Raw genomic sequence first — 60,948 nt, forward strand, 5'->3', positions numbered from 1 at the left:
ACCGGAATATCTTTAAAGGGGAATCCAACCCAAATAAAAACTTGTTTTTATAAGGAAAAGAAAAATCAGACAAGTTAATAGGTGAAAGTTTGAACAATATTGGACAAGCAACAAGAAAGTTATGAATTTTTAAAAGTTGTAAATATTGGTAATCACTATAGTATACCCATGGAGACTTCAAATTGGCCGCATATGGGATGTCATAGTGATGTAAGGCAAGGACTACTCTTCCATGTACTCCAATACATATTGTGGCTAAAATGTCATTTTTCCCAAAAGTTTTATTTCAAATTATATTTTTCTTTCATGAGGACATAAAATATACTTCCTGGGTTATATTTAGATTACTGCCCCAGGGGAATGGGTACTTAGGAGAAAACCACAAATCCCTGATAATAAAGTACATGGCCTATGGGAAAGTTGTCCTTGCCCCTTGTCAGAATTTACTTACCCAGTTGCCAATTTGAAATCTACATAGTATTAGTGATCTCAATTTTAAAGTAGCTATAACTTTCTTGTTGCTTGTCCGATTTCTTTCAAACTTTCACCATTCTGTTTAATTTATTTTTCTCCTTCCCAACTCAACATTTTATGGCCAAGGCTGGATTCCCCTTTAAAATGCCATAACTTTGACTTTTGTTATTCTCTGTCTGATTTTGATCAATTTTTTAGTGTTTTGTTTGTCTGATATTTCTTTGTCTGTTATATAAATGTCATACTATTTTCAGCTCAGAGTCAGAGCATCCCTTTAAAAGGGAATTTGAATTCATGTCATTAACTTAATAAGTTAATGACATGAATTCAAATTTAATAAACTAGCTCATTCACGCTCTTGTCTCATGACTCTCATCTCACAAAACAATCAAGAATGCAATGATGATTCACCTTGACATATTTGAATTATCTTTCGGACTCTGACTTGGTATGATGGGCCTTGGCTCTGCCTCTGGGTTTGTTGCCTTTTTGGGGGGGCATGACTTTATCGGACTCGAAGCCGAAGGAGACAAAACTTTGATGGGACTCAGTGAAGTGTCAAATACATTGTCCATATCATGATCATCATTTCTTCTTGAACTCCTCGAAGCAATGGATGAGGATCTCGTTACTTTAGTTCCATGTTCTGGCACGTTATCATCCAGTTCAAGAGGCATGAATGGGGAAATAGATTTCGCGATCACTCCTCCTGCGCCAGCCGAGGTCGAGCTGCGAGTGCGAGGGCTGCCCACGTCCGATGTAAGAGGCGATGACTTCAGCCGGGCCGCTAGGCGGGGTGATCTCCGCAAGACCGGTGAGACGTTTTCTTCATTTCCCCGAGTGCTGATGATGGCGTCAGCCTTCGATTTCGCCTTCGGACTGAAACAGGGTCCACTTCTACGCCTTAGACTATCTGTTGATCCACGATTTCTTTTCATTTTTGCCTTCGTTACCCAACTCACAATCCTATTTATTTTTTCAGCAGAAAGTATTCGTTAAAAAAATAATCCTGGCCAACCGAAGGCGAAGCAGAAAACTTTCAAATCACCGCTTTCAATTCGCTGCTGCGCAGTAATTTTGTCCAGTATTAATTGTGCATACCGTATACCGTAAATAGTACCGTAGTAGCAGCGAATCCAATAGTGCATAATTATATGCAGCGCAGTCGGCCAGCCAGTGGATTTTTTTTTACCAGCGCACACATCCAACGAATTCTCATGCACTCACAAGCGGAGAGAAGGAATATAGGTGGGGAGCACTATATAGCGTACCTACGGGGGGGGGGGGGGGGGGGGGGGGGGGCAGGGGGGCACTCTGACCCCCCTGACGAGTCACAACCCATGCAAAAACGTATCTTTGCCCCCCCTGACGGGCTTGAAAAACCTTTTTTGCCCCCCCCCTGACGAGCTTTAAGACCTTCAATGCCCCCCTGACGAGCTTGAAGACCTTTTTTTTTTTTTTTTGCTTGTCAATTTTTTTCTGGTACGAAATCCTTTATTTGTGATCGAAGACCTTTTTTTTTTTTTTTTGCTTGGCGTTGGCGGACGGTTTTGCCCCCCCCCCCCCCCCCCGTGGAAAATCCTAGGTACGCCACTGGTGGGGAGAAAACAATTAAAGAAGAAAGAGAGAATCAGAATGAAATGAAAACTTTAAAAATAGAAACTACATGTATCAGGTCACTACAAAAACAACAACAGCAATTTCGATTTAACTTTTATATTCTTTGTCCGAGTTTGATGTTTTATTAATTTTGTTTGATTTGTCTTTATGATCTACTCAAATCACATTAATTTCAGCCTGGAGTACCCCTTTAAACACGTTTCTTTTAAAATAATTTAAAAAGACAATATCTCTGCATTGAACAGTTTAAGTGCGTGATATGTTTTTTATATATAAACGGGACCTTTCAGATCATATAATCAGTTCAGTATAGGCCCTATATATCAATAATCAAGCGTTTAGAGTTTTCCCAGTTTTCATTGTTTTTTTTTCCAGCGAGATATACATCCTGTTCATGCTTTTTAAAAAGTGCTTTTATCTGAAATTAAGCTCCTCTCTGTGAAATTTCACAAACAGCTAGTCCTTGAAATGCCCCCGAGCCGGCATATAATATTTTCATCACTTTGCTAAAACAATAATTGCATAATTACGCATTATGTTCATTCATTACAAAAGGTACTTAGAATGTCCAGTTTGTGGGTCATAATCTAAAAAAAAATCGCATGGCATCATTGTATTATAGCGGCACCCACATCCTCTTCATAATCCATCACCTCCCTTTCGAGTGGTAGGGCCTTAGTTTGATAAATACTTCAACTTGCGCTAACGCGCAGAAAATGTCAATTTTTCAGCTCGGTAAACCTATAAAAGTTTTCAGTTCGAGTTTCGCGCTCGCATTATAATTTACGGAAATAATTTTCAATTTTAGAAGCACCCCCATGCAGAAAAATCTTGAGGATGCTTCAGCAAATCCGCTTCCCTGGGCCATGCTCGAACCCGGCCCCCCCCCCAAAAAAAAATCGACCACGAAGAAAAAACAATAGATATATGAAATATGTTGGTCCTATATGCGTATATAATGATGTTTGTATATCAAATAATGCAGAATTCCTTGTCAAGTGCTCTAAAACTAAAGTTTTTTATCTTTTAAATTCGAAAAATTACAAAATAACATCTAAATGCAGAATACATTAAAAAGTCTCTTGAAGTGCGAGTATATAGCAAGTAAGTGGTCCCCTGAAATATATACATTGCATTTTTTAAGATTAAAAATTGACCCCCTATTCACCACCACAGTAAATAAGAGTACTATCTGATATAAGTTCGTAAAATTGAATTTTTTTTTTTTTTTTGTTGTCGAAAGCACTGACTCTGAATTTAGTCATTTTTTATAGGATACGTTTTTTTTTATGTTGAGAAAATGGCAATCAAGGGCATATGTGCAGCTGGTTTGAGCATGGGGATTTGCACATAATTTATCCTGGGAATCGTAGAACTAAAGTAGTATGGGGGTGCACATTTTTGGGAGGTGGAACAAAAGTTTGGAAAATCAGCTGTTGAAACTTGAAAGCAGAAGAAGGGGTACAAATTTATTTCGTTTTTTACTTGCCAGTGTCGGAACTCCTTTGCCTCAGCGGGAGGGTGCCACGGAAATTCCGTGGAGGGTGCACGACGGTGCGCCCAGTGCACCCTATACGCCCTTGGCAATATACTCCCTGACCGAGGCTATAAGGTTCTTTAAAACATTAAGCGTTACAAGTGTAACGAAGAGTTAGAAGTGTACACTATTAAAAATAATTTAAACAACGCTGTTTACTATAATAATCCCACAGTAGTTGTTTAAACATTATAAACGGGTGTTTAAAATCTTAAACAACCATGCTTGAATTATTGATGAGCTTTTTCAAACATACTTTTTTGCCTCGCATAATATATTGTACAGTTTCAAGGTGTCAAATTTATTGGGAGGTGGGGGGGGGGGCAAATCGATATGTTTCCCCAAAAAATATAGGGCGATCATCCACCCCCTATCCCCAATGATCGCCACGTCAGTTTGGAGTTATTAATTTTGACTAGGCAATACTCTATTGTGAATAGAGAATAAAAATAAAGAATTGAAAATTAAAATTTGTAAATTGTGTAGACAAATATAATGAAGAGTTAAAAGTGTATATCCACATTTCAGATGGGGAGGGGTTGAAAAAAAATCGAATTATAATAACGAATTTGGAGTGAACTACGCCGAAAAAAAGACCATTCTAATAATGTGTTTTCCGATGTTTTTTCAAACATACGTTTGCCTTGCATATTATACACTTTTCAAGTTATCGAATTTATTGGGAGGGGGATCATAGTATCCCCAACTTTAACGGAGGTGCCGTGGCCGAGTGTTCTAATAAGCTAGCTAGGCGCCTGGCTATACATGGAAAATCCGGGGTTCAATCCCCGGCTGCGGCACCTATGCCCGTGAGCAAGGCATTTAATCTACAATGCTCTTTTATCCTGCTTTCAAATAAAATGGAAATGCTATTATTGGTAACTAGGTGTACACTTGTTTAAATATATATATATATTCATGGGGCCATCACCCCCGTCCCCATCGCCACCTCTGTTTAGAGTTGACCCTATTCTCTATTGCCTATTGTGAAATAGAGAATCGAAATAAAGAATTGATAATTAAAATTTTGTAAATGTAGACACCGATGTGCTGCACAGGGCAGTGATATCGGATAACGTTTTTTGCAGCCTTTCTACAGGTTGTACAGTTATCTGGAAGTTCATAATAAAGTTCTCCTATGGATAGCTTTGACTTCGAAATTATCTCCCCGGTCACCATATTCCATCGTTAATTTTTTAAGGGGGTTCGGGTGAAGTAAAAAACTCTAAAATGTGAAAATATCGCGGTTGAAATTAACGTGTTTTTTTTTTTTTTTTTTTTTTTTTTTTTTTTTTGCTCGCTCACGTACTAATCAAAACGCCTGTATTCATGCCCCATTATCATAACATGCTGATGGGCAGTAGACATATAGACAAAATGTTTATGAAAAATATTTTCGGTTATTTTGAATATGTGATTTTTTTTCGTTTGGGCGCTTCGCCCCTCGCTATATAATAGGCTACAAACCAAGTTTTTATTTCACTATGAAATTTCAAAATCATTGTAATGTAGATTTCGGTAGATTTACTTGGGAAATGAAAATCAATTGTAATATCTTATTGACAAATTTGATATTTTTCAAAATTAAAATGTTGTACAAGGCCGATGGAATATAAGTTATTAAAAATCAAATAAATTTTTTAAAGACCTCCAGCATTAAATTTTTAGCACCATGGCGTCTCGAATGACGACCGGAGACACGTCACCGCCCCCCACAAAAAAAGAGATAAAAATTCATCATTACACTCGTAATTAGCTGATCAAATCATGTCCATCGCCGCCCCGCCGGCCGCCGCCCTGTTTGTATAAATGACCCCCCCCCCCCCCCCCCCCATAGACCAACATCAATCGGAGCTAGCTGCTTTGACGTCATATTTCGAGGATATAGGGCGCCATCTTAGGTAAATAAAGGAGCATAAAGTTTAATGTTTTGGTTCACCACAGAGGAAACGTCCAGGAAAGGGACATTTTGAAGCCAGAATTTCACATATTCTAGACCACATTATGCAATTATAATAATGGTGAGAGTATAGCAAAATGACTATTTTGCCAAAGAAGAAAGTTCAACAGGAGAAAAGGGGCGCAGAAAGCGGTGAAAATCACCAACATCATGGACACAACAGTCATCACCATCATGCACATAATTTAGGACATTCTGTATCGCATTCTTCAGGAGAATCGAGGGGAGGAGCACGGCCAAAATCAAGAAATTCGCCGCCTCGTTGGAATGCAAATAACCAGAGAGACGATAGACTGAGTAACCATGATGCAAGGACTAGTTATGATTCTCAAGAAAGGAGGGAAAATTCTCATGGAGGACATTCAAGCAACAAAAGGGCGAGGCACCGGTCGTCACCTCAACACGAATACAACGATTTTGAATATGATCACGCAGGAGTTGCGTGGACTCAAAATAATTCGGCGAACTCACAAGCTAAAATAGGAGGCTCAAGTCCAAGTCCAAGAGAAAGAGAGCAAGACGAAGAAGCTGATGTTGTTAATAGTGGTGATGAGCATGATGACAATACAGAAGATACAGAGAATATAGAAGAGGTATATTATAGAGTCCAAAGAAACTAGAAATGTCTTAAAGACTTAAGATTTATTTCTAGATCGAATTTTTAACGTAACCCCACTTAAATAAAATATGGATTTGACTTAAGTTGCCCCAGAGGCAGAGGCCAGACTCCAGTGCAGGGTCTCTGGTGTTGCAACTTACATTTTACAAGAAACCTCATGTTCAATTTTAAAGGACAAGTCCACCCCAACAAAAAGTTGATTTGAATAAAAAGAGAAAAATCCAACAAGCAAAACACTGAAAATTTCATCAAAATTGGATGTAAAATAAGAAAGTTATGAGTCTATGACTGAGTATGACATTTTAAAGTTTCGCTTAATTTCACAAAACAGTCATAAGCACATCCTGGTCAATATGCAAATGAGGAGACTGATGACATCATCCACTCACTATTCCTTTTGTATTGTATGAAATATGAAATATTCTAATTTTCTCATTGTCAAGTGAAACAACATTTCTTCCTGAACGTGTGGAATTAGCATTGTTTATACTATATATGGTTCAGTCAAGTTGGTCCTTATTGTCAAATCTAAAAAAAAATGAAATATTGTATAATTCCAACAATAAAAAACAAAAATAGTGAGTGACATCATCGACTCTCATTTGCATGTCACTGTGTTGTGCATATCTCTCTTTTGTGAAAAAATAAGCGAAACTTTAAAATGCCATAATTTTCTTATTTTATATCTGAATTTTGATGAAATTTTCAGTGTTCTGCTAGATTGATTTTTCTCTATTTATTCAAATAAACATTTTCTGGTGTGGACTTGACCTTTAAAAAAAGTGTGGTGTTAGTCCCAATATCAAGCAGGAGATACTGTATGCGTACTGTTGAATTGTAAATCACCATTCCCCATGGTATGGACCTTGGGCCTTGCCCTTGCAATTGAACATACATGTAAGTTTCTTACAATGCCCAATTAGAATGTTGGAGTTTTCAATAATAGGTGAAAACAAAATCTCTCTTGGGGAGGGGGTGGAGCTATTGAAAGAGTGTCGGGAAGTGCTCTTATGCACCACCAACTGTGCACCACTACAATAAAACGGATAAGGCACAGTCATCACAGATTGCAATCAGGCAAGTGGGATATATATGGATCTTCACTGTTTTAGTGAAAGCACAGTGTTACAAGTACCACACCCTTTTTTTGGTAAACATGTAAACAGTTAAAATTTCCATCTAGACTGTAGGGCCTAATTATGATTTTCTCCATATCATATATAACTATAAGCCCCTCCCACACTTCAAAAAACTTTCCAGGGCCCCTGGACTTTACTGAAAATAACAGGTACCTACATGTATAGTCTACTACTAGTTATTTCTTTTTATTTTAAACCGTGGATACCTTGGATGTAGGCATTTGAAGATTATTTTTTTTGCCTCTTGTTGACTTGTCATTAAGAATTCTGGCACTGTATAAATGTACAGCAAAACTTCATATGGGTCAGAAATGAGCGGTAGAGTAGTATATAGTACCCCTATACATGTATGTTGTGATATGAATTCCATGTGAAAATTTGCCATTTTCTCAAATGGTTACTGAATATTTTTTAACAAAAGAAAATATTTAGTTGCATGATCCATCAAAATTGGCTGTGTGCCATACATGTGTGTAGCTGCTCACAGATTGCGTGTGATGTTTTTTTTTTCTTGTCATGCCCGCACAGATATTTTTTTCCCCAAAATATTTCTGCTTTTTCAAATATTATTTGAAACTTACGATTTAATTCAATTTCTATAAATTTAGTTTTAAACTAAATAGAGTATATGTGTGCACTGCATGCACATTAATCATACAACCAAACATACAAATAAAGGTATTATTTTCTGGTTAAGACACATGTGCATGGTGCAAAAAGAGCACCAATGAAAAACGAGGGATTTATGTTTTTAAAATGGAACAAGCCCCTTGCCCCCCCCCCCCCCACACACAACAAACAACAAAGAATTTGGTTTCTGGAGTACCATATTTACATGGAGCAGAAATTCTCTCGATAATGTGCATGGTCTATAGAATTCACAGTTGTACTGTACTTGTAATGTTCAGGAGAAAACAGAATGGTCCAAGCAGGTAGACACATGGTTTGGTTCAAATTTTTCTTAAAACTTTACTTTTTCAAGATAGCATGTTTACAAAATGATTGCCTGAGTTTGAATTCACAATGATGATTACAGTATCTACTATTACAGCAAAGTGAAATTTGCATACAAAATGAATCAACCAAAAAGAAAATGTAGCCTACATGTACATAATATTATACGGGTACTACTAAGTGCTATAAAATGAGCACAAAATCATGCCATCATGAGTGGGAAGCTTGGTAATGGTAGTTGTTATGCCCTGGGCTATAAAACTTTAAACCTCAGGGGCGGTATTCTGATGTCATTTTATCTTAAAATGATATTGGTATTCTGAGATGACATTTTATCTCTGAGATAAAATTTGAAATTTTATCTCCGATAAATTTGATCTTGCGTATCTAAACATGATAAAAGCGACAGACCAGTGCTTGCGTAGACATATTCATCACGTATCTAAGCATTGCAATGCGGATGACGTGTTTGCGCTCAAGTTACTTTGAAGAAAATTTAAAATAAACTTAAAATAGGGTGGGGGTTACTTTATCTCCGGGACGTTCATTTCAGCAATATTACTAGGTGAATGACCTCCAAATGTTGAAATGAAAATGAAAAAAAAATTATATTATTGCAAGTAACACCTTAACATTATTCCTGTAGAATTAGGAATTATTTCATGATCTTTTTCTTGACTAATATTGTCTTTGAAATGATGCAATATTGACATCGAAAAAAAAGATGGGAGTATTGTCATTTGTTTCTAAATAAATCTACATGTATGTAAAGATGTGCGAGTGTTTAGTGTAAGCGCATTTGAATTCAATAAATTGACGCAATCTTGCCCCTTTGCCACACCTCCTTGCAGAATGGATTTCCATTGGTTGAATGAGATGAAAGAGCTACATGTATATAAAACCGTGTTTCTCTTTGGATATTGTAGTTTATCTCACTGATTTTAATGAAGATAAAATATTTTATTTTATCTGAGATAAAATGGATCTCAGAATACCACCCCAGATTTCAGGGCTGCCAACTCTCACTCATCAAGAGTGAGACTCGCTCATTTTGGTCCTTTCTCACTGTAAAATTTTATTTCATTTGCATCAATTGCATGCATTTCTATTGATCTAACTCATTTTGACCCCTGAATTATATCATTGGCCTGTGGGAGTCTCACTCTCAACGAGTTATCCAATGTTGGCACCACTGAGATTTTTTTTGCATATTTTAACAAGTGCTACTCTATGCTCAGATTATATAAAGACAATAGTATGTGTAATGTATGCCATGATGCCACTATGAAAATGTAACCATAATTCTGCTCTGTACATGTACATAAGCACCCTCTTGATTCAGTTCCAAAGGTGAGGTTATTGCTTTGCTGTCTTTGCCAAAAGTTACTTTTACATGTATATGAACATGTACAAAGTTTGGACACGCTGTGAGGAACAGCCGCTTTTACCATATTAATTTTGCTCATTGCATCCATAGTGAGTAACGATGCATGGTCTGATCAGCAAGGATCTCTGTTAAAACTAATCAGTTGATGGTCATTTTAGCACAAGTTAATCCAAAGGACCCTTTTCCCATTATAACCGCAATATGTAGACCTGTGCACTGTAGAATAGTGATATTACCCTTGAATATAAAAGAAAAGTCATTGGATATACTTGTATAGTAAGGTCCCCTGAGTCTGCGCATACACTTATCTGCACGATTCTAGCAAAAGAAGATACGTGACGACCACAAACTTTACACATGCAATACAATATTCATTAAAAGATGTGACTCAAAATGGTGGGAAAACAATGGTAGGTGTGTAGACATGGGGCCCTCCTTCATACTGTACATTTAATTGGTGTCCCAAGCACAAGTGTAATATTAACAACATTGTAAAACGAGAAGATGAAATATGCTTGAAAATGAAAAAGAAAAATTACTAACCTTGGTAATAAATTTTATATCGTATGAAAGAGGAAAGTGTAGCCTTTATTTTCACCTAGTCTCAAACTGTGATCAGTCATGCATTATTAGCTGCAATAATGCATAATTTCAGATGACAAGTTAATTTGAAAAAAAAAATTACTGGAGAAAATTCAAAATAGGCTATGGGAGTTTATGTTGAACTTTGATTAAAATCAGATGTACAATAAGAAAGTTCAAACATTTTATTTTCTCAAAACATACGGTGGCCTGGATGCAAATGAGGGTCGACTATTAAAGGGAGTTGATGATGACACTCAATGTCTTTTATGTGTGTATGTCTATAAGACTTCCTTAAGTATATATGTTATAAACTGTTGAGGAAAGGATATTAAATAAAATCACAATAAATATTTTATGAAGATTTTACATAGGCTATTAAAATCAAATTGAGTTACATGTACATGTAAATGACTGTACAGTATGCATTGTTGAATTATTCAAAAAATCTAATTTGTAAATAAGATAATTTATAAAATAAAGTAAAAAAAAAGTAATAAGTCTATTGGGACTTATCATAATTGAATCCTGCCTTAGTGGTGCATAATTGGTAGTGTAAATAAGCAAAAGTGTATTATCTTACTTTACATCCAAGTTCACTAAAACTTTAGTGCTACTTATGTATGTTTAATTTTCCCTATAAGCTTTTGGAGTCATGTTGAGTTGCTCTTGACCTTTGAATATATGTATACTTTATATTTGATTTAAAGTTGAATTAAGAAGGGGGTGAGTTTCCATAAATATAGGTTCTACATACAATATATAGTATATATAAGTTGTTCAAACACATAGCATGTCACAATAATCCTCTGCCTTCTCGATATTTTGCTTTGAAAGTCTAAGAAATTAGCCACCTGTCAGAGCCCGAGAGACGAGTGTACAGAAAAGTCACTCGGAGTGTGACGTCACCGGGGGGAATTTAGTATAAGAGGTGCCTGAATGTCATACAGAAATGCTATGCAGAGAGAGAAAGATATTTTACAATTTTTTTTCAAAGCAACTCAAATCAAACAAATAGGACTGATATGTACAAATCTTTACTTTCCCTGTATAAAAAACAGTATGAATAACCACCATGAACTCTTCAATCATGATGTAAGATAGCAAACAGTGAGTTATTGAATGATATTTTCATTATTTCTCATTTATTTTATCACGATGTTCAATCAAGTGAGTAGCTGGAAAGTAATTCCGGCGGCTAGCTCAGCGCGCGCTGAACGCATAATACTAGTACACACAACACCCAGGCATTGAGTGTACTGTTATGGTCTGGTATGTCGACTTAGTTCATGGCCGTGCAGCGATCCCCTGGCGTTTTTTCTTCTTTTCTTTTGTCTTTGACTCCACTTTTATATCCTCTGGATCATTTCCACTCATAGCTCATTCCACAGAACAATCTTGAACCAAACGTATAGTATTCTTTCTCGGCCTTCTGAGTTGTTTTCTATATTTAATTACGCTAGGGGTCACCGTCACACATACAAACGCAATTCGGAAGTGAGTTGAAGACAGAAAGATATATAGTAATTAGTATACATCTCTATGGTTGAAGACAACAAGAACGGTACGGTAGCTCGACAGCTAGCTGCGCCGGAGCGGGCGGCCGGTCGGCACAAAGCAATTCCGCAACCAACTGTGTTTTTTTTGCAAGAGCCGCGTCACACGCGGATAAATATGTCATAATAACACGTCTGCTACGTTATCGACTGGTGAGAAGATCTCGATCAAATTTCATATTATTCACCTTGAAATTATTCCTTTAGGGTCTATGGTATCATTCTGAGGGAATTCACATATTTGGAATAATAGTACGGCCACAAATATTTTAATCATTTCCTCTTTGCAAGTTCTATGGCTCGCAGATACAACTTCAACTGCAGTTATTCCATATGAAGGAGTACGTGCATAGTACACAAAACGGCACTGCCTTGTTTACTACACCGGGACCGAATACCCCCCGGTGACGTCACACTCAAAGAACACCCGTCTCGGTAGGCATTGCAGGAGCGAACTCAGGGAAAATGGGTAGGGATAAATCGTTCAAATTCACTATTTTGAAAAAAGAAAATGGGGGGTCGAATCACCTATTAGTGTTTGGGGGTTGTAAGGTTGCTATTAATGTAAATATCTCAATATTTGGAATCGTCTTCTTAATTCAACTTTAAAAACAATGGCTCAATTACATTACATGCTTTAAATGAAAAATATAAATCAAATGTTGAATCTTGTTCATATAGATCTGTAAATATATAGAATTTGCATTAAATTTTTTAATCTCTTCGGATGGTAGGACCACTATTGACTAATACCCCTTTCATAAACCCAATTATGCGGCTAATAGCAGCATAATTTGGTCATAAAATCGGAGGAGGACCAGAGTTATCCGCATTATTTTGATGCTGCAATTATCCGCATAATAGCGGCATCGGGACAAGATTTTGACTTTATGAACGCATTTCCAAATAATGCGGATAATTGCCATGGTGCGGTCACAAGGTCACCCTTTTCCAACACAACCGTATCGGAGGGGGCGTGTGCAGTTGTCATGACGATTATCTGCATTTTTCAGGACAGGCGCTCGTAAAAATAGCGCGTATTATTTTCGGAGTTTGTGAACGCATATTTTATTGAATTATCCGTATTACTCTTAGGCGGCTAATTGGAGGATGGGTTTATGAAAGGGGTATAAGTATTGCAGAGATCTGTTTGACTTTGGCAAAACTTGACTCACATGTACACATTGTACTTACACATGTTTTGCATATTCTGGTCTGCAAAAATATCTTTTGACCTTCACTGTAGGCGATGTTTCAACTTATGGACAGTATCTACAGTCTCTACAGACTGTTATTTGGTTTTGAAAGAATTTTATTTCTATTGTTCTCGCGTTCGTGCGTACGGTCCTGGAGATTAGTATAAATAGAGTACGTCATCAGATAATTTTCGTCACTTGATAAAGAGTTGCAGCGGCACTCGAAAGCTCGTGAACTTGTAAGCTAGTGAACACTTTTTGCGAGAGTGATCACGAATTTCCTAGAAAGCCAGTGAACACTTTTTGCGAGAGTGATCACGAATTTCCTTGTTGACCATAGTAGATTGCGAGACAAATGAATACCCTCTAGCGATTATTTCAATCCGCAATAATGAACCTATTTAGTATTAATTTTATTTCTCTTTCTTGTTTACATGAAGATGAATTTACTATTATTTTTCTTTTTCATTGCTTACATTAGATTGAAGAACGGTTTGCCCGAGCTTTGAAGGAGAAGAAAGGTTTCATCATCAAGATCATGGTTCCTGATGGAGCCTGTCTATTCAGATCAGTTGGTAAGAGTCACCCGCTTTTTAAGTGTTCATTTAGATTAATCAAGTAACTTTTTCATCACTTTCATTTTCTTATTATTAAATGCATTATTTCATTTGATGTAAGGTCATGATATACAGTTTTAGGGAAAGCTTAATGTAGCTGTTGTCATGCTTGCTTACCCCCCCCCCCATCCCCCCTCCACCTGTTGCCCTGTTCTTATGTGACTTCATCACATATATGTAGTAAGCTAATAGGGGAGGAGAGTCATGTTTTCTAAGACACACTAGAGGGGATACCCAATGACATAAATTATACAGTGCGTCCCACAAAAAAAGGAAACTCGTTTTCAGAGATGGATTTCACAATTATTAAATATGTTTTTACTATATAAATTTGATACTTGTGACAAGGGTGGAATCTCATCTCTATATTTGAAATAACACCTTCGCAAATCGTTCACACATGGCAGATTACAAACAATAAATACTGAGGCATATCAGAAACGATTTGCGCAGAAACTCACGTGTGAATCTGAATCCTTTATTTCAGGGATCAGTGAGAGTTTCTTCACAAAGAATACAAAAGAAATGCTAATGAGCCAATCGTCGAATATAAAAGCACGTTCGTTGTATCATGAACCAATCTTGTCCAGTATTTCTGCACAACCGAGTTTGACATATCATTTTCAAACTCATCTTGCTCATAAATAAAGAGGAATAATTGAATTATATGATTATGTAAATTAGATATCATAATTAATTTGCCTTTGAAGAAAAGACATGGAAATCCTGCTTTCCTTATTTCTGGGACGCACTGTATAGGCAGTTAAAAAATTCAATTGAAATTAAATGTTCAATGGGTTTTGCTTGGTCATGGCTGTACTTAAAATTTGAGTGTGACATAAATCATGTAATTTACATATATCAAGCTACATGAATTGCTGCTTATAGCTTTTGCAGTGCACATTTTGATGCAATCGCCAAACATGGTTATCACAATGATAATCATAAGATCAACCACTCTTGAACTAAGAAACAGCTGAGGTGCCAAAATAAAGTAAATCCTTCAATAATTTTTGGTTATTTTTTTTATAGTTTCATTTTTTTTCTGCTAATAATAGTATGCTCTTTGAAATAATGGAAATTATTTCTTCAGCATTTTATGCTGTTTATAACTCTTTATACTTATCAATGTCGGTCCTCATTCTTGATTAATGATTACTACTGCCCTGTGGCACTTTTTGTTTCTTTTAATCACAGCTGATCAGGTTTATGGAGACCAGGATTGGCATGCAATTGTACGTGGGCACTGTATGGACTACATGGTGAGAACAATGTCAAATAGATAGTAAAAAACATATATATTTTGTTGAAAAAGTTCGTTTTTTCATAACAGTTTCATAACAGTGTTAAAATTTTATTTCCAAAATGCCCTAGAACGAATACATACATGTACACATTTATATATATGTTTTTTATCATTAAATTAGCCTAAATGTACAGTTCTGCAAAGGGTACATATTTAAAATAATATGTAGCTTACCGCTAGTCAATTACACACAATTGCATGGACCATTAACTGCATTTTATCCAAACAGTTGTTGAAACAGCATCAGAATACATGTAAGTTTGTTGGTTGATTTCTATTTTTTTTTCTTTCTCTAAATGAATTATTCTGTTTGTTTACAGACAAAAAATGCAGATTACTTCTCACAATTCATCACTGAGGATTTTCCAACTTACATTGGGCGTAAGCGGCTAGACAGTTGTCATGGTAACCATGTAGAGATGCAAGCCTTGTCAGAGATGTACAATCGCAACATAGAGGTTTACATGTACAGTACAGGTATGTTGTTTATCGTCGATGGTGTAGTCCAATCTGTTGTACTGAATTCATTTGAGATTTTTTGTTATGTAGAGACTAGTCTTGAAGTCTATTGCATACTTAGATACATGTATGATTTAATGAGACTAGAAATTTCATTAGTAACTTTTGCAAAGGAAAGTAAAGCGTAAAATGTAAGCCTCTCGTAAGAAAGATCTTAGTGGTAAGATATTATGAACCTTTTCTTTGAAAGTCAACTAATTAGGCAGGATATTGCAGTTTGGTTACTTACAGACAGTTGCTCAAAGTTCCCTTTTCCTTCCTGTTTACCGTAAACAATTACATACAATTAAATGCTTATAACTTCTTTTAAAAGAATAATTTTTTCTGTTTAAAGACAGTTCTCGAATTAAGGACTGATGTATAATTAATACCGACATGAAATATTATTAATTTCCTAACCTTTATTTGAAATCACCTTATAAAATCAATCGTATATTCATTTTCAGAACCTATCAACACATTTCATACCCTGAACAAGACGGACAATGATCCTATACGTGTGAGCTACCATCGTAATGTTCATTACAACTCTGTTGTCAACCCGCACAAGGCTACAGTAGGAGTTGGTTTAGGCATGCCCTCATTTGTGCCTGGGGTAGGTAGCTAGCTGTGACTATCAATCCACCCTTTATTTTTAGACATTTTACTCTCCAAGTTGAATGCTCAAATTTTCTTGACAAGCTGCCCACATTTTATCTCTTATCTTGATATAAGCTTTTTGTTTTGAGAATGTTTTTCGTGTCTTCACAAGCCTAATTAGATGAAAATAAAATTGGCAGTATTTAATTTTAAATGCAAAATTGTTAATGAATGTCAATATGGTGTGAAGAATGCACTCTGTCTCCATTGCAATTAATAAAACAATATGTTAAAGGGGAAGTTAAACCTGATGGGAAGTATAAGCTTACAGCTAGTGTATTTTGATATAAAACAGAAACATGAGAAAACTTTTTATAGAAGTTTGGCGAAAATCCATCTCTGAATATATTTAACATAATTATGGATCTTAAATGCCTTGAAGTGGTGTCACATGCAAAGCATTACACAATTTCATTCTACCATCTTCTGACACATTGTTTCAAATGAGAACTGAAAATGTTTTTCTCTATGAATCGTGTAAGAAACAGTAATCATACATGTAAATCCTTTATAAATGTGAATTTATGCAGTTTACATTACATGATCTAAGGGGCGACTGTTTGCATGTGACACCACAAAATCAAAACTTCAATAATTTCATATTTTTTCTTTGATTGTTTTTCATCTTCAAATTTGCACTTCTCCAACTTGTCTGTTTTTTTTTTTCAATCAACTTGATGGGAGGGTGATCTTACAAAGTCTTAAGCAATGGTCTTAGTTTGTGTTTTAATTATGGAAAGCTGAATATGTCCAAACATGTTTACCTTGTATATTTCATATGTATACTACATTCACTCCTTGTACTTCAGTGGTAAAGAAGTTATTGTAGTAATCATTGCCAGACGGTTCTCAATTGTTTGAACAATTTTGTCACATTTGACTATCCATTATCAAATCACATTCTAAAAGGCCATGGTTGAAGTGTAACCTGGGTACAGAATGTGTGCCTGATACTACACTTTCACTTATTAGACTTGTGAATCTTACATGATTGAAAGTACATGTCCAGTTTGGCCCCTTTTAGAAGGAAGCGGCCTTTCCCAAAGCTCATAAAGGGAGACTCAACTTTGCACCGATCCACCCCAGCTTTAGCTTAATAGGTACTCGGGTGGATCGGTGCTGGCTTGGAGAGTCTTGTGAGTCTCCATCTATGGGCTTTGTAAAAGGGTAGTTTACCTTTCTTTAACTTGTTTAACTGAACTAGATTAAAAGTGGATCATGCCCAAAAGTCTGTGCCCCGTAAGACATTTCAAAGTCATTTGTAACTATATTCATGCACTTTCTCACTCTATTCCCAGCTGGCAGACAAGACTCTGATGCGAGAAGCCATTCATATATCAGAGAAGTCTGCCATTGAGCAGACAATGTTACAGGATAAACTGCTAGCTACTGACTGGGAGGCTACCAATGAAGCCATCGAAGAACAAGTCGCCAGGGAATCCTTTGTTCAGTGGCTGAAAGACAATGAGAAAAGAGCACAGAAGAAAGCAGTATGTATATTTCTTTATTTTATTTCAATAATCAGTAGTCTCCTCAAGTTGTATATTGGAGAAACTAAGATTATGGTGATGCAGAACCCAAACAGTCGAGTGTTTGATGTATGTACCAAATATTGTATCTAGTCCCTCTAGTGTGAGATTGAGATTTAATTTCCCCCTAGAAGTACTTGCACTATGCACAGAAATGGTTAGGTATATATTATCGTATACATATCCAACTGGAATTTCCTTTCAATTTTTTTTTACACCTTCAGGTGGGAAGGAGCAGAAACTAAATTCACACATGTTTACTGGTAATTGTTTAATTTCATGACAGGTCTTGTTTATATGAAAGAGGATGGTGTATATATAGGAAAGATATGATTTCAAATTCAACTAAATATTTAGATGAAAATGAATTTAAAAGGTCACAGAGGTCTATTGGAAAATATGTGTTGTGGTACATAAAAAAACATTGTGAATCTTCAGCTGGTAGGAAACATGTTTTTTCCTTTTATACTAAACTTGTAGCTCCCTGCAACGGCCACCTGTAGTTCTGCACCTCCTGACTCTCCCCCAGGATGGTGGGGTGAGGCCAACCAAACATCTGGTGGTGGTAGCAAAGGTAGTCATCATTCTGGTGGCAAACACCCAAGTGGAAAGCACCCCAGTGGAAAACACCCCAGCTCTCATCATGCACTGAGTGGTCATCACTCCAGTGGTCACTTGGTCACTCCACACCATCAGAGTGGTCATCTGGTCTCTCCGCACCACCCCCACCATCCCAGTGGACGTCTATCGCCAAGGAACAGGGGAAGTGGCAGTGGGTCCAGACCAAACAGTCCTGAGAGACTTGAGGCAGCAAGGTTAAGACCGCTATCACCAAATTCAATTCGGAGCAGGAATGCGGAGAAGAAGGCTCAACAGCAACAGCAGCAACAACAGGTTGTCTCAAAAGCAGGTGAGAAAATAAAGTGTTTGTTTCTGATTAACATGTAGGAGTCACTTTTCTGACAGTGAGTTTGGCATCATCAGGTTAAGTTTTTGAAATGTCATCATAACTTTGAACGTATATAGACCTAGTTCATGAAACTTGGCCATAAGGGTAATCTAATATTACTGAACATCCTGCCTGAGTTTCAGGTCACAAGGTCTAAGGACATTTAAGGTCAATGAACTTCGGCCATGTTCGATATAGTTAATAAAATATGAACATAGGGGTAATCAAGTATCACTGACAAGTCTTAGGTCACATGATCAAGGTCAAATGTCATTTAGGGTCAATGAACGTAGTATTGTATCATTTTTTGAAATGTGTTTTTTGTGAATAATTATATTGTAGTAGTTTTCAAAGTCAGCACTGCTGCTATATTGAATCGCGTAATGCAGGTGAGACTGCCAGAGGCGCTCCACCGGTTGTTTTAAACACCCCTCCCCCATCCATTATTTTGAAACAGATCGTCCAACGACAAGTGGTCACATCTCAAATCCAGCTTCTCCACAAGGCGCCCATGCTAGGGACACAGCTAGCCCCAAGGCAGGTCCTAGTGGCTACAATCCATCGAGTAAATCTACCGGAACAGGTGGAAGGATGGAAGATATACCACCAGAAGAGTTTGGTGAGTCAAGATTATATCAGCAGCCAGTGAGATTAAATGCAGATATTATACATTTATATTTTCTAATTGGTGTAGTGAAATATATTGTATATGTAGAAGCCAGCAGTTGACTATGTATTTGTCTTTGCCAATGTAAATTTTTATCTACTGTGAGATCCTTTCTACCTCGCATTTACATTTGATAAAGCCAATGTCATTTATCCTATTATCTGTATGACATTCCTTAAAAAATATACTAGTACTTGAGTGTTTTCTGTTATATCTGCCTCTAAATTCATTTGTAAATGGAACTATCATGTAACTTTTCTTTTATAAGTCAAATAATAGCCTACGTCAAAACAATTTGCACATTAGATTGTGCAAACATAATTGATTTACCTCTTCAAAGTCAAATTTCTTATAGTTTGTCTATTGTTTCAAGAGTTTTGAATTAGCAGAGAAACTTGCATGTTCTTTCCATTTTAATTCCCTACACTCCTGCATCTTGTACATGTGGACTTCAATTGCTAATTTTATTTTATTTTAAACTGATCTTTGCTGTTTGTAGGTATATCTGAATGGGAGTCTGAGGATGCGATCCTAGCCTCAATTCTTGCCCAATCTCATCAGGAGTACCTAGACACCCTCATACGTAGCACTCACAAGGACACCGACTCAGACAGTTGACCTGGAAGACCATGTCTCATTTCACTCACATCTCTTTCAAACACTGATTTATGGCTAGCCAACTTCCCCACTCCGTCAACATACATTAGAGCCTGTTCGTGTTTCCAATGTCATAGAACATATCTTCACTGTTGCCCCTATTTTAGTTTTATTTGTTTATATTTAGTTAGTTCTGGTTATGGTTTTTCTCATTTTTCCTTATTTGTTGAATTGAAATGGTACTGGAATCACACTGCAGTTTGAGTCATAGTCATCAAGAGGATTATAAAAGAAGACCATTTTGACAATTAACATACTATCAAGAGAAACAAAATAATATCAAATATCTTGCTGTAAAGCGAATGGACCAAGTTACAAGCAATATAAGCATATCAATGGGAATGGTATTATCAGAAGCTGATCTATAGGTTATATCTTCTTTTTTTAGCTGCAGACTAACAGCTGGCTTTGTGCAGACTGTTCTTTTTTATGTTTATAATGATTAAATGAATGAATTCTTCCATTTTTATCACTTGTTATTATAACTTTTATTACCATGATACTAAAAACTGATTATCACACATAATTTTTGTTTACATTTTGAATTCATGTTTGTAGTTTCCATGTTATGCATTTTCATACTTTACTTGTTTTTATAGAGCTTTCACTTTAGCTGCAACTAGAAATTTGTATTTAGTGGTCAATTCTAACCAGGCCGGGCTTTTACAGTTCTATGGCCAAAAAATTCACCCCCAGCGGAAATGTTGCGGAAAAAGTTGGGGATAATTACCCCCATCCCCTGGTTGCTTTAGGGCTACGATATACGTACATGCTTGTTTATCATTTCCCAAATAAAATTATGATCTTGCTATTGTTTCAGTCCTTCATGCGATTGTTTATTGGTGTAGTATTGATTTATAGGGAACTCTGATGATACTGTCAAACCTGTTTCCCCTACAGGTTGAATTCAATTGACAAGGGCTGTACATTTATATATTTTTGCATATATATGACTGAAAAGAAATCCTGTGAATTGAGATGGACTGAGGTTCCCTCGAAAAGATATTGTCCCGCACAACCAAAACAAAGTAATAGAAATCCCAAAGGATGTAGAAAGTGCAGACTCTCACGGAAAGGAGAAATAGTACCATAAAAAGAAACAAAATCGATGAAAACAAGAAAGCATTCAAACCAGCATGGTCGGTCAAACAAAAACAGATGATAGTCTGGAAAAAATTTAGATATGTATCTTATGTGTGACAGTGATGCTACGAATCCTGGATTGCTCTTAACTCTTCAATCATAATCCATCAAATTTGCATGAAATCAGTATATTTATTGCATTCATTTCCATGTGATCATGTAAGGAATAAATTGTGTACAGGAGGAGGCAGACAATGTCAGAATGTGAAATGATTACCAAATACATTGTTATTTGTTCAATCTTGGAAATATTGTAAAGAAATTTGCCCAAACTTACATTAGAATTTTATTAAATTGGAAAGTTAAGTTAAACCTTTCATACCAAAGTATTAAAATTTAAAGTCAGGTTCAACTATGTTTTCTTTGAAGGTTATGACGAGTGAGGTAACTAGAGGATCATTAGCATAAAACTGATTATAAGAGGTCTCATACTGTCAAAATTCCATGAAACCACCCATGAAAATCATTTATTTTTTTGCTTTCCTAATCTTTTCAAATTTTAACTCATCAATTGTCATAGTCTATGTAATGCTCTGATGATTTCTGTGGCAAGCTTTTTGAAATAGAATGTGCACATGGATGGCACACATATTCACAGAAAGGGAATGCTCAGTGGTCTTTTTTTTTTTACACGACTATTGCTTTGAAGGAGACCCAGGTACAAGACTCAATGTTTGTATTTTACAAATCTAATTTCAATATACAGTATGTTGTGATTTTCATTCTCAGTGACAAAGAAGTTGAATATCCAAAGTGCCACCTCTGCAACAACTAAACAACATCTTTTTAAAGCATGCATAGATAATTTGCAGTGTGTGAAAATATTCTCATTTATTTTGTAGGGTGGTTATGAAATCTTGTGGTTTAATCATTTTCTTTAAAATGCCTCACTAGCTTCTTGGATGACCATGTACACAGAGATGTAGAAAAGACAAATTTAGATGGGGTAGAGATTCTTATAAAAATATTCCCCTCAAAATAGCAGCACCAACAAAGAAGTGAAGTGATAATAATCCAATCTATTGTAGATATGATACATGTTTGTTGGAGTCAAATTTATTAAGGGTGAATTTTGAAATCTGCTGACACAATTGTTTCTTTAGTTTCCCTTTATTGAAAAAAAAAGAAAAGTGCATGATCCGAATTCTAATTTCATTGTCTGTCACAGAAAGAGTCTGTTATGTCTTGAAAAAAAATTCAATATATATTTTTCATCATGCACATATCACATTACGACTTTGTAAAACCATATGACTAGTTGGCATTTTTTTAACATGATTTAACAATGAGTTAAAAATACATTTGCCACATGATAGATTTATAAAACACCTGTTTTAACCCAGTGTGGAAGTCATTTTCATCGAGAATGCTTCTTGATTAAAAACTGCGGGTAGTATGAAGTGCTAGTATTAGCGTGCTAGTATTAGCAATGTGTTATATTCCTTTTATTAGTATTACATATTGATGATTGTCAATGCATGAATACATGTAGTGTGACATTGAAAACCTCAGTGATCTGCCATACATTTTGATATTGCTAAATTTATTTCCTTATCTTTATGATATCGTCATAAATCTGGAAAAAGTCTTTATTTGTGACAAAAAAATATTGTTGTTATACCATAGTTTTGCTGCAAAAGAAGCATCCTATTGCTTCTTTTTTTTTGCATGTAATTTTTACTTTCGTCTTTCAATGGATGTTTTCATTCTGAAATTGAAATTCAGAATTTCAGGTTGCTGCTGTCAAATGATGTGATAGATTCTAGTTCTTGATACTCAGAAACTTGAAATTTTTTTGATTTTTTTTTTTTTTACAGTTGTGATACAAAAAGATGAAGAGCCATTGAAGTAGGGCATCTGAGAATTTTTTTTTTTTTAGTATCAATTTTTTTTGTGTGAAAGAAAAAGGATAAGTAATTGTTCAAGAAAGCTGTCTGGTTTTACTTTATGACGTGTCTGCAATTGTAACCTAATGGAAATATCATACCAGTAACCGATGCTGGACATTTTTTCAACATATGTTTATAGTATTTTTCCAAGGATTTGAAAGCTTATATCATTGGTTTATAGTAGACAAAGGGTCTATTAATGAATTAGCACCAAAATGGTGTGAGTTTCTTAATTGCTTCTAAATGGCATTTCTCCACTTGTAAGTTAGTTTTGGGGTTATTTCCATCCTATTTCATTCAATTTATTACCACATGTGTGTTTGTGCATAAGAAATATATTATTTAATGAGTTATCACAGAATAGCCAAATGAAGATATACATGGTATCTCATCCATTTTAAAGGTCATGATATGTGTACTGAATTATTTTGTAATCTTAAAACACTTCACGATTAGAGAAGTATACATCTTATCCTTGTTAAGAATATGCTAGTCAAATTTATGAATATGAGAGCCGTATACATGTATAACATTTATATATATCAGATTAACCTCTTTGAGATTCATATTCTAACAAACTTTTATTTATATTTCAAAGACCTAATTCAGAGAGCAATTCAGAAAGAGGCAACTATTAATTTTACAGTTTATTTATTTTGTATTTCTTATAAACGTTTGTGTAGTTTGATCAGTGCAAAACTTCTCTTTATGATGCTGTAAAACAAACACAAAAACAAATGTATTACATTAATACATTTGTAAAGAGGCATGGTTTGATTCATTTATTTGAAAGTATCCATTGATGCCCAGTGCGATGTTTGTCACATAAATTATGCCTCAGATCATGTCAGATTTCTTCAAGTGTACTAAATCCACATGGTTAATCACCATTTGACATTGGGTTATGGCATTAGGACTTGTTTGGGTTTTGTATTCTGAGATGGAATTATTTTCAGAAAACATTTGTTTCCACATGGTGGTTGGAAGAATGATTTATTAGTTGCAATATCAGATAATGGATGGTTACTAATTTTTGAATATTTTAAAGTAAAATAAATATGTTGTGATTTTTATGTAAAAGGTAATTTCTCCAATGGAACCATAGTTATTCCTTGTTAATCTCAATTATTTTTGTTGGATAGCACAAGAGAATATGTATCAACATGGTTTTGTGTTTTGTAAAAGATATATGTTATGAAGGTATAAATGAGCCTATGTATTTTTTTGTAAAGTTATGTGGCCAAGTGAGGTTTTGCCTTTAGCTGTGAATATTACACATGATACTAAACACTAAATGTTTTCTTTTTATTCAAAAGTAGAACATCCATAGTCATGGTTCTTAAGCATGATTTTGTGAATCATCAATAAATAAATGTATTAAAATGATTAATAATATCGATTGCGGAATGTTTCTTGATTTCTGATGCATGTAGGGCACTCCGACCCCCCCCCCCCACGGTCAAGTTCAAAGTTCATTTCAGGTTTTCAAAATTAATAGGTATATCCATTCATTTTCTTATCGAAACTTGTATATACTTCACCTGAATGTGTCAAGTACGTATACGTTTCAGGTGAATGTACATGTTTTCATTAGGAAATTAATCAAATTTTAGCAGGGTTTGCCTATTGCCTGGCCAAAGTTTACAGTCAATTGGTCACGAAATATAAATCTCACTTATTGACTTATTTCACAAAAGCTCAATATCTAACAATGTCCAGAAAACTATAGCAAAGGAGTGCCAAGCCTGAATTTCAAGGCCTTGAGTATCAATATTTCTAGGGCAAAGCCGCTTTGCTATAGGTATAGGGCACATTTCTTAATTTATCCACATATGGGCCAAAATTAAAAGGGGTATTTAATAATTTCAAACGGCAATATGAGAGATATTGAAATCATCTTTGGCCATTGGTGGCATTTAATTATTGCATTCTTCTATTTTGATATTTCAATGTCACAAATTCAATACTGCTGTTGTATTGCATGCATGCAAGACTGCCGGGGGCGTTCCACTTGTTGGTTATATTATTTTGCAGGGGCCGCGGAACGGTTTTCAAAGTGGGGGGGCTGAGCCAAAAGTGGGGGGGGGGGGGCTGACCATGCTAAAAATCACAATCATATGGTCATTTTTACGTTTTTGTACACGGTTTTGGAAAAAAGTGGGGGGGGGGGGCTGAAGCCCCCCCGGTTCCGCGGCCCCTGTTTTGTCACTTATACTTTGAATAATTATGAACAACAACATATAAATTAAATGATAGTAATTGATACAAACACAAGTGGTATACTGCTACATAATGTATGCAGGAAATAAAGTTTATTTTGAAAATAGGTGGGTTTTAAGAACAGATTTGAATTAGAAAATGACCACAAAGTTCTAGTAGCGAATTGAAGAGTTCAGGGGCAGATATTCAAAGGGATCTATAACCATAAGTATTTTAGATGTTCATGTATTTCTTCTTTCTTGTACGAATTTGTTTAAGCTTCTCATTCCCTTTCCGCTTCTCTTAATTTTCTATTTTTTCTTGCAGTCAAAATAACTTTAAAAAATAAATGTTGATGAAGGATTTATGAAAATCTGTTGTAGCAGGGTTATGAATTACGAAAGTTTTTATTTTGTGACGTCACAACCGAACAGCTCCATATGTCGTGTGATATAAATGTGATGTTCTCATCAAAAATTGAAAATGATTTTATTTCTGCTGGGGTATATCATCCTATAAAAAAATGGAATTCATTTAAGTATATTTCATATGATCTTCTTAAGGTCAGTAGGGGAGTTACTCACATGTGACGTCACAAATTTAAAAAAAATCGTAACTCTCGATCTCACTCTTTGATGGATCAAACCTTCACCAACATATTTGTTTATATGTTTTTTCTACTTTTATTAACTCGTCATAGAGTGTTCTCCTTTGTTAATTGATGACTTTGCAGTTTGAAATTAACGGAGCAAGTGAAAACAACAATAATGAATATGGCCTATACGGGGCGGTGTCACTATTTGAAAGGGGTAAGACCTTATTGTGACGTCATAGCATACATATTCTTTTTAATCAAATTATATCTTTCTCAGAATGGAGCGATCCCTCCCCCCCCCCCCCCGGGGGGGGGGGGTATGTGGGGCATCCATTGACGAGTGGATGCCATGCGTGACCATGCCCTCGAAAGCACCTGGCCTAAACAAGCTAGTATTTTCCATATTCTGAAAATGCACCCCTTAACAATTAAAGTATTGACATGTGAAACCCTACCCTTAACCATGGGCGGAAATCACAAGGGGAGGCGTCTCCCCTACTCAAAATAGTAGCTAGGGCCGGGGGACACAATATCAAATGTCCCCCTCCTATTTTTGGTAGACTGATGGAAAGAAATACATCATTCAAAATCGAAATAAAACATGTATTTTTGGACCAGCTAGATTACCTTACTTTTTGGGTGATAACCTCTTTTTGGGGGGCTTGTCAAATTTTCCAGCCCTGCATGGTCCCCCTACCTTTGGGGAAAGATTTCCGCCCATGCCCACAAGCACTAGCGTACCTACGGGGGGGGGGCACTCTGCCCCCCCTGACGAGTCACAACCCATGCAAAAACGTATCTTTGCCCCCCCCCCCTGACGGGCTTGAAAAACCTTTTTTGCCCCCCCTGACGAGCCTTAAGACCTTCAATGCCCCCCTGACGAACTTGAAGACCTTTTTTTTTTTTTTTTTTTTGCTTGTCAATTTTTTTCTGGTACGAAATCCTTTATTTGTGATCGAAGACCTTTTTTTTTTTTTTTTTTTTTTTTTTTTGCTTGTCAATTTTTTTTTTGGTACGAAATCCTTTATTTGTGATCGAAGACCCTTTTTTTTTTTTTTTTTTGGGGCTTGTCAAATTTTTTGGCGGACGGTTTTGCCCCCCCTGTGGAAAATCCTAGGTACGCCACTGCCACAAGTATTGGAAACAAAACGATACACTTGCATGGCAAGTATTCCCTGAATTGAACCCCTAAACAAGTACGGCGATATTCAATTGTTATGTCACCGACGTCGGTTTTACCTTTACCTACATGGGTTGAGCATGTTGAGTACGGCCACACCTCCCACACCGCGCAAATTGTTGGGGCAAAAAGTACATCCTTTTTTAAAACATTTTAGCTTTTTTTTATACCCTCGCAAATTTGACCCTAAACACGTACAACTTCCGCTTTGGCTCGCGAAACAGATACCCCTTTTTCATTATTTTAGTGTTTTTGACACCATATATAAACAGTTCTTGTATAGCGCATATCACATTATGAATAATGTCTCTATGCACTTGGATATTATTACCCCAGCTGTAGCTTGTATTACGTTACGTACGTACTAAACGTGCCCTATCTATCTATTTTACGTGGTTTTTTTTTTGGGGGGGGGGTCGCGCATATGGTATCCACTCGTCAATGTAAATGACCCCCCCCCCCTCCGGGAGCGATCCCCTAAATCTCCCTTTTGTCATACTTCTTCTTTATGCATTCCTTTTACTCCCCTCCTTATGTCCCCTATTTTTTTTCAATAAATAAATTGAAAAAAAGTCAGAGGTGGCGGTCGCCCCCCCCCCCCCCCCGGCCCGCCGTGGCACTGCCCCTAAGTTTCATTCGGGGTTCATTAGTATTCAATGATTGCTGATCCTCTCCGTGCGTCACATTATCTCGCATTTTAGGAATAGGAAACGCAATCTACGGAATTCTCACCGTTACACCATGAAGCTATTACGAGATGGTTACACCATGGTTACACTACACATATGCATTTGGAAATGGAATGAGGTCAAAATGTCAGATCGTGAGAGATGATATACCACTTGCACTGCAGGCCAACGGGAAACACAACATTAGCATCTCGCGCTTTCTCTCTCTTTCTCTACGTGGCACATCCGAACATATCTGGTAGTTATTCCTTATAATATACATTATGCTAACGTGTACCTGTTTCATGAAAGTGATTAGGTAACTAAACATAGTTTATACTGTATGTAGTTCATACTGTGAGTGGAAGTTATTTGAAGAATTTTAGAGGTATTTATAACGCAACAACCCCAAGCCAGGCGAGGAAGAGGAGTTAACAGGGAATTGGGAGTTCCATGGTTTGAATGGTCATGTACATAGTGATAGTCGACACTTCTGAATGGTCCATGGCCACTGGGAACTAGTATGTTGTATTCATTTCAGCTGGTCTATTCTAGATTCGACTTTATCGGAAGGTGGCCTAATTAATATTTAAAAAGTCCATTATTATCATTCACCCAAGCGTATATTAGGCCTATAGCCTAGCTATTATATAGGTAATTTGTTTTTGATTCACAAAAGGCGCGAGCGCTCACTCTCAACGAATTAATGTACATCCCAGTCTATATCTGAAGTAGGGTTTCAAGTTCTAGGGTTTCAAGTTTTCTTATGTAATTCATGCTGTCATTATTTTTATTTTAACAAGGTACATGCAGAATATACCGGGAGAATACTTTTAGTAGTGTGAGCACCCAGATGTGTTGGGGGGGGGGGGGGGGCTTAATAACTTGTTTTCAAGTTAAATAATTGCATGGTCGGATCGGGTGACTGCATAAATCAATGTCTCAAGCAATAAAAGTCAATGAGCAAAACTCGGACTTGCTAATACATTATTGTTGCCCATTAGAATTAATTATCTCCAATTTTTAGACTCCCCTTTCATTGTGGATGTGATAGACGATAATACGACACTAAAAATGAAAATTTTGTTTTCACTATATCCACCTCAGAACATTGGACTAAATAGTTGAATGAGTGGAAGATGTGTTCTCGACATCAACGTCAACGTCGATACTTCCCTCTTGAACAGAGCAACCCATCGACGTCTGCTGATCAAAGCATTGGTGAGTTGATTTGATTCCCAATTCTTATCGGTTTATTGCGATCTTTGGTATTTGAAAGAAACTACTTGTACTTCATGCGGTGCCCGATGCAGTGACGTATCGGGCGTTAAACCTCGTTAAGAGGGTCAAACATTTTTCTGATGACAACTAAAAAAGGGGGTGGGGTGATCACCAACCCGGGGTCACCAAGAGTTTGATTTGAAGCACTTTCGCAACGAAAAAAAATCTGACAAGCAAGAATGAAAGATCAAGGCCACCACGGATTTTAAAGCACTTTCGAGTCAGAAATTCTTATTAGCAAAAAGATGAGCAATATTCTGACCCCCCCCCCCCCGTACGCTATAATGACTTCAAGATACCTCCTTGAATGATCATTGAGATTATTTCATCGCTGTGAAACTGAAGGAATGATAATGCACTAGTAAGGAATGCCTCATCGAAGTTAAATTAATTGAACAGGAATTGGATAGAAAAACGGATGAACATGATGATGGTATAATGAAGACGGCGACGTTGATAGTGATAACGGATGACGGTACGCGAACGATGAATGTGATATTTAGCATCCATAGACAGATCCAAGCGGGCTCAAAGCGGCCGCCCCCTTTTTGGCGGCGCAAAAATAAAGGGAAAAGATTATTTAAAAAAGAGGAAACAGAAGAAAAAAGGTCATATCTCGCGTTTCGAGCTTTCATTATTTTATTTAGTGAGATATGCATCATGTTCATGATGACAAAAAGTAAAATGCCCCTATTTTCAAGCCTGTCTCAATTTATACATTGGCCCAAAAAGGAACTTTTTAAGGTATTGTATTTATTCATTTTATTCTATTTCTCTTCATTTGAATAACACCGTTTTTCCGCATTGATTGTATTATTGTCATTGTATCTCGTGTCAATTATTATTATTGATTTTAAAGTTTCAGTTTCACTAATAGTAGTAACATCAACATTGTGTTTGTAGTAAACTTTCTGTAGACGTTAGCTGGAAAGCTTTACAAAAAAACTTATCATGATTATTATCCTATTTCAAAGAAAATAGCCGATTATTCGAGTTTACAAAGTGTGATGTATTTTATTCATTTGTATCTAGTTTTTTTTTTCAGAAGCGTCATGAAGTGCCATTGGTAAAATTCAATAATAAAGTTGTATAGCGCCATCATAAGTTATAACAATACAACACCCTAAATCGCCTAAATTTGTGATGAGATGGCATTGATGGATTTCCATATAGTTGAGATTGATTGGATCAATCATAACTCTTTGTAAGACGGGGCCCTGGAGTTGTGCACTTGATGTAATCCTTCAATTTCATTGAGTTGTAATTAATCTATCTTGTGTTCATATTTCTGATTCATTACTTTGGTTCTCTTATTATTTCATTTATTTATTCACAATTCTTCTGGAAATATGGCAGACTCTGCATGTTGTGTTGAATAAAGCCTGCTCTTCTACCATTATCACCATATAAAGCATTCTCAAATAACATCAAAGTGGGGGCGTAACAATTGGAAACCTTCATGTGCATCATACCATAAAAACAGTGATTTATCACGTTTTGATGAGCAATGCAGACCTGCCAACCTCTGGGAATGAAAAATTGTATTCTGTGATTTAAAAAAATGTATTTTTCCCCAAAAAAGTGTATTTCATAATAAAATGCTTGGCGCACTCACTCATCGCGGCGCTCAAGCTGCATGCAAGCTAAAATGCACACTGCTCTTGCAGATGAAAACATTGAAACATGTGTATATCTCACCCTGGTTTTAACAAAATGATTGAAAAAAAAACAAGTTACCTGAAATTACATTGATCTAATAACCATATTTGTGTAAGGCTTATGAAATAGAGACATATAGAGATGATTTTTCTCAATGAATTACGATTTTTCTTTCTTTTTACAAAAACATATTTTTTAAAGAAAAGGCATACTGCCGTATTTTGGTTGCAAAAACGTACTAAATATGCCAAAAACGTACTGGTTGGCAATGTTCATTATTTTCCCTCTGACACGTCTACCTCTGGGAATTAGTGCCTTTATACTCCAACTTCTTACTCTTCTTCTTTTCCTTCTACTCTCCCTTTCTTCTCCTCAATATCAAACATTGCTGTTTTTATCACTTTTTTTGTTGTCGAAAAACCTCACAATTTCAATGAGATTACCCAACAGCTGACCTTTTTTTTGTTGTGTAAAAAATGTTGTAACATGCATTTATTTGGCGTTCTCACTCCTCTCCAGTCTCCATTTACTAGCAATTCTACCTTATTTGCAGAAGAAGGATTGTTGTCAGATAATTGCCATCATTTTTCCCTTAGAGATTATCAGACATGGTTCAACTCATAACCACCATTGGTGGCTGTTTCATAAAAGTTGTCAGCACTTTTGTCTTTCTCTGACAGTCACCATAGTTATCAGCAACAGTCAGCAGCCAGAGCTTCTGAGCTCTGAGCCAATCAAAACCAAGGATTTTACTGACATTGTCAGTGCCGACAACTTTCACGAAACACCAACAGGTCTAATTGAGAGCTGACAAGTGTTTCATGAAGTGCCATTAAAAGTTTTTTTTTTGGTTTTTGTTACTATTTTGCTCTCAGCCAATCAGAGGCAAGGATTTCAGTAGCTTGCAAAAGTGAAAATTACAGGCAAGATACTTCATGAAAAAGTCACCTAGGTTGTAGACAACAAAGATACATGGGAAATTCAAATCAAGGTTACAATTTTAATAGATGATCAAAAGACCATAGTGAAATAGCATCTATATTAGAACTGATAATTATATAACATGACAGGTATCACAGTACACAATGTATATTTTTAGGGCACTTGTTGGTCCTGTTGGTCCTAAAAAGGACCACCCAAACTCAACGTTACAATTAGTGTGTTCTTGCCGTCTTCGGGAGAATGAGCAAAGTTGTAAAAGCAGGTATTGTATTTGTATATTCTGTCAAGGTGCTGTATGCCTTTTCAGGATCAACAATTGCCCATGAAAGATACATGGTGTATCGTGAAACCTACTCCGCTACTACACTATTCTTCTTTGCCATGGAAACCTTCAGATGTTACATGACAGGTTTCATTTCAAACTTACACATTGAAGTTACTGTGCTGTGCATGACCTTCATTATATAAAAAATTACACACTTTATCCAAGATTACAAGAACTGCATTGGACCTCTCTAAGAAAAAGTGAAACCAATTTCACACACCGATTATTTCTTTATATCTCAAATAATAATACATGTTCACTTCACCCATTTCTATGCTGTATTAACTTCATTGTGAAGATCTCTAATAAGTGTATACCGGTAAATAAAGGGAGCATCCGAAAATATAAACTTAATAGTTAATACCATGTGGACAGTGTTGCCACAATCTCTTTGACACTCATGAAATTTTAAGAGGTTTCCTTTAAATCAAAGCTGAGGCACACTGTATCTATCTTTCAACTCCAAAAGAAAGATTTGTAATACTTTTGTTATTTCTTTATAACCACAGTGCACATGTACATTATATCTCCAATAAAACTCTGATGAATTCAGTTGACAATCAATTTTGCCCCTTAATTTGTTATACACTTGGTGCAAGACAATCTTATTTTTTAGTCTGATGACATTTTATGAGGAAGAACAATATGCAAAAGTTCTTTATAAGAGCATGGTTAAGTCACCATAACAACCAGCTGTCCAGCTCCACCAAAAGGGAAGAAGAATGGACAGCACTCCCCCTCCCCCTTAGCATCTGGCACTGATACAAAATATTCATCAAATAGTAAACTTTTGTGAAAGTGATACAAGAAATGAATCACAACATGAAACAATACATGTTGTTATCATCTACAATCTATATGTGCACTTTGTTTCATTCCTGTAGTTTACACATTCTTATGGAAAATATATTCTCAGTAAAATTAACAGTCACTTCATGTTTGGTCTCACTTTACAATCATATAAAACTGAAGCAAACAACTTTAGATCTTTTCGAATTTTGAAACCACATAATAACCAGGGCTCCACACTAACCCATTTTTTCTACTGGTCCAACCTATTCATGTCGGACCAGTAGATACCCAGTTTTTCAAATTTTTACTGGTCCGAACCTAAAATCTACTGGTCCAAAAAAATAAAGAAAACATTAAAAAAAAAGGCGCAAGTTTATTTTTCTAGCCTTTCGTTACCCCCCCCCCCCCCAAATAAAAAGAAGGAATGAAGGACAAAAAGAAAGCAAGACAGAAACGAAACAAGGAAAGAAAGAAAGAAAGAAAGAAAGGAAGGAAGGAAAAGAAAGAAAGAATACAAGAAAGGAAGGATAGATGTGAAGGAAGGAAAAAAAGAAAGAACTAAAGAAGGAAAGGAAGGAAGGAATAAAGAAGGAACAAAAATAAGAAAGAAAGAAAAGAAAAAAGAAATGAAGGAAAGAAATGAAGCAAGCAATACAGAAAGAAAGAACAAATCCAGAAAGTAGTAAAGGAAAGAAAGAAGAAGCAATACAAAAGAAAGGGTATAAGGAGAGATGGAAAGAAGGACAAAAGAAAGAAAGAGAGGAAGGAAGGATTGAAAGAAGGAAGAAAGGAATCAAGGAAGAAATAAAGGAAAGGTAAAATGATAGATAGAAGGAAAGAAATAAATAAAGGAAGGGAAGGAAGGAAAGAAGCAAGCAATATAAAAAGAAAAAGTAAAAGAATAGATGAAAGGAAGAAAAAAAAAAGACTGAGAGACAAAGAAAGGAAGGAATGAAAGAATAAAGGAGAGAAAGGAAGCAAGCAGTCAAAAAAAGAAGAAAGGAAAGGTAAAAGGATAGATTTAACAAAGGGAAAAGGAAAGAACAAGACAGATAGAAGAAAGGAAGGAATGAATGAAAGAGAGAGCTGAAAGAAGGAAGAAATAAAAAAAAACAAGAAAGGGTAAATAAATGATGGATGGAAGGAAGAAAGAAACAAAGAAAGTAACGAAGAATGAAGGAAAGAAAAGGGTAAAAAGAAGGAAGGAAAGAAAGGAAGGAAGGAAGGAAGAAAGAGAGAAAGAAAGAAAGAAAAAAAAGAAAGAAAAAAGAAAGAGAGAGAGAGAAAAAAGAAATAGAGAAAAATATTTTTTATACGGATAGAAAGAATGAAAGAACGAATTAAAGAAAAAAAGGGAAAATAAAAAAAAAAGACAGTACCAAAAAAATGAAAGAAGAGAGGGAAGAAACAAAGAAAGATTGAAAAGAAAGAAGGAAAGAAAGATAGGAAGAAAACAGAGGAAGAAAGCTAAAACTATCATGATAAATAATTTATCAGTATCTTTTTGGCTCAATTAAAATAGCTACGAAAGAAAGTCAGAAACCAAGTGTATCAACACACACATAAATGCATATGTGGGGCTAATATGTATTCAGACGATATCACCCGAAACCCGATCTGTTTGAACCAAACAGAAGTGAAAATTTCTCCTTTTACTGCTTACAAATGACAGAGTTACTCCAATTTTTAGGAAATATGGACATTATAAGAGCCTTTCATGAGTATGAACCGTGAATTTTGATAGTTCTGTGAGAGATTTCTGCCAGAGTTTAGCAAAGTTTCGTTCGCGCAGCCAGTAGAGAATTTACCACATGGGTTGTGTGGCTGGCTACATGTACACTGTATCTACTCTAGTAACACTTACGTGCAATTCATTCTGTGTGTATTCTGTGTGTGAATGACAGAATTTGTCGGGGGGAAATGGTTTGCAGTGAATTTGACCATTTCTGGAAAAGTTATTGGCCCAACAATGGTTTTCATTACTGGTCATGTCGGACCCTTAAAATCTTGCTATTTTTGGAAAAATTACTGGCCCGACAATGATATTTTTTACTGGTCATGTCGGACCAGTAAATCTTCCTATTTTTGAAAATCTACCGGCCCGACAGCGATTTTTACCGGTCTGGGACCGTCGGACCGCCGCTAGTGTCGAGCCCTGTAATAACATACAGATATTCATCACCATGAAACAGCACTGAAATTGATTGAATTTCTGATTGAATCAATATGTCCTGGTGATTGGTCTCATTACTTATAGCTGCACTCATTTATTACTCTTGCATTATAAAAAAAATAATTTGAACTAAATTTTGTCAAATCCCAGATAAAATATGAGGTTTAGTAAACAAAGTAAAGTATGGGGGTACTGCAAGAAACTTGCATTCAATTGCAAGTCAATTTTACATCCTATAATTATTCATAATTCTTGAAATAATTGAACGATGGATGTTCCAAGCAATAACAAAAATAATTTGCAATTGAAATTAACAACTGAATGCACATGAAATAGGCTCCTGCAGCAAACCCCAAGAAGTATTGGCCATATTCTCCACAGTGCCAATAATGTGACGCAGCTAAGAAGTGGAAATTGAGACACTCTACAAATTTTGGTGACTGGTTTGGAGAATGTAATTAGGGTTATTCCATATAATGCCATAGCGAAGCAATTGCATTTCAAAAGAATGCCATATCTTCTTCACCGAGCAGGGAAGTCATATCAGCACCAAGTTATTTTTTGTCGGTGACTTCAACAGCAGTATGATTCCTATTCATTGGATAAATCAATTATAACAGGTAAAAAAGGTATAAAAGTCCAGAGCTTTTTCCCTCTTCTATCCTTACACGTTAGCTGACATTCTCCTTGTCCGTTTCACTTTTTGCTTGGTCCTTTTCAATCTCTTCTTGAGACGCTTCTTGTACAATGTCCGCAGATTCACTAGGATCTGACTTCTCGTTCATGGGGTACAGTTCAGGGTAGGTGACCATGCATTCCTGCATCTTCCGGAAATTGTCTATGCAGTCAGACCCCTTGGGTTCGGCCATGCTGTAGTGGAAGCAGGAGAAGGCCTCCCTGAACTCCATACCACAGGGACCACTGGCCATGCCTCCAAGACAAGGGCAACTCCAGTTGATATCCCCATTAGCAAGGATCAAACCTGTCAAATACAATAAACAGTGTCCGTAAAACCTACAAAATTGTAATACTAGTACATGCATTCAATTTTAAAGTACAAAAAACATTATCTTGCCTTAAAGTTTGATAAGTAAAATGGAATTCTTAACATATATTTCATATAGTCCCTAGTCATTACATTTATTTTGAAAAACTCTTAAATGCTAACTGGCAAGGATAAAAGAAAAAATAACGTCCCCATAAGTTGCTGAAATTACACTTTTCACCGCTACATATAAATGAAATTGAACTGGCCTACTTATTTTCCATATTTCCTTGAAATTCTTTTGATTTAATTGGGAATTATCAAGAGAATCAGAGAGTCTCCCATCTTTCTTGACAATGAAAGATTGTTTTCAATCGATGTCACACTCGATCTACCTACATGAAAGTCTACATGTGGGACTACAATATGTACAATATTGATCTGTAGAATTTCAGCAACATTTTGGGAAGTGTTTTTTTTTTCTTCAATACGGTCACACAGTTGTAGTAGGAAAAAATGAACCTCTTAAAATGTTGTTAGAATGACGTTTAAAATTTTGACTTCGCCCTAATTTCTAGTTTACATCTTACTGCTGGAATGCCCACAAGCTGCCATTACAGATAGTTTACTTTCAAACAAATATCATTAGCTAGGATTTTTAAGGGTGTGGTAACACAAAATATCATGGACATGGTTGCAAACATTTGTTTACATAATTCCTTTTTCCAGATAATGTATCCTTTCTGTACCATCAGTCTAGAAGCAATATGGTAACGTCACATCAGTAAAGTCTTGGGTGATTTAGTCGAGTATCAACAAGATATTATGTACCTTCTGGTTCTTCTTCCTCAGCAAGATATTTGAGTTCCTCCTTGATGGGGGTTTCATGGTCCTCCTTTGTGACGAAGAGAACTTGGTCCTTCCCTGATAATAATAAAAAAAATAATCACAAAGATCAACGTAAGAACACAGAAACATGTCTACAATAAGTTTTGTTTGTACAAAAAGCCATTGTATATTACTGATCATCACTGCTTGTACTTGCAGTGATTTACAAAAGTAAGATTGGTATTTAGAAGGGATTTGTAATGCGCCAAATCCGCTCTGCACAGTGCCCAAGGTGCAATGGAAGAGAAAGAGAGAGAAAAGTAACGGCGAAGGACAATGAGAAACAAGATGGCGGCGTAAGCATCGGGCAAGTCTCCCCCGTCTTTTCATATTTTTTTCATTTTTTTATGAATTCTTGTTTATAAATGAAATTGATAGCGTAGAAATGTCGGAAATGAAGTTGTATCCGATTTACATGATTTAAGGCTAGATCTTATAAGTAGAAATCTCGGGGGCCAAAGTTTCAGGTTTTTTGGCGGTATACGCAGATAAATGGGATGGAATCCCAGGCTCCGTTGGAGAGTAAGCATACGTTAGTAAAATATTTTTACTCTCAAGGAGCCTCTTGGCTACCCAGACCGGCTTACACTGCTTTCAGTATAGGTGGCAACTGTCTTTGGCAAAACAAAGCCTAAAGTAAAGGTATGATCTAATGATCATGATGTTTTTGTTTATCCGAAAACTGTTCGGTTTCGACTCCCCATATAAAACTAAGTCAGGCGTTTAACGGAATTGAAAATAACCGTGAATATATAAATAATGCAGCACTCGGCTACCGACGAGTGACGTGACATGATTTGCTCAGCCAGGCCCACCTTACCTTAATGCCCGTTGTTTTTAAACGTTGTTAATGCACGTCCGCCCAGTACATGTATCTATCGCGCTCCAGCTACATGTAGCTCCACGCACTTCAGACTCAGTGGCCCGTATTCTGAAGTCGGGTTTAACTTAAACTCAGGTTTAAAGTTGTGGTTTAAGTATGGACAGCCAATTGTTACATAAACCACTAACGGTAGAGATATCATACTTCAGCCCATTCTGCTCTCAAATCATTCATAATTGTGTAAAAAGTACGTATAAATAGATGATTGTCTTCACCATCGATGAATCAGGAAAGAGCACAGTAAACATCACCCAAGGGTTCATTACATGCTGCCGCGCACAGAAAAATCAAGCCATAGAAGTCATGTGTTGTGGACACCAGAAGTGAGATCCCATCACGCGAGACCCACTAGCTAGTTAGAAATCCACTGCCACACGCGGTTCATGGTGCGAGGTTAGTATACTATTAATACCACTCACACTAATAGTAATACGAGGTACTAGCCTCGCAATACGTGTGAGTGAGTAAACATAGGAAATGTACAATTACAACTTAATAAAAAAAATGATACATTTGGCTTCCCATACTTAAACCACAACTTTAAACCTTAGTCTAAGTTACACCTGACCTCAGAATACGGGCCAGTGAAACAAGCTGAGGCTGCCTGAGCGCTAGCGCGCCAGGGCCCAGGGATCGGGAAGGGGACGGGCCGTTGGACAGGGGCTAGGCTGGGGCAGCCGGCAACCGCGGGGAAGTACGGCGTAATCATCATCATGAATGATGAAGTAGATGATGAAGAATGTTGCGAAGAAATACTTCAGAGTTCAGAATACACCCTTTTCAAATCATGCTTTAAAAACATAAAAGAGAATAATCTGAGAACATTATACATACCCTCTTGGCGACAATACGACATTGTTGTTTATCTAATTCTCCCCTAATTCTGTAAGAATTCGACTTGTATTTAGACGCAGCAGCTAACAGTGATGATGTAAGAAATACCTGCACACACATGTGTTACCGTAAATAGTTTTTGTTCAGGAAAATGGTTATATCTTATTACTAAATCCAGATGATAATTTCTTATTATGTAGTAATGGTGCCATTTTATGTATTTAATGGATTTCAGTGTAATGATAATCGATTCTTATGATCATAAAATGCTGGGGCTGGAAATTGATTTCTTATCATTATGCATAGATTTTATCATATTTAGTGAATGGGCTGCTGATCAAAAGACCATTACACTATTGGTAGCTCGAATCGAAATTGAATGGAAAGCAATGGTGCGAGTCGCCACGTATACGCCGCATCCCGGCCGGTCGACCGTACGCCGTATCGTATACCGTTTGTTGGCATATGACCAGACCATAATGTGTAACCGTCTGGTCGACCGATCGTAAATTGTTTAATTTGAGTAGTTTAAAAGAAAATAAAAATATATTCAGGGGATCAGATAGTGTACTGGGACTAGAAGATCAAACTGTATTCACAACCAGACGTCAGTTTTAGGAAAATGGGAAATCCCACGACAAAGGGAAACGCACTTCTACTACCCCTCAGCACGAACTCGAAGGAAACATCCCCGGGCCAGACCGGCGGAGGTAAGCAAGTGTTTTCCTGCTACTAGGACTAGGAGCTAGTATACTAATACCTACCTGGACAAGTTAGTCATATCTTTATCCACCAACCACGGAGTTAGTTTCAATCTTACTAAACCCGTTTCACGAAAGGCTTCCTAACTAGAATACCTTGATATCGATACTATCGGTTGAAAGAGCAGACGAGACGTAGCCTTAGTCACAAAATAGCACAATTTTTTAAAAGTAAAAATATGATAAAACTGCAATTATTGTGATTAATTTGGAAATACATTTAATCAAAATAATAGCAGAGGCAAAATATGTACCATGCATACTTAAACCATGAAGACTGGAGCATTCATTTGCTGAGAAAATCAAATTATGAATAATTCATTTCAATTTCATGACTAAAAACTTACATGTGGACATTGAGATGGGTATCCCCGGGATAGTAGATTTGGATAGTTTACGAAAGTAAACCACAGTTGTTTTCTTTGTGATAATTATGAGTTTATTAATGGTTCCAAACATCATCAAAATATAGTTTAACATAAATTTTAAATGTTTACATACCGAAACACAAGATTTGACAATTTTTTGCATAAATTAGAGATAGCATTTATCAAAAATGTTGATAAGTGTCTGAGAACGACGAATACGAGTCCAGTTATGGATGGCCTGACGTGGTAGAATCTTTATCGATTCAATTATTTTACTATTTCAAAATGAATGGTTTTGTTGCGTTTGACCAACAGTTTTTATAGTTTCTGTGCATTACAAAAATTATTGAATGATCTATCACACCTGTTTTGTGATGTTATTTCAACTTCTATGAATGATTACGTAAGATTATAATTTTCAAATTTCGAGGCACTTTTGCATGTCATAGTCTACCCACGTGATGCCACTACGTCATTAAGAAAGAAGTTATGACAGGTTCGGAGGTGTCATAAATATTTAGTCAGGTTGTTGTCCCCGATCTTGGCAAAGAGGGCTTCGTGAAACGGTTAGCGGACAAGTAGCTCACTATCTTCGATTTAGTCAAGAAGTTAGACTTATGACGGTGTTGTGAAACGGGCCCCTGAATACTAAAACCTCGCAATACGTGTGACTCTGTGATCGTGAGTGGCTGAAGGCAGGCCTAAAAAACTTAGGCTGGAGGCCAAGCCGAAGGCTTTACTCCCTTTACTGTGCGGATTTTTTACCAGATAAGACAATTATTTTCAGGGAGTTTGAGATCAATATATTATTTTGACTTGTAAATTGTATAAACTATAATGTGAGGCAAATTAAAAAACAAACTTTCACAATGCACAATTTGAAAGTTTGATTTTGAACTTTGATCACACTCACAGACATCTTGACATTGCATCAATCATCATGCATGATCTGTCAGATGCAAATATTTTTTTCTGAATTTCGGAAGCGGATTGGCTGGAACTATTTGTGTCTCTGTGTGTCACTGTAAGATCGATAGATCTTTGTGTCATACAATAATTGCTTCACTCCCAATCCCAGACCATGCAGGCCCGGGTAGCCAGGCGGCTTCTTGAGAGTAAAAATCATTAACTAACGAGTAACGTAGGCTTACTCTAAACGAAGCCAGGGAGTCCTCCCTATTCATCTGCGTGTACCGCAAAAAACCCTGAAACTTTCGCCCCCGAGATTTCTACTTTCCTTCTAAAAGATCTAGCTCTAAATCATGTACATTAACGCGTCCATAACATTGGGGAAGTACAATAAGAAAAAAGATGGCGGCGTAAACATCGGGCAAGTCTCTTCCGTCTTTTCACAATATTTTTTCATTTTTTTAAATGAATTCTTGTTTAAAAATAACAACGAGAGCGTAGAAATGTCGGAAATGAAGTTTTATCCCATGTACATGAGATCTTTTAGAAGGAAAGTAGAAATCTCGGGGGCGAAAGTTTCAGGGTTTTTTGCGGTACATGCAGATGAATAGGGAGGACTCCCTGGCTTCGTTTAGAGTAAGCCTACGTTAGTAAATGATTTTTACTCTCAAGAAGCCGCCTGGCTGGGGGGGGGGGGGGTACTCGACCAAAAAAGTGGTAGGTATGTGCCACGGGCGAGACAAAAAACGGGGGCTGTGGAGCGGGCTTATTGTAAAGAGGAGGGTCCTCAGAACCGAACGGCTTCGGAACTACAAATGTTTGTGAAAACTGGGGTCCTTGGAACGGGTCGCCTGCGTGTGAGTGCATATGCATCCCTATGGAATGGGCATACGTGCATGCAGCTAGTACGGGTGCCGGGTGCGCTTGCGCAGAGGCGATGGTCGGACAGCGATCTGCGGCCGCTTTTCACCAAAAATGCAGCTAATTGTAGCGGATCATTGCAGCCGGAACGGCGTAACGAAATATACGGTATGCGAAGCTTTGGAACTGATTTCTTTCTTCTTTCTCAATAAGAAGAAAATGCTATGCTTTGGAGCGGCTTTCTTTTTTTTTCTCAATAAGATAAAAATGCTATGCCTTGGAACGTAAATTTGAGTGTAAAAAGGGGGGTCCTCTCCGCAGCACCTACCCACAATGCATTATACATGTATACTGAGTGCCCCCCCCCCCCCCCCCCCGGGCATGCAGGGAGCCAAGCAATGCGCAACAGAGTGCATTGCAGTGTGAGACAATCTTTTTTTTCAAACGTGGTCATTTGTTGGTGCAACTGCAAGGAATAATGTTGCTAACTAAAATTGATAAACGCTTTTGGTCATAAGCAGATAAGAGAAATGGCTACATATATAATAGTCGAGCATTGTATTACCGCCTTGCCGCCGACCACTAGTATCATGATTCCGGATGCGCCATTTACTGCGTACAAACACGATTTTGTGGCGTATGACTTCCGCAGTTTAATTTCAGAGAGCAATAAATGGAACAAGATTTACAAAAACAAGTCGAAAAAAATCAAACTTTTACCTTGTATCTCCAAAAAGACAGAAAATGCTTAGAATTAAAAATATCGTAACATACTTTTTGTATTTTTCTGTTGGAAATATGGGCCTGATTTGCCGAATTTCAATCTCGTCCATGCCTTTGATCGAATGTTAAAGGTGTGGTGTACTATTTGTTGGTGATCGTTGACAGTTAGACTCAAGGTATACCGTGCGTGAGGTTTACAATGTGTATTGCCATCGACAGCGCATCGATAGAACATAAGCATAATATTGGAAAGAGTGATGGAACATGCAGCTTAAAAGAAATTAAAATTAGTTAGCACAAATCTATTGCCAACATGTTTAGGGTTGGTTAAGGTTACCTTAGGCAATGGTTCGTGTACGCTCCACTACAATACACAGTCTACATACACTACTGCTACATTACACGAAAGTGATGAACATCAGGTTCATCCCATAGGAATTGGTCCGTCAATTCACTCTCTGTACACTTTTTGTCATAAATAAGCATAATTGATGCAAAAACATGAACTTACATATATATGTAGATGTACTCCAGTGATCAGCAACTACATGTACATCACTCCTTTTTCATTCTTCTATCAGTCTAAAAATTGATGATGTAAACCATGTAGGGGAGATTGGGGTTAGTTGGAATGTGGGGTAAGTTGAAACATTGTAATTTTCTTTAACACTTATTGCCATTAGCAACAGCCGTCCACCATATTACAGACAACACATGTGCAACAAGCCTGGTGAAGTTAGAAAGAAATGTTTGTTTTTTGTCTAACCTGCATAGCAGAGTGAGACTATAGGCGTCGCTTTTTCGCCACCCCGCCTAAGGTTAGTTTTTGAAATGACAGCATAACTAAATTTAGAAAGTATATGGACCTACATGTAGTTCATGAAACTTGGACATAAGGTTAATCAAGTATTACTGAACATCCTGCTTGAGTTTCAGGTCACATGACCAAGGTCAAAGGTCTTTAGGGTCAATGAACTTAGACCATGTTGGGGGAATCAACATCAAAATCTTAACCTAAAGTTAAGTTTTTGAAATTTCGTCAAAACATTGAAAGTATATGGACCTACATGTAGTTCATGAAACTTGGCCATAAGGGTAATCAAGTATTACTGGATATCCTGCATGAGTTTCAAGTCACATGACCAAGGTCAAGGGTCATTTAGGGTCAATGAACTGTGACCAAGTTGGGGGTATTTGTTGAATTACCATCATACTCTGTAAGTGTATTGGTCTAGTTCATAAAACTTGGACATAAGAGTAATCAAGTATCACTGAACATCTCATGCATGTTTCAGGTCACATGACCAAAGTCAAAGGTCATTTAAGGTCAATGATCTTTGGCCATTTTGGAGGTAATTATTAGATTGTTGTCATAACTTTCAAACTTCAAAGTTTATACAATGTAGATATAGTTTATTAAATGTGGATATAGGGGTAATCAAGTATCACTGACAAGTCTTAGGTCGCATGATCAAGGTCAAATGTCATTTATTGTCAATGAATATAGTATTGTATCATTATATGAATTGTGTTTTTTTATGAATAATTATGTTATAATAGTTTTCAAAGTCAGCACTGCTGTTATATTGAATCGTGTGATGCAGGTGAAACTGCCAGAGGCGCTCCACTTGTTTCACCTTCTGAGTATTTTTTTTTTCTTTCAGAAATTTTTTATTATCTCAGAGAAGTTTATACTGGTAGATCAAGTTGGTCACCTTGGGCCTAATAGACACTTGTACCTGTAACAAGGCAAGCTACAAAATAAGGTTGTTAATATGCCATGATGAAGTCCCTTTTTCATGCTGTAAGCATGGAGCTATTAAGAGAGCTCTATGCTGTAAGCTTGTAAATGTCACATGGGCCTCTGGGGTTAGTTGGAACAAAATTGAAGGTGCTATTTGGAACAGGAAATGTGTTAACTGCAATATAAGAAGTTGCCAAATTGATTACCCAATTTGTATTTTTGTTTTACGTGCTAGGTGCATTTTATTGGGTACGGTACCACACTTTGTTTGTATCTCATGTTTGACAACAATGTTCATTAGTTTTTAGCATAATTTACCCTTTCATTCATTCAGTTCTGACCTTTAATTTTTATTGTATGGTATAGTTAAATACTTCAAAGTACAGTTAGAGGTGTGTGTTCCTATAATAATCCCCAACTTTGCCCCTACCTAATGAGTAATTAGATTTTGGCACCATACATGTACATTTGTCATGAAAGCCACTATTTATATTTCATATACAGTATCAGCCTCCATATTCATTTTATTACTGAGTTACAGTTAAAAAACTACTTTGCATAAATATTTATCTGATTATAGTAATTAATGTAATAAAAAATTGATGCAGAAGTAATAATAACGGTATATTTACCCAGGGTAGCCAATTCAGTTCTGAAAACTGTTCTCCCAGTGGGCCCTGCTATTATCATTACCTGGCTAAGCTAGGCTACATGTACCTACCGTATTCAGGTGCACACAGCTTTTTGAGGAATTACTTCCTGCCGGTACCCATTTACCTCACCTGGATCGAGTGCAGCACACTGTGAATGAATTCCTTGCTGAAGGAATTTCCGCCATGGCTGGGATTTGAACCCACGACCCTCTGTTTCAAAGTCTAGAGACTAATTCGCTGGGCCATGACGGTCCATGTCAAGTACATCAAACTGCTGATCAATACCCTTTAATAATTGCTTTTAAAATCAAACGCACACAAATATGCAGAATTCTCGTATACAGTCTCCCAGTGTGAGTGGCTGTATATCATGTGTAATATTAGAACACATAAAGTTCAACAAATCAGAATACACATCTCTAATATTTTGAACTTGAAAAAATAAGCAAATAAGCTAAAACCATGTTATAGTTGTAAGTAGTTTTAGTATAATTCTTAATTTACCATGCAGTGTTCCAACTTACCCCATACCATGCTCCAACTTACCCCGTAAGTGGGGTACATGTAAGTTGGAACACTTGAGATGGTCTTGTTCAAGGTGGATTTTTTCAGTAACCATCATAGATTTAAAGAATTTATGGGGTACATTTGTAGTCCTTAGATATATGCTTTAAGCTGATATATTGATTATATTGATCTATTTAGATTTGACAGCCATTTTTGTCAGAAATGTTCCAACTTCCAACTAACCCCAATCTCCCCTACCTATTTCTCCAACATAAATTCACCGTCGATTTGAAAATGTCACAATCACAAGAATGTGTGGCCGGCGGCCGCGGCAATACCTGCGATTGTGAATGCAATGTGTTAAAGCATGGACCTTGGTTAAAGCATACAGTAGTGTAGTGGTAGTGATATCATGGACTAGTAGGTCCATGGTTAGGTTAAGGTACAAGGTTATAGAATGGTGTTTCAGCGGGGCGATTTGTCTCAAGTGCCATGTTGACCTGGGGCCTGTTTTATAAAGAGTTACAACCCGGGGGGGGGGGGGGGGGCACTCAGTATATAATGCATAATGCATAGTGGGTATGTGCCACGGAGGGGACCCCCATTTTTACACTCAAATTTCCGTTCCAAGGCATAGCATTTTTGTCTTACTGAGAAAAAGAACAAAGAAAGCCGCTCCAAAGCATAGCATTTTCTTCTTATCGAGAAAAAAGAAGCAAGAAATCCGCTCCAAAGCTTCGCATATTTTCCGTTACGCCGTTTCGGCCACATTGATCTGCTACAATGAGCCGCAATTTTGGTGAAAAGCGGCCGCAGAGCGCTGTCCGACCATCGCCTCTGCGCTAGCGCACTAGGCTAGCTGCATGCATGTACATGTATGCCCATTCCATAGGGATGCATACGCACTCACACGCAGACGACCTGTTCCAAGGACCCCCGTTTTCACAAACATTGTAGTTCCGAAGCCCGCTCCAAGGCCCCCGTTTTTTGTCTCGCCCGCTGCACATACCCACTACTTTTTTGGTCGAGTACCCCCCCCCCCCCCCCCCCCGGTTACAATAGTTGTACGTCCTTTATGAAACAGGCTCCAGGACCCTGTAACATCTGTCACACTTCTACTTTTTGTGTACATGTAGCAGTCTTTAAAAATGTGGAGCAAATAGGTAATGCGATACCCTTACTAGGAAAATTTGCGGGAGTTTTGATCGCAGGCAATTGACTAACGTTCTAAACACAAAAAGGTATGGCAAGTGATCATAATGCACTGATCAGTGGATGTAAGCACATGTATGTTGTTGATTATAGACAACTCGCCCCCACCCAACTCGCCAAACAATTTTCCACCACTGTATAGTGATATTGACCTCTAGCTGTGCTGTACCTTGATTCAAGAGAGAGAGCTAGCTAGCAATAGGGAGGGGGACATCTCATTAAATGAAAAATAAATAAATAAATCTGAAGGAGTGAAGAGAAACAACTGAATGGGACAGGAACATGAGAGGTAATAGAAATTAGAATGTTGTATTTTAAGTATAGTTTAATAAATTAAAAATGATTGAATTGAATTGAACTGATATGAGAGAAAACTGAAAAGAAAACATGATCTGAGGAAAATGGGTTATAAAACGATACTAGAAATGAGAAAAGAATGGTGAAGGTAAAAGGAGGACATACACTGTATACCCAATTTTAATTTTATTAAAGTGAAAAATTTGCTGTAGTCTTCCAATTAAATTAATTCATAGTACTGTACATGTAGCTCCTCATTTATCAAATATCAATAAGAAAGTGAACATGTTAATTCTCCCTCTCTCACCCACCCCTCATTATAGAAAAAACTCAATAATAAAGTTTAATGTCAAAGTGTTCTTTTTCATTCTCTCTTGCTCTCTGAAATATGCATAGTAATGATATCATTTGAAAAACATCTTTCTTTCTTCTTGTGTGATAAAAAAACAAAACAATTTTTATCGTCCTGTTTTTCTTATTTTTCTCATCCCATTGCACACTATTTTTGAACAAGATTAGATTCTCAGTTAATATGGGCTTAAATCTTCCCATGCCTGCAAAACCAATGACTTAACAAGTACTGTAAAGGCATGTGCAAACACAGTTTTCAACAATGATTTGTTGACTTATCTCAAGCTTGGTTTGTTGCGGAGGCATAGTCATTATTGCTGGTACAATGCAATTACCAAGTCAAAAGAAAAGAGTTATATTATGGTGGTGCCAGCAATATGCAGGCGCTTTTGGTGTGCAATGCCTTGAATCCACACCCTTGTCTAGAAAACCCAATCCAAATCTCAGTATGCACAAAATATGCAGAAAAAAGGGACTGTACAAATGGGTGTAAGCTGGGGACTATTTCTTGAAAGTTGTCACCACTGACAAGTTTCAATTCTCTGACATTTAGTTGTATATGCTTTGTACACTAGCAAATATTTCCTTAATATCGGGATAAATGGCAGTTTAGTTAAACGCTTTGTAAAAAGAAAGTGGGCTAAGCTTAACCCTGCATTATATAGGTTGGGCTCAACTTGCAAAGTGGGCTAATCCCACCTACAGTACGGGACTACTTGGCCCTGCAAAATAGCAGGATTAGCCAAGCAATTATGGTGCTAAGTAACAGTCTTGAGACCAGTACATTTCAGCCGATCAAAACCATTGGTTTTGCTAACGTTGTCAGATAACAGATTTTGTCACATCCCCACTTGTTCTTTTGTATTTTATTATATGAAATCAGGTTTATTCAAATTTTTTACTCCAAGAACTAGAAAATTTGGATTGACAACTGATTTAGTGCATTAGATATTTATTGCTGCAACTTAAATAAAGGAGACATATTATTCACACAAGAATTAAATAATGAAAAATTTATGATTTATGTAATAACATAAGAAAACGGAAAGTGGGGATGTGACATCATTAGCCCACCTAATGAATATTCATGACGACTGTTTTCACAAAATATTGCTAAACTTTAAACTTCAATAACTTTATTATTTGTTATCCGATTTTGATGAAAGTTTCGGCATTTTGCTCAGTGAATTCTACTCTATGTATTAAGATATAAATATTTTCAGCCCGGATCATCCCTTTAAGGCCTATTGTAGGCCCCTCATGCAATATTAAGTATTAACCCTTATCAAACTGGGGGAAGGTCAATTTGAGCCCCCCCCCCTCGAGAAATTTTGTCACTACGCTGTCGTGCGAAATTTTTTGACTACACTGCTCACTGACTTTTTACTTTCAAGTCTTGCGCATCATTTGAGACCAAATTTGCGATGCCTGTGTGCGTGGTTTCAAAATTACGCAACATTTTGTACGTGCGTGTCATACCCAAAATTGCTCAAAAACGTGATTCCATGTACAAGGGCAATGCAGATAGTGTTTTTCAACCAAAAGTCATTAATGTATGATTATTTTTTACTTTTGTTGGTTCAAATAGATTTATTTTATGCTATTTATGATCACAAGAGTCCCGACAAAGTTCATCAGAAAAAACAAAGAAATACAAATATTAAAAAAAAAATACATAAGAAATCATATTTTTTGCAATTTTTGGTGGATATTTGTTATAAATGTGAAAATTGATACTCTCACCAAAAATTAGCATTCTACTAGCTTAATACATGTAAATAGAGTTAAAGGCAAAAACATTCAAAAAAAATTTAGGGCAAATTTCATATGCTTACTTGCATAATTAATTAATGAAAAAAATATAAACAATTAATTTTTGTCTTGTACATGAAATTGCTGATAGTGCATTTAATTGCATGTAAAATCAAACGCACCCAAATATGCAGAATTTTACTACACAGTCTGCTTGCGTGAGTGGCTGTATTTATAGAAAACATAAAGTTCACCAAATCCACATTTTAAATATTTTGAACTTGAAAAAAATAAAGCAAATAGGATAAAACCATGTAATATTACAGTTTTAAGTAGTTTTAGTATAATTCTTAATTGACCATGCAGTGTTCCAACTTACCCCATACCATGTTCCAACTTACCCCGTATTGGGGTAAGTTGGAACGTTTGCGATGGTCTTGTTCAAGGTGGATTTTTTTCAGTAACCATAATAGAGTTTAAAATTTTATGAGGTACATTTGAAGTCCTTAGATATATGCTTCAAGCTGATATATTGATTGTTTCTCGAATAAAATCTATTTGGATTTTACAGCCATTTTTGTCAAAAATGTTCCAACTAACCCCGGTCTCCCCTACTGTAGTAACTGTACATACCAAGAACGCTTTAAAATACGGGTTCATCAAATGAAAACGATAACATCTTTGAACAAACATATTTAGCATAAATACATCCTCACCTTTCACGGTATTAGCATTTTATTAGGGTTGGATGAAGTTTTATCGATAATTTTTTTGTGCATGTAGAGGGCAGCAACACACGACCGTGTACTGCATGCCTTTACGTTAGTTGGTACATGTACTTGTTTTTTGTCGCTAAAATTGAGCTTCCGCTTGTGAATGTTTTCGATACGATCAAATGGAGTCGAGTGCAGGCACAATGTTTGGATTGTCATAATTATAGCGAAGTGAGATCGTGTTTTTGGCTAGTAAGTATTTGTATTTTGTTGAGATATTGGAGTAATTTCTGTTGCTGTTCTGTGCATTTTGAGGAAAAATATGTTTTCTGTAATTTTCCGTTTGAAAAGCCACTTTCAAAAGGCCGTTTCCGGGAATTCCATCCGTTTTCCTGTGCATTTTGAGGAAAAATATGTTTTCTGTAATTTTCCGTTTGAAAAGCCACTTTCAAAAGGCCGTTTCCGAGAATTCCATCCGTTTTCTGCAATCTCTGAAAATCACTGTCATGTCCCTACATAATAGCGGGTATTATCGATTACAAGAGAAAGGTTATCGATAAAGTGGCAAAAAACATGCGATAATCGACAAGACTAGCGATAAAGAGGTTATCGATAACAGCGCTACATCATGGTGAACTACTCTTTAAAGAATGTTCCACAGTTAAAATGAAGTCCATGTCATTTTCACCAAATTTGCAGAGAGTTACTCTGGTATCTATGCATTATGAGAATGCAAAAAAAAAATAATATAGGTTCATGTGCTTATTTTTTTTCTATGGGTCTTCAAAGTAGCCGTATTTGAATGATATGCATCGTGCTCAATCAAGAGAATTATGTCTCTCTTAGACCTCACGAGTTCACCAAATGAGTTTAAATCATCTTTACTCAGTGGATACTGCATCAAACTTCATAAAATTTTCAAGATATATAAAGTGTATACCAAAGTAAGAGAAAGTCTTTTAATTGATAAAACTATATCTATTTGGAGTCAGCAGTGCCTTCATTTGGCAAGAATGGTGCACAAATTTGGAAAAAACAAATCTTCAAAGACGTGAATCTACTCAAAAATTAAAAAAGTATTTTGTAAGCTGCACTTTTTTTCAAAATCCATGTCAATTTTGGCTAAATTGTAGAGGAATGCATATCAAAGGTGAAGGGAAGTTAAAAATATGGGGTCCATGTGCTCGTTTTTTAACTATGAGTGTCCAAAGTGATGCGAGTTGGCATGAAAATCACCTAAAATGCGCCGAAAACGTGCATAAGTCTAATAATACTATCTAAAATGCAAATGGTTCAGTAGTTTTGCTCCCAAACACATTAAAAATCCATGTCATTTTAATCATACTCTGTAGATTTGCAGATGAATATATTCTGATGATGTTAAAACATTAAAAATATAGGGTCCATGTGCTCGTTTTTAAACTATCAGTGTCTAAATAGTTGCATGTTGGCTTGAAACAGCCCAAAATATGCCCGCGAAAACAAGCAATAGTCTGATAATACCGTGACTGTCTAATATACGAATGGTTCGGTAGTTCTGCTTCCAAGCATTCAAAACTCCATGTCATTTTCCTCATACTCTCTAGATTTGTAGAGGAATATATTCTGAAGATGCTAAAATATTAAAAATATGGAGTCAATGTGCTCGTTTTTAAACTATCAGTGTCTAAACTGTTGCGAGTTGGCTTGAAACAGTCTATAATGCGCCTAAAACGGGCAAAAGTAATGAAAGTCTGATACCGTCCAAAATATCTAAAATACGAATGGTTCCTTTGTCCTGCTCCCGAACATTCAAAATCCATGTCATTTTCATCATGCTCTCTAGATTTATAGAGGAATATATTCTGAAGAAGTTAAGACATTTAAACTATGGGGTCCATGTGCTCATTTTCAAATTATCATTGTCCAAACTATTGCGAGTTGGCTTGAAACAACCCAAAATGCGCTGAAAACAAGCAAAAGTCTGTTAATACTGTCTAAAATGCGAATGGTTCCGTAGTATTGCTCCCAAACATTGAAAATCCATGTCATTTTCATCATACTTTGCACATAGATTCTTTAGCACCTGAATATTCCAAATATGCAAAAATTAACATGGGTCCATGTGCTTGATTTTTTGCTATAGAGCTAAGCTTCAAAGTTAACCCAAATGGATGTTCTTAAAGGAGAATGAAACCCTTGAAACCAGCTGAATCCATATCAAAGAGAAAAATCAAAGAAACATATTGTTGAAAGTTTGAGGAAGATTGAATGAATAATAAGAAAGTTATGAGCATTCGAATATTGAGATCACTAGTGCCATGTAGATCCTCCCAACGGCAATGCGACCAAGATCTGTGATATCACACACGTACAACTCCCTCATTACTTTAGTACTTATTTAACTTATATTCTCACTTTTATAGAGTCTATCACAAGGTGAGGTGTTCTCTTTATGAGATGACAAGTACAGAGGTTTCACAACATTATATCATTGATGAATCGTTTGTCATATGATTAGAATGAGCAAAAACAGATGTTTTGGGGTATATTTTCAGTGTCCAAATGGGAGAGTTGTACGTGTGTGACATCACAGATCTTGGTCGCATTGCCAATGGGAGGATCTCCATAGCATTAGTGATCTCGACATTCAAATGCTCATAACTCTTTTATTGCTAGTCCTATTTTTCTCAAAGTTTTGTTGATCTTATTCTTTGATTTTTCTGCTTTCACAAAAGCTAACTTGCTCCAAGAGTTTCATTCTCCTTTAAGAATTGCGGATTGAAAAGAATTTGGCATTTTTAGACCTCACGAGATCACAACAATGAGTTTACATGTAAAGCTCTATTACTCAGTCAAAATCCATGAAAATTTCATCAAATTTTGCAGTATGATTAATAATTGTATCCTTAAGATGGATAATGATATTGATTTCAGTTGTTTGCTCATTTAAATCTAACAGCACTCTCAGTTCTTAGAAATTGCGGGAAAGATAACAAATAGTCAACCTCAAAAATTTCAAATTTCAATAACAAACTTGAGAAGTAAAAGAAATGCTGCACTTTATTCTAAACCCATGTCATTTTCACCAAACTTTGCAAAGTTGTAGAGGAAGGTATACATACCTAAGAGGTGCAAACATAAAAAAATATGGGTTCATGTGCTTGTTTTCAAACTATCAGCACTCTTACTAGAGCAAATGTGCTTCTTAAAACACCCCAAAACGCACCAAAAGCTTTGTATCTATGCGAGGAAAAATTCCGAACCACTCTACCATTTTCAAACTCGGGGTCATATTCATCATACTTTGCAGCACTACAGAGAAAGGTATTTTGAAATTGTGGAGGAATAAAAAAAAAAGGTCCATGGAATAATTTCAGTTTATTAGCTTCATAAAATAATACATCGGATGTGCAGTTAGTGCAGATAAGGAGAAAAATCAGCTCACAATACCTACAGCTGATTAATCACCAGTTCGTCCATTGTGACGTCAGCGCAGAGTGTAAAATATGCGCAGATCATGATGCGCACAAACATAACTGTGGAACGTCCTTAATAGAGAATTTGCAATTAATGTATGACTAAATGGTGAAAGTTATTCCATTTGTGTAAGCTAGTATAATTTTCTAGGAGTTACATGTATGGCACATTTCTAAGGCCAGCTGTGTAACCATGTACGTGTATGCACTTGTTAAATATGAACTAATTGCAAATTTGTAGCAAATCCATCAGGATAATTTTAAGTACCGGTAAATCATTAGGCAAGGTACGTGTACATTCAATCAGTGAATTCTCTCAGTGTTAAATTTTATAGTCTGAAAATATTATCAGAAATTTGGAATGGAACTCTGGCAGACTACCTTTCTCAAGGGGCACTCTTTATTTCCATTAGGTAATTACTAACTGTTGCTTGCTGCATTATTTCAATCTGATCTTTCTAATCTATAAGATTGTTGCTTTTCCTGTTCTCAAAAATTGATTTAATGGGTGTTAATGTAGTTTTAATCTGAAAACAGTTGTATCAACCTCACATTACAGATTTATGTTGGTTACAGTATGTCATGTATATACATGTATGAAAGAATACCCAGTTATTTGGTTATTATATATACAAACTTGTGTAAGTGCCTGATATGGAAACTCTCTGAGACCATCTGATCCATCAATGTTTCAAATGTATAAATAAGATATACAGAATATATTGTGTTACATGTTTGATAATATTTAAATTATTCATTATAATTGTATTTTATGGATTTTGTATACTGTTCTGTTGGAAATGAGAAAAAAAATAATACTGAAACTTGTATCACTGAATTTTGACACTGGTCAACACATCCAGTCACTGTGTACTGTGTACTAATTTGGAAAGATATAATCATTTTAGTTAATTATAAATCAATTATATAATGTTGTGCCTTTATTAAGAATATTGGAAAATCATAATAGCTCTCAAGTGTCAAACAGTTAAAAGGTTAAACTGTGTAATTGATTCAATAAAAGATTACATTGTGCCCATTTAGATGATAGGGTAACTTCCAGATACCATGCTATTTAATCATTCACATTAACACAAGCCACCACAAACCTTTATAGGTTTTTATATCTTTACAATATTGACAAGTTCATGTCATTATGGAAGCCATTGACGAATTCCTCCTGAACTATCTTCTCTATTTTATTTCTTCATTTGCTCTTTTTCCAGTGAGGGCTTGCAACATCAAATATGTGAGCCTGTGTGTGCTAGTACTCCAGAATGCATCCCTTATCCTCATCATGCGCTACACCCGGACGCTTCCCGGTGACCGTTACTTCACGTCCACCGCTGTCGTTGTCTGTGAGGCACTCAAGATGTTCACCTGCCTCTTCATCATCCTCCTTCAGCTGCGAGGCAATGTCCTGGAGTTGTGTGTTTTCCTGTGGCAGCATATCATCCTGCAACCGATGGACACCCTGAAACTGGCTATACCTTCAGTCATCTACATGATCCAGAATAACCTTCTCTTCATTGCTGTGTCAAACCTTAACGCTGCCACTTTTCAGGTTAGTTTTAATCGTTGTCACAGGTTGCGCTTCTTTCCAGGATAACCTTTAGCTTCAAGTTCAGTGTTGAACATTGTTTTTAGACCATGCATGAACTAATTTTGCCAAAAGTAGCACAATTTGCTGCTAATGTCTCATTCTTATTGCATGTCCATCATCGACATGTACAATGTACAAATAATTACTGTCAGATATTTGGCCAGAACTTGGCACATTGCGGTCTTCCTAATGGAATGAGAGGTGAACATTCCCAAATTTTCCGATGCGACGGAAATCTGAAATCAAATATTGCCAAATTTTCTTGTGTCATTTCCAGACTTGTATGAAACTTCAAAGATATTCCATTATTCCTGGTACACACACTTTAAAATGAAAGAAGAAAAAAAAATATTTTCAATTTGCTATATTGTCAAAGGCCATATAAATACACATGTATCACTTTTTTAATAGTAATTGTCAGTAATAGCGGTTCATATTTTTTCTGTAGTTTTCGTTCCCTTTGTTTATTATTGGTTATTAAACTGATATTTTTTTATGATAAAGGTTTACTCCACCTAAAATTAATATTAAAGAATGTGAGAGAATTAATCACATGTTGGCCGTGTCATTTACAGGTGACGTACCAGTTAAAGATCTTGACTACTGCCCTCTTCTCCTTGATAATGCTGAAAAAGACATTGAGCTCTCTCCAATGGTTTGCATTGGTTCTTCTATTCATCGGAGTAGCCATCGTTCAGGTAAAATACTTATGTTTATTCTATTAGATCTGTGGACTGATCTATGTGTATCATGATTCCATTTCCATGACAATTTCTTCAATACGTAAAGCATAAAACTTAACCTGTAACCCAACACTTATTAGTACCCTTCTCCTCATATCACTTCCTCATGAATAAAGGTGATAATTGACTTTTCCTTTAACCCTATCTTAACTGGGCTATTTCAGACCAACATATACAGGGGGGGGGTCAAATTTGACCCCCCCCCCTCACATCTTGGCTGTTGATTGCGCAATCACCGCGAAAATTTGCACGCGCTTAGAGCCAGATGTAAACTACAAGACTGTGTAGTAAAATTTTCAAAAAATTAAATGCTTATATTTTTTTATTAATTAATTATGCAAATAAATGTATGAAATATGCCCTAATTTTGTTTCTTTGTGTATGTTTTTGCATTTAACTCAATTTATAAAGCTATTAGAATGCTAATTTTTGGTGAACATATAGATTTCTACATTTACAACAAAAATCTACAAAGAAATTGCCGAAAAATAATTAATTTCTTATGTATTTTCTTGTTCTTAAATCATTATGTATTTTTCTGTTTTTGAAACCTTTTATTTTTTATTGTTTTCTTCGATGAACTTTGTCGGAACCCTTTTGCGATCATGAATAAGATAGAATAAATCCATCTAAACCAATGAAAAACACAATTTACATTGACTTTGTACTTGAATCACGTTTTTGAGCAATTTTTGGGAGCGACATGCGCTTCCAAAATATTTCGTAATTTCGGAACCGAGTACCCGGACGTTGCAAATTTGGTCTCAAAAGATGCGCAAGATTTGAAAGTAAAAAGTCAGCTAGTGGCTGATATTAAGGATACATGCTTTCCAAACAGACTTGCAAACTCTGTTTCCTTCTGAATAGTGTACTTCTACCAAAGTCTCTTAGCAAATAATTTGTTTCTCTGATGGTAATCTCTTTTAGATGCAGCCAGGCGATCCTTCTAAAGAAGCTACCGATAGCACAACAGCAGAACAGTCTCCCATGAAGGGCCTGATAGCCATTCTCCTTTCCTGCCTATCTTCTGGATTTGCAGGTGTGTACTTTGAGAAGATCCTCAAAGGCAGTCAAGGGTCTATCTGGTTGCGGAACATCCAACTAGGACTGTTTGGATCTCTCACAGGTATCCTGGGTATCTGGCTGAAAGATGGCTCAGAGGTCATCGAGAAAGGTTTCTTCTTTGGCTATACAAAGTATGTTATCCTTGTGATAGCCTTGCAGGCATTTGGAGGACTCTTGGTTGCAGTGGTTGTGAAGTATGCGGACAACATCCTCAAGGGATTTGCCACAAGTTTTAGTATTATCATATCAACAGTATTTTCGGTGTATCTATTTGGATTACTGATCAACATCCAATTCTGCCTAGGAGCAGGACTTGTGATATTTGCCATATATCTTTACAGTTTGCCAAAACCAGTAAATACTCAACCCGTAGTGTCTGAAATGATTAAGACAACAAATAATGGGACATAATTGATTCATAGATTATTGATTGACCTTATATTTTATACCTTGTATCTAGCAAATAGATATAGCTATTTTTAAATGGTGTGTACATATCGGTACCAGCCGTCACTTCCAATTTTTCTAGTCCCAACTGACAAAGCCAATAACGCAGAAAGTGACATTACCTATAGGACCACAACTATTTTCCCACTGTTATCCCTTACCTCCACACCATCATCACATCTCTCCAGCAAACATACATCAAATTAAGAAGATAAAGTTGCTGCTTCTTTGATTCTGCTTTTTACCATCTTACAGCTCCCCTCATCAAATCTGATACATGTCTTCCTGTTGTACATTCCTATAATTGCAATTTAATGTAGTTTTCATTTCCATCTGTAGTGGTTGTCTTTTCAGGCAAATAATAATGAAAAAGATAATGAATGATAATAAACACTTGTTAGCTTTTTGTTATTATCTGAATTGTTGTTATGTGCAATATTCTTTTATCTCATCATTTCAACAAAACTGGCGATTCCATTCACTGATCTAGGAAGCATGAAATCATTGTAAGTAATAATCATATTTGATATGTAATGTATATATAGTTCATTTATCAACAAATGTTGGTGCTCAAGTTTTTCAAATCTTACCCCGGTATAGCTGTGCAACCGTGCTCACAGCATACAAAGAACTTCCCTTCATTGGTACCAGTTAACACCTTGGTGGAGAGTGACAAAAAAGAAAATGTCTTGCCAAAGGACATTAGTGTCATGGTGGGATTTGAACCTGGAACTATTGGTTCATATTGTGGGAACTCTCACAACACGTTGACAGATTCACCCACTAAGACACAAATTTCACTTCACGCAATGGAAAACGCTTTCTGTGGTAGTGCTTGATTGGTAGTTCGTAAATTTTAATTAGCAAAGATGGTAAGCTATAAGGTCTTAGAAATTCAGTTCCATTTTTACTTATTTATTTTCATCTGTCATACAGGGTACACTTCTTGTTTATTTCCTTCAAGAAAAAGATGATCTTTGCAGAATCGTCATCTTTGGTATCATTATTTTATTACTGAATTTCTCTAATATTGATTTATAATTATCTCCAACATACTTGCAAGCTGTTGCATATGTAGTACTTATTTTGATATTGGATATGTTTATTATTTGTTCAGTACCTTTCTCCCTCTGAAAAATGCCATGTAGTTACTCTTTACATGCAATACCAACACATACTAGCATATTTATATATAGGTAGTAGGTACTAGCAACCTGTGTAGAAAAAAGCATTGTTGATTGCTTGAAAGTCAGAATAGCTCTTGAGTTCAAAACCACATGTAAATGTAGAGTAGTGACAGTTGGAATTCCTGTCAAATGCTCTTATAAGTTTCAACTCTGAGGGAAGTTCACCCTGATGATAAGTTAATAATAATAATAATATAGGATTTGTATAGCGCACGTATCCACCTTGCAAGGTGCTCAAGGCGCTCCTATATTACTAAGTTGGTTTTAATAAAATCAGAAACAAGTTAGAGAGAAATATTGGTGAGGTTTGATGAAAATTCGTCAAAAATTAAGTTTTGTGGTTTTTTTATTTTGTGTTTGTGATGTCACAAATGAGAAGCTCCTGTGTGATATATTTTTTTAATGCATTTTTTTTTTTCAATTTGAAAGTGATTTTATTTGTTCATGAAATATATCATCAGGTACATCATTTCATACCCCCTTCTGCAAATTCATTACTATTCCATTAAAAAATTGATTGGATTTATATTACATGATATATGGGGAGGTGCTCGCATATAACATCACAGATCAAAAGCATTAACAGTATTGTAACTTTCTTTTTTATGAATTTTCATCAAACCTTCAGCAATATTCATCTCTTTTTTTTTTCCTGGTTTCATTAAAACAAACTTATCAGGGTGAACTTTCTTTTAAAGTGGTTAAGAAATGTCAGGTATGGCCTGTATATTCACATTGTACACATGCATCAATGGTTTGACTGTACTGCGATTGCAATGCTTTATGCTTCTCTTGAGACTTATAAGGTTGTGAGCAGCATTAATTATCAATAGATACTGTTCTACTTTAAAATGAAGTGCTCCTGTCATTGAAGGGCAATCCAACCAAAGTGGCAAGTTCTAAAAGAAAAATGAAAACTCTTGGAATTGGTTTAGTGAAAATATTGAAAATTGGGACAAAAAGAAGGAAATTAAGGAAATTTTTCATTTTGGGGTTGAAGATTTTAGGTCGGAACAACTCTCCTTTCTCTCCCATACACAAAATGACTGAAGAAAGAAATAACCTGATATTTATATTGTGATTTGATTGCTGCCTGGAGAGGAAAGATGCTCACAAATTTAGTAGTTGGAAAATGAGAGTTGACTCTACATTTACCTCTTATAGCAAAATAGAAAATACTCTCATCAGTTTGCCAATTTTGGGACTATATAGACCTTACTAGAATTCATTTTTCAAGCATCTTCAATTTTCTTACTGAACAACATTTTAAAAACTCTGTCCTATATTTCTGCTTTCACACAAGTTGTTATATTAACCGATGTCAAATTCCCCTTTGAAATCCAGTAAAGGGGACATCTAGTCTAAACTAGTATAATATTTTCCACTCAAAGATATAAGAGATGTGCTTTCCCCAAGTGTTCATTGATGTGTTGGTCCTAACATTTAGTCATCTTGTCTATGTGATATGTTCCTTTATAATGTGCAGCATGGGCAGTAATTATTACACCATACTATACAGGAGCTCAGTAAGGAAGTAGTATTAATAATTATTTCCCAAACTGTAGATTGCTATGTTGGGCAAGCCTTTGTATTATTTCACATCTTCCTTTGAAAAGATTTCAAGTGCCTATCATGGAAACGAAAAGATCAGTCTGCAAAAAATGATCTAAATGATAATAACGAGCGGACTTTAAACTTGCTTTTGGTAAAGTGACATATTTATGTCATGTATTTTTGTGCGGGCTGCCCCGATTCTTATGTCCATTGGGTGATTCAAGTTCAGTGTTGACCTTTTGGTGTTGGTGTTAGGTTAATTTTCACACGATTATAACACCAAACACACAATGAAGATGGTCCCGAAAAGTCACTCACTAGTTGTTGAGATGTCAATAATGTGACCTGGATCAGATTTACAAATTCTGAATAAGCTTTTTAGCAAGGGGAAGCATCCAAATTTCAACACCAAGGCCAACACCGGACTTGAAATCACCCATTGTGCTGTAATTAATAGCCTCTGGTTGAAAAAGTTACAAGGGAAAGGAATGGAATTATGAAAGGTTCAAGATTCTGCAGAGCATTCATATTTTTTCTGTAGGGTGTTTATGTTTTGGATCATGTGTTGTTTCATGTCAATTTCATTGGATTATTTATTTATATCATATTACTACCTTTGACAATCATGGTAAAAAAAAAATAATATTTCCAAATTAAAGACCTTTTTATCCTATTTAAAGCCTGTCTTAAATTTTGGTAAGCACCCTGAAATCCTTGGTCACTATCCCAAGTTATTACTAAATTTTAGAAGTATTTCCTAAAACTTTTATGATGTGGATGATATGAAATAAAACATGTTTTAGTTGAATGTATGTTGAAAATTTACACAAAAATCTATTTTGGTTGGAATCCTGACCAAAATGAATAAACAAAATATTTTTGTATTTGATACAAAACTATCCATGTAAATTATGGTCTATAATTTAGTAAGTATGGGTCACTTTTTATTAATCACATGTTTATGGTAATATCAGGTCCCAAAGATCTTCTTTTTTTCTTCTCAAACATAGAATTGGCTGAACAGATCAGGATATGATCTTTGTAGCTGTTATATACAGTGCGTATCAAAAAAAAGTTTACACTTAGAAAAAATCCTGTAAAATTATGCATTTGTGATATCCTTAAGATTTTTCCACATTTTAACATTGGTACAGATCCATTTAAGCAAATGACGATATAACTGTCGAAAAATATTTCCGCTTGAGTGAGCACCACTTTTGAAAAGTTAGTGAAAAATGATTTGCGCAGAACTTTGAAATAGTTATGCGAATAAATGTAGACCTTATTCATGAAGAACACGTGCAATTTAGCTAGTAAAATTGATTTGAAGATATCTTTTACCTTTTTAAATTGTTTCCTTGCCCCAAACACTTTGAAGAGTGCATTGTGCCCCACCCCACTTTCCCACACACCGAGGCCATCGTAACGATATTTGCTTTACACTGAGCTGTGATTTACATGAAATGGCTTAGGCTTGATTTCCATTTTGTTAATCATTGCCAAGCTTGGGAAAAGTGTGGAGAAACAAGTATTAAATGAAAAATGAAATGTAAACCCACTTTCAATGATAAAAACTTCGTGAAAAAATGCTGGAGATGTCTGATATAAACTTTTGTTCAGATTCAGTTATGTCCTCAGATCCAGCTAGCACAAAAATGGTAAAGGTTGTGCTTACTAAGTGTTGATATTTCAATTTG

At 36.1% G+C, this 60,948-nt stretch overlaps 4 protein-coding genes across 4 annotated transcripts in view; 2 read left to right on the plus strand and 2 right to left on the minus strand.

Moving 5' to 3' along the window:
- The window catches only part of LOC129255769 (uncharacterized), a 9,863-nt gene extending 8,316 nt beyond the window's left edge, over positions 1-1,547 (minus strand). Inside the window, exon 1 of the mRNA XM_054894098.2 lies at positions 886-1,547. Within this exon, the coding sequence (XP_054750073.2) occupies positions 886-1,412 (527 nt within the window). The 5' untranslated portion in view covers positions 1,413-1,547. The remainder of the gene's footprint in view (positions 1-885) is intronic.
- Positions 1,548-5,509: 3,962 nt separating this feature from the next.
- Positions 5,510-24,332, plus strand: LOC129257589 (OTU domain-containing protein 5-A-like). Its single transcript, XM_064096667.1, has 9 exons — positions 5,510-6,184; positions 13,506-13,599; positions 14,839-14,903; positions 15,268-15,424; positions 15,913-16,061; positions 17,404-17,595; positions 18,115-18,544; positions 19,041-19,202; positions 19,750-24,332. Exons 1-9 carry the CDS (start codon positions 5,669-5,671, stop codon positions 19,866-19,868), a joined length of 1,884 nt encoding a protein of 627 aa, XP_063952737.1. The 5' UTR covers positions 5,510-5,668; the 3' UTR covers positions 19,869-24,332.
- A 7,175-nt stretch (positions 24,333-31,507) lies between these two features.
- LOC129257588 (mitochondrial intermembrane space import and assembly protein 40-like) lies at positions 31,508-38,772 on the minus strand. The gene is made up of 4 exons (XM_054895956.2): positions 38,696-38,772; positions 38,344-38,451; positions 36,570-36,662; positions 31,508-35,735 (listed from the first exon to the last, which is right to left on the minus strand). Exons 2-4 carry the CDS (start codon positions 38,363-38,365, stop codon positions 35,425-35,427), a joined length of 426 nt encoding a protein of 141 aa, XP_054751931.1. The 5' UTR covers positions 38,366-38,451; positions 38,696-38,772; the 3' UTR covers positions 31,508-35,424.
- A 15,110-nt stretch (positions 38,773-53,882) lies between these two features.
- LOC129257587 (UDP-galactose translocator-like) lies at positions 53,883-60,317 on the plus strand. Its single transcript, XM_054895955.2, has 3 exons — positions 53,883-54,216; positions 54,831-54,953; positions 55,926-60,317. Exons 1-3 carry the CDS (start codon positions 53,950-53,952, stop codon positions 56,472-56,474), a joined length of 939 nt encoding a protein of 312 aa, XP_054751930.2. The 5' UTR covers positions 53,883-53,949; the 3' UTR covers positions 56,475-60,317.
- The last annotated feature ends 631 nt before the right edge of the window (positions 60,318-60,948 follow it).

Source organism: Lytechinus pictus, chromosome 3, assembly GCF_037042905.1.
Source record: "Lytechinus pictus isolate F3 Inbred chromosome 3, Lp3.0, whole genome shotgun sequence".
Lineage (NCBI taxonomy): Eukaryota > Metazoa > Echinodermata > Echinoidea > Temnopleuroida > Toxopneustidae > Lytechinus > Lytechinus pictus.

Coding starts and splice junctions, on each gene's coding strand:
- LOC129257589 (XM_064096667.1), top strand. CDS start 5,669: ATGACTATTTTGCCAAAGAAGAAAGTTCAACAGGAGAAAAGGGGCGCA. Junction 14,904..15,267: donor GGCACTGTATGGACTACATG/GTGAGAACAATG, acceptor GTTTGTTTACAG/ACAAAAAATGCAGATTACTT. Junction 17,596..18,114: donor AAAGAGCACAGAAGAAAGCA/GTATGTATATTT, acceptor CTAAACTTGTAG/CTCCCTGCAACGGCCACCTG.
- LOC129257587 (XM_054895955.2), top strand. CDS start 53,950: ATGCGCTACACCCGGACGCTTCCCGGTGACCGTTACTTCACGTCCACC. Junction 54,217..54,830: donor TTAACGCTGCCACTTTTCAG/GTTAGTTTTAAT, acceptor TGTCATTTACAG/GTGACGTACCAGTTAAAGAT. Junction 54,954..55,925: donor TCGGAGTAGCCATCGTTCAG/GTAAAATACTTA, acceptor AATCTCTTTTAG/ATGCAGCCAGGCGATCCTTC.
- LOC129257588 (XM_054895956.2), bottom strand. CDS start 38,365: ATGTCGTATTGTCGCCAAGAGG. Junction 36,663..38,343: donor GTCGTATTGTCGCCAAGAGG/GTATGTATAATG, acceptor TATTATTATCAG/GGAAGGACCAAGTTCTCTTC. Junction 35,736..36,569: donor TGAGGAAGAAGAACCAGAAG/GTACATAATATC, acceptor TGTATTTGACAG/GTTTGATCCTTGCTAATGGG.